Source organism: Acomys russatus, chromosome 2 (genome assembly GCF_903995435.1).
Source record: "Acomys russatus chromosome 2, mAcoRus1.1, whole genome shotgun sequence".
NCBI lineage: Eukaryota > Metazoa > Chordata > Mammalia > Rodentia > Muridae > Acomys > Acomys russatus.
In genome coordinates this window covers 23432996-23505084 of record NC_067138.1, presented here as the reverse complement: position 1 = coordinate 23505084, position 72089 = coordinate 23432996, and the positions used below count along the sequence as shown (strand labels likewise).

Genomic DNA, 72089 nt, shown 5'->3' with positions numbered 1-72089 from the left:
TGGTTAAGTATGTTCTAGATAGCCAGTGCTGTGTCTAAAAATTAGGTCAGCAGGTATAATTATGAAACTTGGATGGGGCAGGGAGACGGTTCAGTGGCCAAAGCACTTGACATGTGAGCATGAGAGCATGAGTTATCTTAACCCTTATCCTCCATCCCATCCTTAGCCCACCTGACCCTGGGCACTCAGAAGCCCTGGGACAGAGGTGGGGTGGGAGGAACTGAGTAAGACTTGAGATACATAAACCCCTGTTTCATTTGGTGATAAAAACCAGCTTTAAAGATGAAAAATGCGGGGCTTTCTCAACTTTTTAGGCTTCTTTTAAACATCTCTGTGCAAAGTACATGTGCAAAGCAGTGATGACAAAATCAGTGTGCCCCGAGTGAGGTGCCAGTCCACCTCACGTGGAGATGAGGCAATTAAGCAGGCTCAAGTGGGAAAATGGTTGAAGCCATCAAACCTGGGGCCTGTAGAGAGGAACTCTTCACCAAATGGGCTATGCCCCACCCCATATTCAATGTGTCTCGCAATGCGGACCAATTTCCAGGAGTAAATGCTTTTCACCGCAGTATCACTGACTCCTTCATTTTGCGTTCACTAGACACTACCAGAACTTCTGAATTACCCAAATCGACTCTCCTCGTAGCTCTGACTGCAAGCAACCTTTGTTGACTGTGGTGCTAAAGCTGTAAAGGCAGCTAAGTATCTTTGCCTTCTTTGTCACTAAGCCACCTTCTGGCCTGAGTTCATTTGCAGAAACCGACAGGGGGCATAACAAGTGATGAAGGTGGGCCTGGGGTCTCAGAAGGGGAGGGCCACAGCAGGGAGGCTGGCCTTCCTGGTAAAGCACTTTTTGATAACGACTTTTAAGAAAAGCATCTGATAATTTCTAGATCAATCCATTTGTCCACAAATTTTGGGAATTCCTTGTTTTTAACACCTGAGTAGTATTCCATAGTGTATATGTACCACAGTTTCTTTATCCACTCTTCTACTGAGGGACACTTAGGCTGTTTCCATGTTCTGGCTATTATGAATAAGGCTGCTATGAACATGGTTGAGCAAATTTTCTTGTTGTGTGCTGGAGCATCTTCTGTGTATATTCCAAGGAGTGGAATAGCTTGGTCCTGAGGAAGCCCTATTCCCAGTTTTCTGAGATAGCACCAGATAGATTTCCAAAGTGGCTGTACTAGTTTGCATTCCCACCAGCAATGAAGGAGTGTTCCTCTCTCCCTACATCCTCGCCAGCATGTGATGTTGCTTGAATTTTTGATCTTAGTCATTCTTATAGGCTTAAGATGGAATCTCAGAGTTGTTTTGATTTGCATTTCCCTGATTACTAAGGAGGTTGAGCATTTCTTTAAGTGTTTCTCAGCCATTAGATACTCTGGCACCAGCCAAGGACAAATAGTGCACTAAACTTTAAACCCCTACCCAGATCTAGCCAATGGACAGGACATTCTTCACAGCTGAGTGGAGAGTGGGGTCTGACTTTCACAGGAACTCTGGTGCCCCATATTTGACCACATCCTATGGATGGGGAGGCCTGGTGGCACTTAGAGGAAGGATAGCAGGCTACCAAGAAGAGACTTGATACCCTATGAGCATATACTGGGGGAGGAGGTCCCTCTCAGTCACAATCATAGGGGAGAGGAGTTAGGGGAAAATGGGAGGGAGGAAGGAATGGGAGGATATGAGGGAGGGGATAACTATTGAGATGTAATATGAATAAATTAATAAAATATATTAAAAATAAATATTTTTTTAAATTTTTAAAAATTATTACTAGTGGTACTCTCATGGACTCTTCCAAAAAGCTGTATTTCACATGAGAAACTGAGGGCTTAGAGAGACTCGGCCACTTGCTCAAGGTCACAGAGACACTAAGTGTGTTTACATCTGCTCTGGTCCAAGATGGCAGGTAACCTACAGCTACAGTGCCTCTGAAACACCAAACAAGCATGTGTGGAATCACCTGAGTCTAGATCTAATAGGAGAGAAAGCAAAACTTTCTGAAAACACTTTCACTGTTGGTGACAAGAGCGTGACTGGTAATAACCCCTCTTGAGGAAGGAAATAATTTGGCTACTTGTGGTTTAGAAATCCTACCCCACCCTCAGTGTCATGCCTACTGAGTCAGTGACCTCCTGACTTACTGTGCCCTCCACTTGAGTCACGTCAGTGTGGCGGGAACAGGAGAAAGGGGGATTCCATTGAGTCTAAAATTGTAGTTTAAGAATGGATGACTCAAGTGCCATTGGCAACCTGTCTCTCCAGCCTGCTGTCCCTGCTAAGAAGTCACACACATGCAGTCAGCACAGAACAGAAGGTCTTGGCCTCCATAACTTCAGCTTTTGACAGATGTCTCAATTATAGACCCACAGTAAATATGGTACTTGTTACACAGACAAACTGGAAAGTCTTTCCGTGACAAGTGTTAACTGAACCTAGACTCGCCTCCCTTCTTGTCTGTGAGGGATTATCCTAATTATATTAGCTGGTGTGAGAAGGCCTGGCTAGAGCACACAGGATTATTCCTTGGGCAGAGCATGCTGGACTGTTAAAAAAAAAAAAAAAATGGAGAAATGGAGATGAGCACCCACAAGCGTTACTGTTCTGTTTCCTGACTGTGGATGTAGTGTGACAGTTGCCTCAAGCATCTGCTCCTTTCACATTCCTACCATGATGGATAGTAATTTCGATGGACCTGACTGTGAGCTAGAATAGGCCATGTCTCCCTCGAGTTGCTTTTGTCAGGGTATTTTACCGCGGCAACAGGAAAGAAGCTGGAATAGAATAAATCATCGGAGAAAGTCATGCCGTTGGCAGTAATGGGTATTGAATTGGTCGGAATCCTTTCTGGGTTGTCAGAAGAAGATGGGGAACATTGTCATGAATTCAGTTCACATGTATCTCTGATGATGTCATTCTTTACGAGTTGAACACCACTGGGTGCTGAGGACACCAGGAAAAAGGGCAGGTGGGACAGAGATGAAGCCTCAGTGAAAGTGGGACACAGCAGGACCTGAGGTGACCCTCACTGCTCTACCTCCCTGCCTTGTGCCTATGCTTCCTTCTGCCCCTCTGCCTGTCCAGTTGGCCTGACACCTCCAGTCCAGCTTGTGCGATACTAAAGCTCATTTTAAATGTAGTCCTTAAAAAAATAAGTAAGCAGAAAGTGATCAAAACTAAATCACTCATACGGTAAGATTAGTCTAACCACCATATAATCTTTCACAATTAGTACTTCTTTCTTTCAAGTGCATCTTGTATTTCTAATTCTTGTATTGTTCCTCCCAAGAGGGATGCAGGTGTGTGATACACAAAGATGAAAAGGAGAGAGAAAATCGACCCTCACAAGGAAGCAGACCAGGCTGGCAACCTACCAACAGATTCAGTGCTAGAAAATGACTCCTGTGTGCTTTGAGGTGGTCAGGGGGTATGCGAGCTTAGATCTCTGTTTCACCTGTCTGGCAGCTGCCCTGGTACCCTGCCACACCAACACTGCTATACAGATTCATGTGCCAGCATCAGTGCACATGGCCACCACCAAGCAGTATCTAGACACCAGCTAAACCCACTGCCTGAGCCAATACCTAAAGATTGCCATCAAATGATAGAAAGCAAGGAATATCAAAAGGGAAATAACAAAGCAAAGAGGAAAGGTGTTCAGAGACCCGAGATGCAGGCTCAGGACATCCTGTCAGGCTTCGTGAAGGAGGCAGAAGTGGCTAAGCCTTGAACGGATTGTAAACATTGGAAGGGCCAGAGTCTAGAGCAAGGGGTTCTCAACTTTCCTGATGCTGTGACCTTTTAATACATTCCTTATGTTTTGGTGACCTCAATCATAAATTGTTCTCTTTGCTACTTCATAACTGCAATTTTGCTAGTGTTATGAATCATACTGTAAATAGCTTATATGTAGGATATCTGATATGTGACCCTTGTAGAAGAGGTCATGACCCAGAGGCTGAGAACCACTCACTGTCACTGGTCTGGGGCTTTATTTTCACTTTTAAGGTGTGTGTGTGTGTGTGTGTGTGTGTGTGTGTGTGTGTGTGTACATATAGCACACATGGAACTCAGAAGAGTATGTTGACTCCCCTAGAGATGCCTAATATGGGTGTTAGGAATTGAACTTGGATCCTCTGCATGAGCAGGAAGCATGTTTAACCTTCGAGCCATCTCCCTAGCCCCCAGAACATTCTGTATGGAACACAGTAGCAGAGCACTTTTCTAGCATGTGGGAAGCCCCGAGCTCCATGTACCACAAAAATTAATTAAAATTTAAAAGGCCATTTATACCAAAACATTGAGGATTTGGGAAGATGAATAATTTCTCTGAGGAGCTGAGGGAATCTGGTTGTGTATCTGGCAAGCTGGCTCATCAGGTAAGGTTCTTGCCAGACAGCCGTGAGGATCAGCGGTCCAGTATTTAGCAACCACACAAACGTCAGGTCGGCATAGAGGCCTACTTATAATCCCTGTCTGTGTTCAAGAGGCAGAGACGTGGAACCCATGGAGCAAGTGGCTAGACTAGCTGGTTGTCAAGCTCTGAGATCAACTGAAAGGCTTAATATACAAGGAGAGAGATTGGGAAAGATGTCTGTCACCAATCGCAGGCCTCCGCATACATGCACACAGAAGCACCCACACACTTATGAGCACACAATACAGACACAACATACACATGTAAAAAAAAAAAATAGGTCTAGTTGCTATGAAAGAACAGGCTGGATGGGAAGGCTTGGGGGTTTGCCATAGATAGCCCCGGATAATCAAATTGGGGCAGCAAAGATTCATCAGAGATTCTTGAGTAGGTGAGCGGCATGATTGGATGCTGACTGTGGGGTCTGGAACACCAGGTGTGCTTGGCAGTTGAGTGAGTGAGTGGAAAACAAAGATTAGGAGATTCTTCCTTTCAGTCCAAGCAGAAGGCATAATGATTATTATCTTCTTCTCTCACTATTTCCAATCTTCCGTCCCCCGACTCCCTGCCACCCACGCAGTCAATACCCAGCACACATGTTAGCAGGTATCGGCATGGCATCTAGCCCTCACAAATGTTTTTACTAAGGTTAAAAAGTGACCCCAGCTACTGACTTATCAAAGTTGGCTTTTCATGGATTGTCACTAGGGGTCCTAGTTACTTTCCTATTGTTGGAGTAAAACCTCATGACCAAGTCAACTTATAGACGGGTGGGTTTATTTGGGCTTACAGTTCCATATCAAAGAAGCACACCAGCAGACAGGCATGGTGGCATGAACAGATGAGAGCTCCCGCCCTGAACACCAAGCAGGAAATAGAAGGGGGCAAACTGGGAATGAGGCTTGGAAGCCTCAACGATATAGCCCCTCAGTGACATACTTCCTCCAGCAAGACCACACCTCCTAAGCCTTCCCAAACAGCATCACCAACCAAGGAGGGAAGTATTCAAATGCCAGAGCCTGCGGGGGACATTCTCCCATTCAAGCCATCGCCCTGGGCATGCTCATCAGATGAGGAAGCCTTTTGACAGTAGTCGCCCTGCTCCTGCAGGTGTTTCAGGGCATCGGTTGCTCCAAGAAATGCTCACTTCCTTTCTCTGCAAAGCTGGTTCCCTGATCTGCTGTCTCTTTCTTCTCCTGTCAATCACAGAACCTGGCATCTGCATAGGACTATACAATAATCCTTTCTGCTAGCTTGCTTAATATAGAACACAAATGACCTATGGATCGCAGTAGGCCAGGCTTAGGGTGTTATTGCCTTTGTGAAAATATATCAACTACGAAGCAGGAAGAGAATGTCTGACATCCTTCCACCCTTGAAAGTGGGGGTTCCTCTGTCACCCATACCTGTAAGGCCGTGGCCATTTCTAGAAGTGGCCAGCCCTGGCCTCATTATGGACTGCAGGCCAACTGGATATGGACTTTGGCGCTTCTGTCCACCTGCGATATAATCTGGGCATCACGATCCCTTCGTAATCCTCAGCCAGTGTTCAGAGTTGCCTATTTTTCACTCTTAGAAACAGAAGTGCAATGAAATCTTCAACTACCTTGAAGAGAGTTTTAAATCAAGAAAGTGCCATGTATTCCACTTGGCCTAGACCAAAGTACAAAGCGACTGGTGTGAAATCGCTTCCTGAATAGGAGCGAAGTGAGACATGTTCAGTTGCCTCCCAGTGGAGGTGAGGAGCTGTTCCTCGCATTTCACAATCCCTGTGAAGAATCGCTGTATGTGAGAGGTTAGTCCTTTCTGCTGAGGGATGTAGGTCTCACCTCTGATCAGAAAAAGGAAAAAGGAAATGCCCTGTAAGGCTTTAGCTTCCTTGTGCTTTGGTGTAAATTTGTAAAGGAGAAACAAGGTGCCAGTGAAGTAAGGAGATGCAGTGCATTCTTATTAGAAGTCACTGGCAGAGCCAGGCATGGTGGCATACAGTGCCATCCCAGTGCCCAGGGGACTGAGATGGGATGATGGAGAGCCTGAGGCCACCTCGGACTCTGCAGCAAGAGCCTAATTCAAAACGAGCCACACACATCAGATGCACCGTTTTATCCGGGCTTTCTCAAATACCCTGTGCTAAAACGATACGGCACAGAGCCAGGTCTTCCATTTCAGAACGGTTTTTGATTCACCTGAGATAAGAGCCTTTCTGTGCACCCACACACACACCGCAGAAGACACTGAAGAAAGAATGACTGGGCTTCTCAAGGGCAAGGCAAAGACAGATCAGAGCTTTTTGTCACTGTCTTCTCATCTACCACCCTACTCTGCCAGCCAGCTTTCTGAGGGGACATGAGTTCTGGACATTGAATGGGTAGTTGTTTTATTTATTTTTTAACTTTCATAATAGGATCCACTTTGTAATGCATTTCACATACATAAGCTTAATTTTTTAGAAGCCACATTTTTTAAAAAGAAGGAAATTTTGATTTAACTTAATGTATACAAAATATGGTCATTTCTGTATAATATATATGGAGTTTTTTTTCTTTTTACTAAATCTTGGAACTCTGGTATGGTACGTTTTCTGCACATAGAGAACATCCCAATTCTAACCAGTCTCAGTTTCAAGTGATGAAGGGCCAGTTGTGGTGAGTGGCTACCATTCTCTGAGTTAGAGAAGTAAACATGAGTGGAAAAGACAACCTAAGGCTATTCTGAGGAATTAAAAAAAAAAAAAAAAAGAGGATGCCTAGTTCAGGAGGGGAAGAGAGAGGAGAGCAGCTAATCCTCTGGGAAGAGGGCTCCATAAGTACTGAGAAGGCCAGGTCCCCGTGGTCATGGTCCTCTCTACTCAATGCTGCCATGAGTAGAGACTTTGTTCCATCTTTAGCCCGACCCTGAGAACTGGGTGTGCCTCCTTTCTGATTACCAATAAAGAAACAGAGTACCTCAAGTGCAGGGTGGGAACAAAAAGGCGGAGGGGAAGGAGGAGGAAGGACAGAGCACCAGCAGACCAAGGACTCACCCAAGGTGGGCTACAGTGTACGCAGAGGCCCGGGGGAGCCTGACACTCACAGCAATCCTCCTGCCTGAGCCTCCCACGTGCTGGAAGGCAGATTTGACCATTTTAGAAGCATGGTGCCACCAATCACACATACACACCTGAGCATGAGGTCTGAGAGAGTGGCTCAGAATGACAGGAAGGAAAGAAGGAAGGAAGGAAAGAAGGAAGGAAGGAAAGAGCCAAGCAAGCAGCTGTGGACAAACATGCCAGAAGCAGCTTTTCAGACCCCCTGATGGGCATTCTCTTAGCTAGCTTCATAGTAGGGACCCAGAGCTGGATGCTCAGCCCAGCTTCCTAGTCCTCCCTCTCAGCAGCTGCAGCTCTCTCCCGAGTCTCACGCACCAGGAGTGTCTGGGTGCTAAGCAACATCACCTGTGTCACCTGAACTGGCTGTTACTCTCCAATAACAATAAAAAATATCACCAGCATAGAGGAAGAGAAGGAGAGAGGGGCATGCTAGAGTGACTAGATCATCTCTGCATATATGATGGGCTGCAGTGACTGAGCCTGAGTCCTCTGCAAAGGCCTTCTAGAGGGAACACCCACCTGAAGAGGACAAGTCAGTAGGATGGAGTTCATTCCTGTCCCAGGGCAGGGATGCTCTACAGCTAACTGCTCCTGTCCGAATGCTACAGGCCCAGGGAAAGTCATTTTCACCAGAATCATAGTAGATGGACACAGGCAGAGCAGGGGTCTATACTGCCCCCTGCCCACCTCTCCTCCAAACTATAAGCTTGCCTTGGAGATGCCCATTTCCCCTTCCTGTCAAATCTTGTTTGGGCTGAAAACTCTGGTTAAGATGTACTTGGGGAAAACTTGCAGATCTCAATACCACGCCCTTCTCGCCATAGTACCGCCTGTCTGCACGTGCACACACTCTTGGAGCTCGTGGGGTCACCCTGGACACAGCATGAATCAAAACTCGTCATCCTTGGCACCCTTGCACTCAGAGTCCTCTTAACAATGACCTGTGGCACCAGCTGGTGCTCACTGGAGTGCAAACATCGCCCTGGTCTCTGCCCTCAAAGGCCAGATGGAAACTCCCCCGTGTTCATTGGCCCAGATCGCACAGGCAAAAAGGCTTTTATCTCAGAAGGAAAGAGGTTGGGTTCTGAGCCACAACTCCTCCCCCACAAGCACATGCAAAGTCAAAAAGACATTTGTTCAAAGTGCTTGTCACAGAGAAAATAGTTCTTTTACTTCTTTATTCATTTTTAATTTTCTTTTCCCGCCAAAAGGCCTTTAACAGCAGCACCGGGTCCGTGGGGACTCCTGCCATCTGACCCGCAGGTGCCATCACTAATTCCTCCCCATCTGGTGTCTAGCAAACACAAAGGCTTGCAGCAGCTGAGCCAGGCGAGCTGCGCATTTGTGCAACACGGGCCACAGCCGCCTAGCGCCAGGCCTACTGAACACCCTTCTGGCAGGAGAGCGTACTGGGAGCACTGGGCCAGATAGACAAAGGCACTGGGCCCCGCCCCGCTCCTTGGCCTCACTGAGGACAGCTGGCCAGCCTCAGGCCTGAGCAGGGGACTTAGTTTGTTTGACTGACCAGCAAGAGGGAGGCGATTTAGGTACCCTAGGACCCTAACTAGCATCCGCACTTGAAGTGTGTGCCTCTGACTCAGAGGTTCAGTCTAGGAATTTCCAGGTATAGAACACACATTGGTCCCAAGTGTACGCGGTACACTTTTTTCTGTATGTAATAGTAAAACTCTGGACACACAATGTAAACTAAAAATCTGTTACAATTTCATTAGCTACATATACCAAATAGCACTAAGAGGAGGAGGAGGAATATTGTGCTGCTGAGGATTTAAATAAGGACTTAAGCCCAGGTCCTTTTCTGTGTTAGGCAAGAGCTCAGGTACTGAGCTACTGAGCTAGCTCCTCAAACAATTATTTTAATAACTATTGAAATATAATTTACATTCCATAAAGCCTATTAAATTTAAGTGTTCAACAACTTTCAGTAAACTTACAGTTGTACCACAGCGCCACAGGGTTTGTATAATTATATTCATATGATTAAAGTTAGGCATGTCATTAAGGTTTTTTTTTTTTATGAAATGAATTGTTTAATACCTATAACTCCATCCCAAAGATGTACATCCTTTTTTCCTTTTCTCTCAACACCTTGTTGTTGAACAACTTATATCAGTTTCAGGAACAATTTCAACTCTTAGGAAAACAAATGGGAATTACATAGTAACCATGTTCTTGAGAGCCATGCCACTTTGGTAACTCCTTGGAGGGCACGCTCCACCTTATATTTTTATGAAAGAAGGGAAAACAATCATAACTGAGGAGATGGCTCTCTCCTTACACTGCAGGAGAAAGTCGATAGCTGACATCTGATGATTTAATTGGAGCCATGCTGCCCTCTCAGCCTAACACCAGCAATACACCATCCACTAGCCTTGCGGTTTTTACCAACATCCCGCCTTGTCATTTAGAGCCACTTTCTCTCAATTATAAAGAAGAAAATCTGTGCAGCTGCTGGAAATGCAATGTGCCCTGTTTTCCCTTGGCCTTCAGCACAGCTCTGTGTTCTCTGGAGAATCCCGGATCCTGAGACACCAACCTACTTCTCTTTTACCAATGACCTTAATGAAACACTACGCCGGCTGCAGTGCCTGGAATTTTCACTGAAACACAGCATCGCCATGCTTTTATATATTTAATGTTGTGAAATTGACTAGGATAGGAATCTGAGTGCAGCTTCTCATATCAATGTGCCAAGGACAGAATGGGAACCAGGCTACTCTCAGGAAATTTCATGACCATGCTGTCCAGGAGACATGTAAGGATACAAAGAAGTACTGAGAAAGAAACCAAAACCCTCTAGCAAAAAGCCATATGGATGAAGTTTCTAAGAAGCTCAAGAGTGGTACCCAGAACGTGGGGTCTCATTTTATGATTTCATAAGCAGATTGGGAAGATGGCTCTAAGAGTCAAAGCATTTGCTTGCCCAGGCATGAAAACCCAAGTTCAAACCCCAGAACTTACACAAAAGTCATCTATTGTTGGGCCTGGAGTCTGCCCTTAAGTGTGGCTTGTATACCCAGTGAAAAGTCTGTGCCAGCTAATTTTATGTCAACTTGACACAAGCTAGAGTCACTAGACAGGAGGGAGCCTCAATTGAGAAAATATTTCAATAAGATCAGGCTAGAGGCAAGCCTGTAGGGCATTTTCTTAATTAGTGATTGATGGGGGAAGGCCCAGCTTATTGTGGGTAGGATCACCCCATGGGCAGGTGGTCCTGGGTTCTACAAGAAAGCAGGCTGAACAAGCCATGGGGAGCAAGGCAGTAAACAGCACCCTTTCCATAGCCTCTGCATCAGCTCCTGGCAACTATGTGAAAGAAGGGCAGAAAGATTGTATGAGGCAATGGAGATGGAAAACATCAAGAAAACAAGGCATTCTAGACACAACAGAACTGACACACAAATGAACTCATGTAGACTTTGGCAGCATGCACAGAGCCATGAGGGGACGGATGTGATATGGAGATCCCAGTTAAGACTGAATGTTACATATTGTGCAGTTGTGGGTCTCTCTAATTGTTTCCACCTACTGTAGGAGGAAGCTCCTCTGATGATGGCCGGGCAAGAGACTGATCTCTAAGTATAGCAGTTGTTTTATTGCTGGGTTAGCAAAACAGTAGTGATTTCTTTTCCCTTAAATCCAGAGCCTATTTAGTCTCATGTTCTTGGTCACACAGAAAGTGTTGGGCAAGCGTTCCATCTCATTCTGTGTGCCTTAAATCCAACAAGAGAGTGCTTGGTTACTCTCACAACATTTGTGCTTCTGTTGTACTTATGGATCTTGTAGGTTGGACACCATTGTAGATCGCAGATTTTGTGGCTGGGTTGGTGTTTACTTTTCCCCTCTGGTAGCATGCAGGGCACCTTCCAGTACCATAGATGTTAGTCGGTGGGGGTAAAGGCTCTAGTTGGGCACCAGCTCCACTTCTCCATGTTCGATGAAATATGTAGATGTTGTCTTTGGCAATCAGGCCTTACCATTCCTTTGTAGAGACAATAGCTTTGGCAATAGCCTGGGTTGTTAGGGGGGTTCCATAGGGCCCCTTTGGCCAACAGCTTGATTGGATGTAACCCATTCCCAGCACTGGAAGTCTCACTTGATGACAAGAGATGTCTAGTTGGAACTTTAGCTTCCAGGTTGTTTGGTGGTTCTGTTTAGGTTTCTTTCGTTTGTGTATATATTTCAAGGAGCGTCCACTGTATTAGGGCTCCATACAACACCTGAACTGGCCCCAGTTTTAGCTCCTTCCCTTACCTCTCTTCCCTCCTGTGTGATCCTTCTCCATTATGCATAATCAATATATACTAATAAAAAAATTTTAAACTATAGCAGACATTGTGTCAAGAGATACAAGTTTTGAGCTATATTTTTAGACATGCCACTTTATATGCGTGTGATCTTGGGTATGACCTGAGCACTTGGATCATGAATTTTATTATCTTCATAATTAAAACAAAAGATATGTATCTATGTTTTCAAATTACACCCATCAACTTTGCTTGAATGAGATAATTTCCTCACCCAAGCCCCTTTTCCCTTTTCAAAAACTTAGTTCTTTTAGAATCTCATGCAAGGAGTGTGTGTGTGTGTGTGTGTGTGTGTGTGTGTGTGTGTGTGTGTGTGTGTGTGTTGTGTGTGTGTGTGTTTAAACACTATTCATCTCCTCCCCAACCCCGCTCATCCCCCTTTCCTAGCTGTCCAACATTTTTTTCCAGTCATCTCACCCAACCTCCTACAAACTCTGGCTGTCTCCCTTTGCCAAGGGTTTTTCAGTAAATGTTTATGTGCAGTGTCTGTCTTTCTAAAGAAGCTCTAAACACGGAATTCCAGCTTTCTCATTAGCTTCTGTGATGGCTCTCCAGGGTCTACGAGCTGGAGATCCTCAGTGACTCTTCATGCTTAATTGTCTGGAAAACGCCCTTCACTGATAGTTGCACTGCACTTGGAGCCAAGGGTCCTGAAGCATGCCGTTCCTCATGGCTTGTCTCCTGTGGCCAGGCCCAGCTTGCCAGCTTTTCAGTTGAAGAAGTCACACTCGTTGCATTGATACACCTAATAGTTCTTTAAAATGATTTGTGTGTGTGTGTGTGTGTGTGTGTGTGTGTGTGTGTGTGTGTGCTCTGTTGGACATGATAGAGGCTCCTGGGTGCTTTGAGGACGAAAAGATTTTAAAGGCCCTGAAGGACCTGGCTCCCATGGACATATTCACGTACAGCTTCTTCAAGGCCAAGGGGACTGACTGTCATTCTGAGCGTGCTCTTAATTTTCAGTTCTCTAGCTTTTGTCCATTCTTGTCCTCTCTGGCTAAAGTGCAATCCCATCATCCCTACTGATCAAAATTGCTCTGATGTCAGAAACCAGTATTGGAGTCAGTCGAGCCAGTCTTGGTAGATCTCGCATAAATCCATGTATACATTCTACAAATATCCACTGAACACCTGCTCCATGCAAGGTTTGGTATATGTACCTGAACAACCATTGTAAGCACAGCACGTGTTTTACTGCCCTCTTAGTCATCCTTGTAAGTGCTAATTAGGCAATCTGTACAAAGAATTGGAGTTGAATATCTATTTACAATAACTTGTTTTCTTAATGAGTTGATTCATTTGGCCAATAGGAATGCCTCACAATTCCATTGTTTGTAGGCTATCATTATTTCATTTCATCTTAACTCCAAGATTTTTTCTGTTTCCCTTTTATAAAAGGAGAACCTGGCATCACAGGATTTAAGTTGGACAACTTAAGCTAGTATCAGATCAAGGATGAGTTTCCTGGCTTTTTTTACTCCTCCTCCAATTTCACCATCTCTATCATATGCAAAGGAAGATCTTTATGAAAGAAGGATAAATGATAATAGCTCTAATCTCTAAAAGAAAAAAGTATAGATAGCTGTCAAAGACATTTTAAAAATAATTGAAACTTCTGGTATTTGAAAATAAAAGTCTATCTTATTTCTTTGACCAAAATAATATAAATCTAAAAGATATCAACATCTGAAGTTGACAAAGTTTATTGAAATTTGCTTTATGGTCGCCACAAGTCCCCACCCCCAAACCAGGTTAGTTGGCCCTGTCAGTCTTCTTGTGGAGCTCTGTCCCTGCTGAGTCCTTCTGTCCTTCCACAAGGCCTCTGGGCTCCACCCAATGTTTGGCCATGAGTCTCAGCATCTGTTTCAGTCCATTGCTTCTCAGTGGAACTTCTCAGAGGACAGCTATGCTAGGTTCTTCTGTGCAGGGGTTGGCTCTCTCCCATGACGTGGGTCTCAGATTGGGCATTCCCTCAATCTCTGCTCTATATCTCTGCGTATCTTGTAAGCAGGGTAAATTTTGGGTTGAGGTCTTCCTGGAGAGGTTGGTGTTCCCCTCCTTCCACGAGGAGTCCACTCTGCTTAGAGGGTGGCCTCTTCAGTCTCATGACACCCTACTGGGGTCTCAGCTAGAAGCACCCCGATATCCTCCCAGGAACCTACCCTGTTGTAAGTCTCCAGCTTGTCACAGAGATGCCCCCTCCCACAGTTTCTTTTCTCTCGGCAAGCCCTCTGTCATCCGCCTCCCCCCCCCCCATGTCATCCCTGCCCTCATTTCCCTCAGCACTCCCTCTCCTACCCTGTTCCCTCTCTTCAACCATTTCAGCTGTCTGTTCTATTTTCCTTCTCAGTGAGATTCAAGCGCCCTCTCTTTTGGACTGGACCTAGTCACCCCACACATATGTACCAAATGGATAGCTTGGTCTTCATGTGGGTCCCCTAGTAAGTAGAAAGGAGGCTGTTTCTGACGTGGACTCTGTTTCCTGTGTTTTGATCACTTCCCCCTAGTGGGGCTGCCTTAACAGGCCACAGGGGAAGAGGATGCACTCAGTCCTAACGCAACTTGATGTGCTGGGGCAGGTTGGGGGGATTCTCTGTCTCTGAGGAACAGGCAAGGAGGAGTAGGAGAAGAGGGAGGGAAGGTGGGACCAGGAGGAGAGGGGGAGAGGGCTATGGTTGGGATATAAAGTGAATAAATTATTAATTAATTAAAAAAAAAAACAAAGAAAGAAATTTGCTTTATAATCACTTAAAGCTTTAAAAAAATTAGCAGTGTAATTTCTTTTTTTTATTTTATTTATTTATTTGTTTGCAGTGTAATTTCTCATGATGGTAAAAGTTTTAGTGTGAGTAATTTGCATTTCCAACCTTGTCTAGACTGTTGAAGTAATTTAGCATATCTATAGAGAAAAGGCAGCAATTACTAACCCACAAATATTAACATACTTCTCTCAGCTTGGAAATGTTCCCTTTTTATCTCTGACTTGATCCAGAGTTTTGTGGGGTTTTGCTTGTAATCCCACACCCCACCTTCATACTTTCAACCCGATATCTTATTTTTTTTTCTTTTACAAAATCTGTAAAGCTAGGTTTCTGAATCAGAAGACCCAGATCCAAACCCATCTCTGTAGTTTACTACATAAGTGGGAAGGTTTTAGGGGACCCAACGCTATTACAGTTTGGGAGCTCTTTCAAAAATACAAAAGCAGCTAGGCAGGGTGTTGCACGCCTGTAATCCCAGTACTAGGGAGTCACAGGCAGCCAGATCTCTGTGAGTTCAAGGCCAGCCTGGTCTACAAATCTACTCCAGCACAGCCAGGGCTACACAGAGAAACCCTGTCTCAAAAAAATGAAACAAACAAACAAACAAACAAACAAAAAAACTAGAAGTAGGATTGATTATTGCTTTTCAGTGGCAAAGAAAATCAAGACGCATCTGAAGACACCAAGATTTCAATCTTTTCTGAGCTTTCTTTAGGCAATTTGCCAGAAATGCTTAGCTAGAAGAACCTCTAGGTGGCTGCAGTCGGTGCCCTGAGACTCTCGGCACTCACAGGGACCAGGGCACATGATGCCTTTGACATTTAAGCATCAGCTAATAAATTCACCTCTACCAGTACGGTCTTGAGCAGGTGGAATAAATCCCAGGCTTCAGTCTGCTCCTTCATCAGGAGGACTCAGGTTACAGTTAGGCACAGGGAAATCAGTAAGTTGTATTGGAAATCATGGAACTGCACTGAGGCCAGTTACCAGAGCCCAGGTGGTGAATACTGTCTAAGAAACACCCGGCAGTGTGTCCCGCTCCGGCGAGGCCAGTTTCTTTCCAAAATATTATTGTCACTTTTCAGCAAGCAATCTCGACCTTGCTTTATTACAGCACTTTTAATGGGTTTTGTTGTTGTTGTTGTTGTTTTAGAATAGCAGGCTTTGCACGTTTCTACCAATGCTTCACTAGCAATGAAGGCCAAAACGGGAATGCAGCAAAGCATCGCTTTATCTGGGTCTTCCCCTTAATTATCCCTCCCGAAGACAATGCCTAATAAGATCTGGTTCCCCCCTCCCTCTCCACCCCCGATCCCCAGAGCACTGAAGCCTCTAGAAAATGAGGGTAGAGGACTCCAGAGATTTCAACGGCTCTGGCCTGTGAGCAGACGGGCCATTCATAACTTTGTAGTCTCTGATTCAGAGCCATCTCCAGTGAGTTTGCTGCCCAAGCTGGTCTGCATCCTGAACAGAAGCCTGGAGACACTGTTTCACGCCTCGTTGGAGGTGCACACTGCCCAGGGCTGGCCTCTCTGCTGGCCTGAAGTCATTGCAGGGACTTGGGCTCTGTCAGCTCCTTTTACAGTCTCTGTGGAGGAAAATCCAGTTTGGGCTGCACAGACTTTACAGTTCTTCCTGCTGGGACATCGTCCTCGAGCTTAACTGTCCCCCACAAAGGCTTCTATAAGCTATTTCCTGTTACTGCTTTCTCGACAGGAACATACTTCCCTTTGTTGACTGAGCTAAAAAAAAAAAAAAAAGTTTGAAAAGGGCATGTTTGTTTGTTTGTGGTAAATAAAAGAAGAACAAAACCTTGGCAGTGGCCAATGGACGTTGTACCTCAGTCACTACTCCATAGCTCACTGAATGCCTCTGAAATTATTGTTGTTGGTTTTGGTTTTTTGAGACAGAGTTTCTCTGTGTAGCCTTGGCTGTCCTGGACTCTCTTTGAAGACCAGGCTGGCCTTGAACTCACAGTGATCCGCCTGCCTTGCCTGCCAGGGTTAAAGGCGTGCACCACCACGCCCAGCGCCTCTACAACTATAATTACCTCAGCCACAGCCCAGAGTTAGCTGTCTTTCTGTGATACTGACAGAAGGAATGGAAGGAGGAACTATCAGGTGAGTAGGAGACATTAAACCAAACAGAGCTGAGATGACAGAGAACAGGAAAACAGCCACACACAGCCTGGGATAACAGGAGAGTCAAGTCACAGAGTGGGAGGTGACTTTTGTTTAGTACCGCACCGACACCACCATGATGTGTCTGTGCTAATCTTTACTGTTCTCCTTCTCATATTAAAGAAAGCAAGGCTGGGTAGAGTACGCACGGAGCCCTGGATTTGATCCCCAACACGTCGTGAAACTGGCTTTGGTAGCACATGCCTATAATCTCAGTGCTTACAAAGTGGAGGGAGATGAATTAGGAGTTCAAGGTCAGCTCTGCCAGGTGGCGCACGCCTTTCATCCCAGCAGTCAGGAAGGCAGAGGTAGGCGGATTGCTGTGAGTTCGAGGCCAGCCTGGTCTACAAAGTGAGTCCAGGACAGCCAAGGCTACACAGAGAAACCCTGTCTCAAATAAAAAACAACAAACCAACCAAAGAAATTCAAGGTCATCCTCAGCTATATAGCAAGTTTGAGCTGAGGCTTCATGAGACCTTGCTGAAAAGGAAGGAAAGAAGGAAGGAAGGAAAAAAGGAAGAGGAGGAGGGGGTTGGGAAGATGTCTCAGCAGTTAAGAACACTTACTGGTCTTCCAGAGGACCCGGGTTCAGCTCCCAGCAGCTACATGAAAGCTCACAACTGTCTGTAACTCCAGTTCCAGGGGATCCAACTCTCACAAATGCAGGCAAAATACCAATGTATATTAAATAAAAAGTTATTTAAAAAGAAAGAAAGAAAGAAAGAAAGGGAGGGAGGGAGGTAAGTAATGTATATTTTAAGTTCTTGGAAATGAGATAGTTGAATACACTTAAATAAACAGATAATATTTATAGCAGTTATCCTGTAAGGCAGAAACCTTATCTTGAATGTTAAATTTAAGATGTGTGAATTTCAGTCATAGGGGAAAGGAATAAGGGGAAAATGGGAGGGAGGGAGGAATGGGAGGATTCAAGGGATGAGATAACAATTGAGATGTAATATGAATAAATTAATAAAATATATTTTTTAAAAGATGTATGAATTTTAAAGTTAAAGTTAATAGTTAAATTAAAATTAAATTAATTTTAAATGTTAAATTTGTGAAAGCAGAGGAAAAAAACCTGCTTGATTTATTACCTTTCGATATTACAGTAAACCTTAGATTTTACCTCTTGAGATACTTGACCCAAACTCACACACTAGATTCTATCAAATTAAAAAGTTTCTGAGGCCTGGTATGGTGGCACATGCCTTTAGTCCCAGCACCCAGGAAGGCAGAGGCAAGCTTAGCGCAGTGACTTCAAGGCCAGCCTGGTCTACAGATGGAGTTCCAGCACAGCCAGGACTACAAGAGAAACCCTGAATCAAATACTGTAACCAGCTTAACCTCTACAGCCCCTCTGTTGGGACCTACTTTAGTTCCCAGCATGACTGAGGCTCTTCTGTTAACACCAGTTCTTACCATCCAAGTCTCCATTTTGATTATAAGGTGAAATTAAGTTCAAGTTCTTAGACCCTACATGCCTGAAGCCAGGATAGTTCAATACTTGCTGCTTATACTAAAACAATAAATGATAAATGCATGTTCTACTTGGGTTAAAGATAAATAATGTTCTATTAGAGTTAAGGCCGCAACATCCTGCTATGCTCCTTACTCCCAGAGAGTTGGAAAGCCCCCAGGAGCTCTCCTACCCTAAATCCCAGCCAATCAGCTTTAAACGCTCTGTCTAGCTACTTGGTTACATTGTGCTCAGAACGAAATCCATTCTTCCTGTGTTTAAAATGATGTAATGCTGCCCTCCCCCTTGCTTCCCACGTGGTTACCTGGTTGTTACCTGGTTATGGTTTTTCTTATAAAAAGCCTGCCTTAGAAGCAGACCAATGTCACATTCTGCTTCCTAAATTCCAACTCTGGCCCTGAGTGGTCAGTTCTTGTTAACAATGTCACAGTCTGAATTTACAGGCTGTGGCCCTGACCAGTCAGTTCTTGTTCAGCATTCAAATAAACTTCCATCAATCTGAATCTGGTGTTTAAGTGGTCAGTATGCAGCTATTCCTGAACCCTAACAGAAAAGCGAAAATAAATTAATAAATTTTAAAAAATAAAAGGTTTCTGAAGTGTATAGTCAGTGTGAGGGAACTTTCTTTACATCCATAGAACCTGGGTTCAATCTACATGAAGGCACATACATACATACATACACACATACATACATACATACATACATCACACATATTTACTTCTGTTCAGCAAAGGTAATAATTACCTGAGCGGAGAGATAGCCTACAAAATTCTGACCAGCTACTCTTCCAATAAAGGATTAATATTCAGATTATATTAAAAATCCTAAAAATTTTAACACCCAAAGGAATAATAATTCAACAAACAGATGAGCAAATAGACTAATCAGACACTTCTCAAAAAAAAGAAAAAGAAAAAAAGAAAAAGAAGTGGATAATGTATGGGAAAATGTTGAACATCTTTAGTCATCAAGGAAATGCAATTTCAAATTATGTTACAATTTCATCATATCCCCATTAGAATGGTCATCATCAAGAAAATGAAAATATTGTATTATAAACTCTGAGAGAAATGTTAGGAGGAAAGAAGGAATATTTACACATTGTTGAAGTGGGTACAAATTAGTGTAACCACTACAGAAACCAGAAAAATGGTTTAAAAAAAAAAACTAAAAATTGAGCTATCTTACTACACCCAAAGGAATCAGATGCGATACAGTAGACTTTGAAAGTCATGCCCAGGTATGCATCTGCCTGCTGCAGCTGTAGCCTCTGGCTCACATTCTCCCAGCAGGAGTCCTAGAAGGCAAGCATATGCATGCGTACACACACACACACACACACACACACACACACACACACAGAGAGAGAGAGCTTTCACACACATGTACACATATGTGCATGCACACACAATGGAAGCAATGACAGCACAAATAGGTGAGTGGCTAATGTGTGGCAAGAATTCGGAAAAGGCAGAGTGCCTTACAATGGAGAACTATCCTGCCTCATCCATGAACCATGCCTCTCAGTAATACTCCACACCTTTGGCTTCTCCATTCTTTGTACTGTCCTTTTAGCAAATGGGCATCTGTCTGCTTCCTCTGATGCTACTCCTGGTCATCCTTGCCCTGTGTGGGAAGATACCGAGAGCAGAAGAGGCATGGTCACTGTGCATTCAGGCTGGGTTTCTTCTGCCTGTGGTTGTACCAAAGGGGAAAGAACTATATTAGCCCAAGGCCGTCGCCAGGGACCTAGCAGAGGGCCTTGACTCATGCACTCTAACCTTATTCCCTTCCCCTCCCATCAAGCCCCTTCTTCCCAAGTCTTCCTTCATTTTGTCCTTTCTTTTCTTTGATATGTGGCCCACTGCATTTAACTGGGGTTGTTTCCAAGAGCATGGGTAGGGTAAATTTATTTAAGCAAGGGCACCTTACCAGTTCCTATGCTATTGAGGAATATGACTACCCCTCCCCAGCAGCCACGGTCCACCACTCTAGAAGGGTGGGAGTCCCAAGACCCATCCCCATCTATGACAGAGGATTGATGAGCTTTTATACATGTGTTCACAGCTGCTTGTGAGTTCATACATGTAATAGTCATGTCACATCCAAAAGACAGTGTTTCCTAGCACTTTTTTCTATCCTCTAGCTCTTACATTCACCCCTCTTCTGTACTGTTCCCTGCACCTTTAAATGAACACTTTAAGGAATCACATCTTCTGATATGTGTCCTTGCCCAAGAGCAAATCTCATTTCTAGGCAGCTAATGTGCAATGAAGACCTGGTCTTCTCACCTCGACTTGAATAGCTGGAAGAGCTACTGAGTTTCAGAGATGACCATGGAGTATCAGAGGCCTTCACAGAGACCAACAGCCTAGCTTTTTCCTGGCAATTCTATTTTTGCTAGGTGGCCTAAGCACTCCTTATGCATTGCCTGCCTGCTAATTTTGACAGTCTGTCTCCCATAGAATGCATGGCCTACCAGGGTAGGTTTACTTCAGGAACCTCTTCTGTACTGTCCCCTCTTCTGTCAATACCTCCAGGCACACTCCTAGCCTTGAGTCTTTGGTTTGAGACAGTGTTTCTCTGTGTAGTCCTGGCTGCCCTCCCAAGTGCTGGCATTAAAGGCATGCACTACAACAACACCTGGCTTGCCTATTGTTTTGGTTTTTTTGAGACAGTGTTTCTCTGTGTAGCCCTGGCTGTCCTAGACTCACTTTGTAGACCAGGCTGGCCTCAAACTCAAGAGATATGACTGCCTCTGCCTCCCAGGGTGCTGGGATTACAGGCATGCACCACTGCATCCAGTGCCTTACTGTCTTTAAACATGGAACTGTTGATGGCCAAACTCTGCCCAGACAGAATAAGCAAATCCTCAATAGTTCCTGCCTCACAAATATGTCTCTCAGAAATATTGGGCCAGAAGACTGAAGATGATGCTCCAATGTTATAAAGAATTTTGGGTGACTATTCAGGTAGCAAACTGTCTGTCATCTTCTCATTTGGGAAGCTGCTAACCTGCACTCCCTGTATACTCATGTAATTAGGTAATTAATAATTTTATTCCTTCTCAAGTCTCTGATGGTGTTGAAGACCAGATAGTTTAGTTTTACAATTAAGCTTAGTTGTTTAGGGGTTAAGATGTTTTTATGTCTAGATAGATGTTTTAAGTTGATAATGACGAGATATGATAGATACTGATTTACATTCAGAATTTTAGATACACCAAGATAGGAAAGATGTTTTCTTTAAGGCTGTCAAATACAAATAGCCAAAACACTATGAATGTAACACACACACACACGTATATATACATATATGTAATACATACATATATATTATGTATATATAATTCCTGATTGTTTCATGGTTCTTCTTGCTGTAAGTAGTTTATTGTATATATGTGTAATAATATAAATGTATATGTAAAAATTTTTAATAAAAAATTGTAAAAAAAAAATGGAACTGATTCTTTTTTCCCCCAAGTCTTTGCCTAGTCTTCCCCAATCTGTTTGCTTGTTTTCCTCAGGCTAATCAGTCTAAGATTCATCAGTTCAGACATAATTTTCTCCCAAGGAAAACAAATGCTTTTTCTTTATCACAACCTCATATGAAACACCAATTATTTCCCACATAGCAGTTAGGATTCCGTCCGTCTGCTCTTCCAGCAGTGCTGTTCAGATCTGCTCACCACTGCAATCTTTTTTTTAATGTATTATACTTTATTGATATTACATTCTGAATGTTATCCCCTCATTTGTATCTTCCCATTCCCACCCTTCCTCCCTCTCCCACCCTATTCCCCTCCCCTAGACCTCTGACAGAAGAGGACCTCCTTGCCCCTCCCCCCACTAGCCCTGATGAACAAGACAAACTGCTTGCTTCAGGGAGCTTACTATCCACTGAGAGAAGAAGGGGGTTGAAAATGCAGTATTTCTCTATTTTCCTAACGGAAAAGCCTAAGCCAATAATTTGCACAAGATCATAAACAAAAAAGAGAATTCAGATTAAACTCAAGATTGAGTCAGGAAATAGGGAGAAGCCACCGACTGTAACTTACTGAGTTATCTGTTGTGACCTGAAGTAGGCAATATTTTTTCTGAATTGCAGTAACCTCTTCTGTGAATGCCTAGTAATCCAGAATTGACTAGAGCTGTGAATGCATCAATTAGTATACAAAGAGTCTCTCACCACATGTTTTTAAGTCTATGATATGTGGCTGGTCTGAATTTCTTATGTGTAAAATGGACATTTTTTTTCTAATTTTATAAACTTCATTATAAAAAGAAACTTGCAAATAAGAACATCACACACTAAAAGTAACCAGAGCCAAAGTCCATACAACTCATGAATTTCTGTACAAAGAATAGGCATTAGGAACAGAAAGTGTGCTACAGATTGAATTTCACTTTCAGTATTTTATGTATTCATCCACAACCCAAAACAAAAACAAAATTCACAATAGAACTAGTAAAACTTAACTTTATATCATCTGCTATAACTCATATCCACTAACCTGCATTGTGTCCTTCCTTGTCAACCTGTATTTAGCCTTTCTTTTTTTTCTTCCTGTTATACTGTACCCACATGTACATTTGTTTACACACAGTTAGATTCTGCACATCAAAGAACATGTATGGTTGTTTTCTTTCTTGAAATTGTATGCCCTCACTTAATATTATGCATTCTAAGTTCATCCATTTTCCTACAAATTTTTTTCCAGTTAGGGCTGAGTAGTATTGCAATTTTTATATATACCAATTTTTCATTGTCTATTCGCCTTTTGATAGACAGCTAGCTTCATTCCACTTCTTTGGTATTGTAAATAAAGCAGCAACAAACACAAATATCTCTATCATAGGCTATGGAGTTCTATAGTAGGCTATGGAGTTCTCTGGGTATATGCCCAAGAGTGAAATAGCAGTCACATGGTAGTGGTATTTTAATTTTTTGATAAGTCTCCAAACTGATTTCCACAATGGCTGTATCAATTTGTGCTGCCATGGACAGTGAGTAGGTCTGTCCACCACATTCTGTCCGGTTGTTGTCACACTTGTTCTCGGGAGCCATCTGGCTGGTGTGTGCTGTTATCTCAAAGTAGTTTTAACTTCCATTTCTCTAATGGATAGGATATTGAACACTTTTTAAAATAATTATTAGGCTGAGTGTGGTGGCGCATGCCTGTAATCCCAGCACTCGGGAGGCAGAGGCTGGCGGATCACTGTGAGTTCAAGGCCAGCCTGGTCTACAAAGTGAGTGTAGGAGACCCAAGGCTACACAGAGAAACCCTGTCTAAAATAAAATAATTATAGGCCATTTGTGTTTCTTTCTTTTAGACCGTCTACTCAGTTCATTTGCCCATTTGTTGACTGACTGTTTTAGTTTCTTGGTATTAATTTCTGCAATTCATTGTAAACCCTGGATATCGGCCCTTTGTCTGAAGTGTAGCAAACATTGTGTTTCAAAGACTTAGAAAGAAAAAAAGAAAAGTACTCAATTTATAATTTTGTAAAGTAGTCCCATGTTAAATTTATACTTTTTGAATATACTGATTTTAACAAAATAGATCACTAAACTGTAAAAATTAGATATCTTCTCTCTTATCAGAGCTTAGGTAAGAGCAAAAGTCAGCAATCAGGTGAAAGGCCCACTGTCTGCTCAGTCCTGAGAGAACAGAGACCTCAGGAACAAAGACATTCCCATGAGTGAATTAGGTGATATTGACAGAGAAAGTCAATTCCAAATAAACAAGATATTAACACATGGTGTTATAAAGAAATGCAGCTGCCGAAGTATAAAGAATAGGTGGCATATAGTATCACATGTTAGGTAGGTGACTATTTGGTGACCAGAGAATATGCACACTTCTGTGGGGGTAGAAAGGAAAGCATAAACTTCAAGCTGAGGAGAAGGGCTGCTAAAAGGTTAATAGGTGGGCAACTGCAGAGAATTTAGAAGGAATTGTCTATCAAAGGTTCATGTAGTAAAACAGAATAAGCTCTTACTCATAAAAATATGATACATAATTACCCAGGAAGACGCCGTTTGCTGTGCTGTGCTGAAGCTTAAGGTAAGTTAGTTTAGCAGGAGAAAAGATCTTGGCATATGCTGGGGAGTAATGGCATTAAGTTCTGAGGGCTGGCTTTGTTACACGTAGGTAGAGTAGTGCCAGGAATAGTTCATCACATTTAGCTCTGGCTGAGCATTTTTATTTTCTTGTTATTCAACTTAGGCTTGATTTTTACAACTTACTGAAACAGAGAGAGAGAGAGCAGCTCTCCTGTTGTTAATGTGGCAGCTTGTATTTTTACAAGCTGTGAGCACATGCATAAAATCAGCATCTACAGCAAGAAAGAGCATTGCAGCACCCTACATACCCACTCATGCAGAGTGACCACCATCCCAACTTCTTACAGCATTTATTAGCTTTGCCTGGCCTTACACTTTTATGTAAATTGAATCATGTATGATGTAATCTTTTGCACCCTATGCTTAATCTTAATCTCAACCTTAATGATTAATTTTAATCAGTCTGTATCATGGACAACTGAAGTCCAGCTTCAGCATCATGTTTGGACAACTATCTTAACATAAGCCTACTTCATATCCACAGAACAGAATTACAAGAATTTTTATTCAAAGGAGTGCTGTAACATTAAAACAAAAATGTATACATAAGGACTTAGCATAATACCTGGCATCTGGCTGCAGCTGCTATACTGGACTCAACATCTTAGTCTGTGCAAGCCTCCATGGAACCATATAATGCTAGTTCTGTTTGGTGGGCAGGGGCAGGGGGGTGTTCACTCTCTCGGCTGAGTCCAAACATTCTACTCACGTGTAATAACAAACTTGGCTTCTGGCTCTAGTTCCCTTTTTTAGCCAAAGGAAAAGTATTTCTGTTACACATACATCCTTCATCTAGAAAATCAGCTTCTCTGTTACTGATGACCTTAATGAAATACCATGCTCTCTCAGAATATCCCCAGAATCTAGCACAGGGGCATGAGAAGTACTCAATAAGTAAGTGCTAACTGTTTTAGGACTTAAGAAATTGTCAGAATATACTTTAAACCTTTGAGCTATGATTGGCAAAGTCATAGTAGTTAAAACTGAACAGAGCTGAGAAGATGGCTCAGTAGGTAAAAGGTGCTTGCCTGGATTTCATCCACAGAACCCATGTGGTTTAAGCACATTCTATACTTGACACTTGAATAAGCATAGCAGTCCTAAGAACTTCAAGAAAAAAGGCAGTATATACTCTATGAAATTCACTGTGCTTCAAATCCAATAGCTTTAAATGTATTCATACCAAAATACTAAGTTTTCAAAGTTTCTACCACATTGGTCACAAAATTTCTCTTCCAAGTGTACTTTATCTGGTCTATGTCACATATTCTTGTTGAACATATCTGTACTCATTTTTAAAAAACTGTGAAAAGTTAATAACCCAAAGTATCTCTCTTGATTCAATTTACCCTCCACTACATAATACATTTTCAGTTCTCAAAGAATATCTCTTCAAATATTATTGTCTGTTTTACAATAGAAATTAAAGATCTGATTACCTGGCAGGCTTATCACTCCATAACTGATAAATAAAACAGCAAATTACATGGTTATAGAAAATGAACTAAAAGATCTTCAGAAAGTTTCTTGACTGTAAGGCAAAACTTGTTTTATTTCAAAAACTAGGAAATCAAAGCTATTTATAAATTTGTTGTGTAAATATAGGTAGTATTCCATGGTAATATTAAAACTCAACATTTTCTAAGCCCCAAGATTTTCTAAGCCCCACTGATAGAAATGAAATCATCATAGAAGCATGAAGGACAGTAAGAACATTTGTGAAGCACTCAGTAAATACTTCACAAGGCCTGTGCCATATGGCTGACGCTTTAACATTCTAAAGAGACAGTAGATAAAAGGGTAACACTGCAAACATAGGCATGAAAAAAGTATCATATATACATGTTCCTGGGAGAGCCAAGTCACCAGTAGGATTGAAAATGAAGTGTGGAAACCAGCCCCAGGTAGACAATAAATAAGAATCATTATTATTAGGCAGCCCTAGAGATTTGATCCATCTACAGTTCTATTTATAACTGAGGTAAGAATGTATATAGTCCTCTGCAGTGTTATTTTACATACAAATGAAAAGAATTCTGGTTTCATATATAGTGTTTCAAAATCCTGTAAGCCTTCTACTGAGAGGTAAACTCCTTCTCAGTGAGTTAATTTCAACAGACTGCTAAGCCTAAAAAAACTGAATAATGGTGATGAACTGACTAAAATAATGCAATATTGCCAAAACCTGACTGGTGGGCACTTGGCCTTCCCAGATGAGACTCTTAACATCAGGGCAGTTTTTTGCTATTTCTATAAAATGAAGCCCAAAGCAATGTGCAATAATTCAAATAAAGAAATAAGCATGGCCATATACACAGTCTTTTTTTTTTTTTTTTTTTTTTTTTTTTTTGGTTTTTCAAGACAGGGTTTCTCCGTGTAGCCTTGGCTGTCCTGGACTCACTTTCTAGACCAGGCTGGCCTTGAACTTACAGTGATCTGCCTGACTCTGCCTCCCGAATGCTGAGATTAAAGGCATGCACCACCATGCCCGGCTGCACAGAGTCTTTATGACATATTTCAATGTGGGGGTTGAAAGAAGCTAAGAGATTATTCAGTGGATGAACAAAGGAAAAGCAATTCCATTTTGAAACACAACAAAGGAAGGGCAGATCCAGGTTGGCAAAAAGAAATCTGCTTTGAACATTTTATTTTCAATGTCAACAAAAGTCACATGGAAGTATTTAAAAGAAGTTGAAAATGTTTCTGAATGAAGCTTGGAGAGGACACGTTTGTTAACAGATGAAATCACCTGCAAAGGGAGTTCTAAGAACTCAGTGTCCGACTCAGGTCCTGAGGGTTCAATCATCCACGATACAGAGCCGAAGTGAAATGAGCAACACCAAGCCAACTTGTACACAGATGCTTTATTTGGATGTTAGTAGATTTCAACATTGTCTGCAAGATTCTCTTACAATGCAAAGTTTTCTCATATATTAAAAAACTCAATTTAGTCAATGTAATTGCTGTATTAATGTGAAAACCTTACAACAAAACACAGTATTGGAATGTGTGTAGTCAGTTTCCATGCATGTGTGGCTGCTACCTGTATGTCTGGCATCTTCAGAAAAAAATTGAAGAATTCAAATGAACAGTAAAAAAGATGACTTAAGATGCCTGACATGTTTCTGATTACAAATCTTGCAAAAAGCAACAAAGCAGTTAACTGGAGGATTCAACCAACACTAACCCAAATATATACTATGTCCCATAAGCCCAGGCTTATATACAATATATTAACATTTGTGTTAACTTAATGCTCAAGGAAAATTATGTTTTAAAATATGTAGCGTGTCTGAGACATTTTACTTTGGCAATTGAAGACTACTGTAACCAATGCAGCTAAAGGCCACATTTTTACAAAATGAATTATGTGCTATTATTACCCCAAAGTAGCTGAAATGATATAGTATGATTTTCTTCCACAATCATTGGTTTTACAAAGCAAAATTTCTGTGAGAAGTTCATTAATTAGAAAAAAATCAACATATTTAACATGCTAAGAAGATTCAAATTGTTTTACCTATTTGCTATCAGGAAGGCATAATCTTAGAACCACCATACATATTCTTTACTTCTCACTAACATATAGTTTGCAAAAACTAGCAATTGGATTTAAAGCTTAAAACCCCTTTAGGTCTACTGCTGAAGAACTAGGCATTAAAATATTCAGTAGTTCCATCTCTATTAACAGATAAATATATATATATATATTTTTGTTTTAATCTTAAGCTGTTTGGTTTGGTTTGCTTTTGAGGCATAGTGGTGTTTTGGTCTTTGTAAGAACCTGCTTGGGAATAGTTGAATCCATCAGTTAACTTGACAACTTGCCATCATTTGCTATCTTTCACACAGTGCAAGTGGTAGAGCTCTTTCCATCTCTCATAGCAGCAAGCCGGTTCTGCTACTCTGTATAGCAGCATACTTCAGGAGTGGAGAGGGAGAGAGTGTGTCAATTATAAATAATCAAACTACAGTGTACAATTCTATTTGCCTGTCAGTGTTTAGGTTGACAGCACACCATTATATGTCTCAAAAAATTACATAAAATCTCTACCACAGAAGCAAAGACATTCTTTCAAAAAGAAATAAAATAAGTGCAAACACCTAAACAGGCAACTGAAGCAACTGCTGAAACCTGGAAACACAAAACATTTATAAAAGGACAAAATATTTGTATAAATAAAGATAATATTTTCTACTTCTGAAACATTGAGTAAATACAATAAACTCCTAAGTGCAGACTGTTTTAGGGAGCAAGGTACCATATTGTTTTTTAAACAAAATGAAAATTTCAAACACATATACAAATCACCAGATTAATTTATATGACTCTCCAATATAATTTAAAAGAAAATATTAAATTATTATTTAGTACATTTTAGAACTACTTTATAACCAACATGATTTAAAGGATATAGTGCAATATTTAGGTAGATGTGACATACAGTATAGATATTGTATTCTTTGCAGCTATAAATTAACTATCTCATACTTGAAAGTCAAAGTTATTCTTTACTGTGTTAGCTGTAATGACAAGAAACAACACTGGATCTAGACACCCTGTATATATATATATATATATATAAATATCTACATTTAAGCTTTAAAAATGAAAATAAATTATAAAAACAGACATCTTTCCAATTTACACAGTTTCCCTGCTCCTACATATTGTACAATACATTCAACAAACTCTCAGCTCCTCTGAGACTTTAAAGAAATACTGACTCCACCAGTAAGGAAAAGCTCATTTCAATGCTTTTTTAGTACTATGCACAAATAAATATGCTTAACACTGTAGTTAATTTCATTGTTTTTGAAAAATACCAAAATTAGTAGTGCAACTTTCTAGCTTCCTTGAGACTCCTTCCCACTGTATTTCCTTATAAATGGTGTCTACATAAGTCAGCACACATGCAGAAGTACTTCAAAAGGCCCCATGCCACCTAAACACAGACTGTCATAGAGGTCACACATACTTGTTTATATCAGACTACAGCCTTGAGAAAGTAGCGATGTATATTATGTAATGAAATTAAGGATAATTTACTTTGGAATTACACATGAACATCCTTATATTCCCTTTTTGTTATTTAAAAACAAAATTTAAAACTCTCATTTCTTAAAAATATAAATAATGAATCTGCCTACCCCTTACTTTACGTGGCTTTTTTGTTTTTTGTCTGTCCAATATAGAAAAAAAGTACAAACCATTTTAGGGATGTATTGAAACCTTTAAAAGAATTGAGATAAATTTCATTGTGACCTAATCTAGCATAAGATACAGTAAGGGGTCAAGACATCTTATCAGCTTTACTAACAGTTAGAGTATTAGAGCTCTTGACGTGCTGCTGGCAGCTGTGTAAGTGCTCAGATATCTTCTTGCTTGTTCAGTCATGATAAGTTGGTCTTCTGTCTTCCCATACACCACTGTTTCCCATTCACAATTTGACTGTGAAGGAAATATCAATGTGAAAATTAGTAAAATTAACTACCCAAACCACTTCATAATTAGAGTGTGTATGTGCTGTGTATGTACACGTGTACATGCATGCACATGTGTGTGTGACTTCTACACAAATATGTGGAAGTCAAAGGACAGCTTTCAGGAGCCAGTTCTCTCATTCTACCATGTGGGCTGCGGAACTCAGGTCATCAGGATTGGCAGCATGCACCTTTATCTAGTAAGCCATATTGCCGGTCCATATAACTAGACTTAAAAATCAATTATTTTGACTAGGAATTTTATAAGTAATTGTTGTAAAGTATTTTGATAATAATATTGTCTTTTTTTCAGGACAGAGTTTCTCTGTGTAGCCTTGGCTACCCTGGACTCACTTTGTAAACAGGCTGGCCTCGAACTCGTAGCAATCTGCCTGCCTCTACCTCCTGAGGGCTGGGATTAAAGGCATGAACCACCACAACTGGCAACATTGGCACTTTTAAAAGGAGGTATATTTTTAAACACATACTAAAATATTTATGATCAATTTTTGTGTAATTATTTTATATATATATATATATATATATATATATATATATATATATATATATATATATATATATATATATTTCACTAGCCTGTGGTGGCAGTATAATAGTTTTGTTCCCAATAATTCTCCACAAATCAAATGAATCATAACAGGAAAAGAAATCAAACTGGTTATCTCTTTTTGCCCCCTAATTTTGCAGAAGTTTTAAAGAGAAGAGCTATAAGTATAGTTCAGTGGTAGAGTAGAGTCTAGCATGTGGGAGGCTCAGGAGGGGTCCCCAGTACCAAGAAAGAAAAAAAAGGACTTAAAGGGAAGATGTCAAAAAATGAAACAGAAGTGTACCCTCTTTGTTTTATCTTTATCAAAGGATAAAGGTTTCTACATGACATGTCAGAGCCACTACATAATGAACTGTCCTAAGAAGCACTAAGTCTTAGATCCTGTCTCAAAACAACAACAAAAACAAACAAAAAACAAAAACACTCTAAAAATCTCGGGCTAACAAGTCCAATCGTACAGATGTTATGTGCACTGAGGAATGAGTCTCTCTCAAACCAAGGCCTGCTTCCAGTGACAAAATAATTTTTATTGTACTTTTCAATTTAAACTTTAAAAGAAAAAGTATAGCTTGTAATCGATAAGTTCAAAGTGATCATTGACTAAACAACAACAAAAATCACTAAAGAAACTATAAATCCGTACCTGAAGACTCTTTTCCAATTTGACAGCTTTACAAGTGTTAGGGTTTGGTTTCTTTTTAGTAAGTGTATATGTTTTGTTGGCTGAATTTATATCTTGTTTTTCAGGAGTCAAGTTGCACCTATTGTCATGTATTTCCAATAATGGTATCATTAATAAAGATGTTGTAAGTATATTTTCTGACTAAGAGAAAAAAGAAAGAGGAAAATAACTAATTCAAAAATAGAGACAAGAGACTACTGAGTAGGTGGTAATGGAAGCCCTGTTCGTTTTCCTCCTAGGAAGCATTTGGCGCTGATGAAATTTCTAATGCTATATCTTGGTAATTATTTAAAATAATTTCTAGTGCTATAGTAATATTTTGGTAATTCCATAAGATACTAAAATTTAAAGCTTTGTGAACCACCATTTTTTGACATCATACAAAAGGCTAACTTCTCTCAAAATAAAATTAGTTTAAATAATAATATATTCTTCATAGATAATACATTCTCTCTGAATTAGGCAATATAATCCTAAATTTTCTGTGACTCTCTTTTAAATGATCTGGCTAAGCAATACATATGAAATGAGAACCACCATGACACAATACAGCCATTTAAAAGCATGTATGACTATTCCATTTCTTTTCTGAGTTATGGAAGAGGGTGTGGGGAGGGGAGCAAGGGTGGGGATCAGGTGTGGAAAGAGCAGAAGTGGGAAGACTAGGAGAGAGAAGGATGGGAAGCCGAGGTGGGAGGGCATCTCTGAGACAATCTGGAGACTCGTGACAGGGTAGGCTCTTGAGAGAATATGGGGGTGACTCTAGCTGAGACGCCTAGCTGTGGAGGACATTAAGACAGAAGTGTCCACCTCCTAGCTAGGCAGGACTTTCAATGGAGGGAGGGGGACACCAACCTACCCACAAAAAACTTCAACTCAAAATTTACCCTGCCTACAAGAAGCGCAGGGATAAAGATGGGACTAGCCAACCAACAACTGGCCGAATGTGAGACTCACCCCACACACTATTAATGATGCTCTGCTGTGCCCAGACAGGAGCCTAACATAGTTGTCCTCTGAGAGGCTCCACCCAGCTGCAGATCGAAACAGATGCTAAGACCCACAGCCAAACATTAGGTGGAGCTCAGGGAGGATAGAAAAACCCAGAAAGGACAAGAACTCCTCAAGAAGACCAAGGGAGTCAACTAACTTAGGCCCATAGGGCCTTACAGAGACTGAAGCACCAACCAAAGAGCATGCGTGGACTGGACCTAGGCCATGATATGTATGTAGCGGCTGGGCAGCTTGGTTTTTCTTGTGGGTCCCCTAACAAGAAGAGCAGGGACTCTCTCTGACATGGACTCTGTTGCCTGCTTTTGGATCACTCTCCCTACCCTAGCTGGACTGCTTTGTCTGGCCTCAGTGTAAGAGGATGCAACTTGATGGGCTGGGGTGGGTTTGTACTGGGGGGAGTGGCTCCCCTTTTCTGAGGAGTAAGGGGAGGAGGAAAGGGAGAAGGGGGTGTGACAGGGAGGCAAGGAGGGAAGAGGCTACGATCGGGATGCAAAATGAATAAATTTAATATAAATAAATACATATTAAAACACGTATGAATTATTTACAAACCTGCATGTCTGAAATGTCTTCAGTTAGTAGCTGAGTGCCTTGTTCTTCTTTGTCCCAACTCTCTAAGGCTAGTGATTTTCTGACTTTCTTCACAGATGCAGAATGCTAAGAAAAATAATTTACAATGTAACATAGCCAAGTCTCTTGGACATGAGAAACATTCATTAGCAGTAATACTGGAAGAGCTGACATGAAAAAAGCACACCTGCAATCACAGCTCTCAGAAAGTGGAGGCAGGAGGCTTGCAAGTCTGAGGGCAGCCAAAGGCATAGGAAGACCCACCTCTAACTCTGGAAACAATGCATACACAATGCCCAGGGTTACCTCTTGTTTGCAGCTTCTGTACGCAGATTCATCTTCCTCTTTGAGGAATATGTCTGTTCCAGTTTCTTCTTTTAAAACTTCTCGAATGTCTTCTTCCAAGAAGGCAAGTGGCTGCGACTAAATTATTTTTTAAAAGGTTTTAAAAAGCAATTTCCAGAAATTCCTTTTTTATTTCTGTCTGTGTATAAAAACTAGTCTTTTGGCCTGACAAAACCACAAGCCTGACAACCCAAGTTCCATCCCTAGAGTCCATGGTGAAAGGAAAGAATTAATTCCCCAGAGCTGTCTCTAACTTCTTCAGGAGCACCCTGGCATGTACACACCCACAATTACAATAATAGTTTGGGTTTGTAGACCAGGCAGGCCTCAAACTCACAGAGATCTGCCTGCCTCTGCCTCCCATAAACTACCTTTTACACTTTTCCAATATTAACAAAATTATCTCCTACTTAATACAGATATTTAAATTATTAATCAGTTTATAGCAAAAAAATAATTACTTAAAAATATTAATGAATCCACCATTAAAATTACTAAAATTAGAACAAAATTTAAATCACCACTGAAGAAACAAAACTTAAGTATTTTTTATTTCTAATAAACATATAAAAATATGTAGTCTAGAATATTCTGGGCTTTTCTGAGGTTATTTTAAAGGTATCAGTGTTTATGAGAACACAAATAACTAAAACATTTCACATATATATTACTTTATGAACTATTGCTACCACAGCTACAAGAATAATAGTAGTGCCAACTAAGCACTCGCTAGAGTGAGACTAGAGACAAGCCCCTTTATTTTATTGTCTCTTTTAGCGTTACAAAAAAAACCAAACAAACAAACCTGGGAATACTTAATAATGTGTATAAAGAAAACTGAACTTCAAGAAGGATCCCTGACCTATTAGTATTTAAGTGATTATCTATATAAATATTAATTCCACTACAGTAAAACTACTAAACTACTAAATAAATATTTTAACATTAAGCATACCACAGACAACTGTTTTCTTTTAGTTAACATGAGAACATACAAATTTAAAATAAGGCAAGCAAAGCATTCTTTAAAGGTCAAGAAAGATTAACACAGACTCATATTCATAAATTATGAAATAAAATTTTGTTTCAGTTTCAATTAACACTTTTTTAATACTAAAAAAATCAAAATGGTAAAAACCAATTTGCTTGCTTGTTTGTTTAAAACAAGGAAAGTGCTTGAGAATAAAGAGTATACATACCACCATTTTAAGAGGTCCATATTTCTTTTCCTGGGCAGCAAGTGCATTCTTAAAAGGAGTAGGAGTCCTTGGTGTGGTACCCAGGATAGATCTTCTAATAGTAGGAGTTCTAAACCTAGTCAATCATCCAGATATTCATGTTACTGTCACAACATGAGCTCATATGTTAGCAAAGGCAAAACCATGTAAAAGCATAAAGTACATTTTGAATATACACATATACTTTTAAGGTATCATATAGCTATTTGAAATATGGTTGTCTAAAGTAGTTTATACTCTAGTTAATAATTTAAAAAAGAAATGACTCAGAAAAAAAGTACTAAGTAATAAAAATTTGTGCTACATTTGACCAGTTTTCAGTATTATACAGGAACAAAACAAAAGGTTGTGACTTTAAAAACAATAACAACTTGCTGAGTGTGGTGGTGCACGCCTTTAATCCCAGCACTTGAGAGGCAGAGGTAGGCGGATTACTGTGAGTTCAAGGCCAACATGGTCTACAGAGTGATTCTGGGATAGCCAAGGCTACACCGAGAAACCCTGTCTCCACCCCCAAAACAACAACAATAACAAACAATAACAACAAACTTCTAAGTCCTATAGACATAAAGATTATGTGACATGCCATTCACTGAATAAAATGCTAACACATCCTTGGCATTATGCTTCCTATTTTCCATAACATAATTATTAGTACAGACTTACCCTACATTTTCTTTTTGATCTTTGGGAGTTGCTTCTTTTTGAAGAGGAGTTGTGATGAGAACTTTTTGCCCACAAATTGGGGTTGATGTAAACGAAGGGTTTTCTATATTAAGTTGTTCATTTCCAGGACATGTGTTAAAAAACTAAAAGGGGAAGAAAATTCAGACAATTTTTAGAACATCAAAATTCCGATACAAATATCAAACTGATAAGACTTCTCTATTATTTTAGAAAAATATTTTAAATAATATTACATTTATATTCTACTTCATGAAAATTAAGCTCCATAAAAGCAAGAAATTTCTGTTGTGTTCATTGCTGCCTTCCAGCATTTGAACAGTTTGGCATATGATAAACATTTAAGAAACAGCTGTCTTACAAACAGTCATGTTTTATAATAGCACAAAGAACTTAAAACAGTATTCCATCTAATATAGATCTACAGACGCCCATACATAGGTATTACAACAACTCTTCTAGTTTTGTACAAGAGTATAACTGAAAAAGTTAACTGTGAGCTGTTATTCACAAATTATATTAAGTGTATTTTTCTCTGAGAGTATCTAGAACTCAGAAAAGAATAATAGCCTGGGCATGGTGTGTGCACCTGTAGTCTCAACTATTCAGGAAGCACAAGTTTTAGGATGAGACATTGTTTTGTTTATTGAAAGTTAACTGTCTGGCAGAGCTGTCTGTCTAGAAGACAGCACACATACTTACACAGACAAAATGAGAGTCCACTTTCTAAATTATACAATGTGCTAACTAAGTCTTAACTTATATACTGTTATGAAATTGTGATTTACTTTTGTTGCTAGCAGATTATAAGCAGTAATATAAGGAAGTGGAAACTGTTCCAACAGTGCCAGTATAACTGCAATCTACTCTAACTCTGTCACTCCTGCCTCCTAATATTTGAACCACCTCACCTCAGATTAGCAATCAAACCCTTTCTCAGGATAAAATTTAAATACCTACTTGCTTTCTAGCCTAGAATTTACTTCAGTAAAAATTACTAATGTATACGCTCTGGAAATGGAAAAAGCTCATCTTCCCAGGATAATTTTCAACTGTGAGAGGCAGAGGGAGAATAAATATACGATTCCTGTTATAGCCCACGTATTTTTGTTACCTCAAACATTTTCAGATCAAGGTAGCTGCATACTACCATATCATTCTTATCCTCCCAACCTAATAGCATAGCTCCATAATATTCTAGCATTCCCCATATGTATTTGACCGTTAAGCTCCCTAGTTTTTTCATAAAATGCTTCATTTTTGTTTGTTTGTTTGTTTGTTTGTTTGCTTTTCGAAACAGGGTTTCTCTGTAGCCTTGGCTGTTCTAGACTCGCTTTGTATACCAGGCTGGCCTTGAACTCACAGCGATCCACCTGCCTCTGCCTCCCAAGTTCTGGGATTAAAAGAATGTGCCACCACACCCAGCTTCATAAAACGCTTTAAATTTGTGTGATCATTACTACTGTCAACTTGACAAAATCTAGAATCATCTGGGAAGGGGGTCTCTGCATGCTTGTGAGGTTAGGTAGGAAAACCAAGACTAAAAGTGGAGGGGCTACTCCCCAAGTAACACATTCTACATGCTCTCAGAAATGGAGCTGTGCAGAAGCAGAAGCAACACGCATTCACGACTCTCTTCTGGATGTGATACTGATGTGACCAGCTCTCTCAAGTTCCTACCACTGTGACTTCCACTATACTGTCACCTGGGGGCTAAAATAAAATCTACCTTTCCTTCCTTAAGTTGCTTTCAATACTTTCAGCAAACAACAGTTGCTGCACTTTAAAACCTTATTACCTTTCGCTTCCAATGTCTTTTGAAAGAAGATTAAGAGAGATACTGTGACAAATAGCCGGGAATATAGTAAGATCTCAATAAAAATATTCCTAATATATATTTGCTGTTAGAAACATTACTAAAAAGCTAAGCAAGTAGTTTTGGACATCCACACATGGAATTCTTAGAGTAAGTAAACTGTTGTCTAGATTTCTTCCAAAGAATGTCAAAAAGGGAAATTTAACAGGTAAAAGAAAATCTAAGTTGCTGTATGCAGATAAGGTCTCTTTAGACCACATCAGATATATATGTTGAACAATCAAGGATCGAAGAGTCATGCTGGATCTTAGTATCAGCTTTGCATTAAATACTTTTGGACAAAATCATTTTACTTTTAGGGGCCAGTTTCCTGAAGAAATGGGACTATACGACATAGAAAAATTCCTTTTAGCTCTTGAAATTCTAGGGTACTATAATGCAAATATGACCCTTTATGAGTTTATTATTCTCATGGATACATTTAAACATATCTACTTTTGTGTTAACAAAAAAACCCAATGCTTTAAAGATACTAAGATCTAATTTAATTTAGCTTGTCGAGATTTGCAAACATAAATGAAAGCATGAGTACCTGTGAAGGAGAAAATGGTAGTGTTTTCACTGGTGTGTGCTTTAGTGCTGTATTACTGCCGTCACTGAACGAGCCGTCACCAAGCTCACTGCCTAGAGACTGACCCACTCGTACTCTTTTCTTCTTTCTGAGGATGGTTGGTGGAGTGCTAAATTTGACCACACTGGGGGATGTTAAAGGAATAGCTTCACTGTCCCCACCATTACAACTGTTCTTTTTCCCTTCAAGTACAAGACTGACATTAAATTGACATTCCATGGCTCCTTCATTATGTTGAATTCGCATTAGTTTAACTGGAGTAGACTTGACAGGAGAGGCAGCAGCATCAGAAAGATCAAAACTGGTAACATCACTCCATGCTACAGGATCCTAGGGAAAAAAATTGAATTCTTAACTAAAGTTAAGCTGTAACCTAGTTAAGTATGATCTGAATACAGGATGATAGTTTCTAACAAGCTATTTACTCATTTTTACCAGTAAAAACAAGCTTTGTCGCCGGGCATGGTGGCGCACGTCTTTAATCCCAGCACTCAGAAGGCAGAGGCAGGTGGATCACTGTGAGTTCCAGGCTAGCCTCATCTACAAAGCCAGTCCAGGACAGCCAAGGCTACACAGAGAAACCCTGTCTCAAAAAACAAAACAACAAAAAAAACCAAACCAAAATGAACATACAAAAAAAATATTTTCAAGATGCAGGCATAGTGGTATACACCTTTAATCCCAGCACTCAGGAAGCAGAGACAGGCAGATTTCTGTCCGGCCTGGACTAATAGTGAGTTCCAGGCCAACCAAGGATATACAGTGAAACCTTGTTCAAAAATTATATGTATGCTGAGACTCATGATATAAGTAGAAGATAAAAAATATATGTGTGCATTTTTATATACATCAAATTATCAAGTATAAATATACAGGAGATTTTACTTTTCCTTTTTATAGTTTATCTAGCTGCCAACATTCTAATATACTTGTGTAATTCATCTAATAAAGAATGATTTGGTAATCGCAGCACTCAGGGAGGCAGAGGCAGAAGGATCTCTTTGAGTTCGAGGCTAGTCTGGTCTATAAAGTGAGTCCAGGACAACCAAGGTTCACAGAGAAACCCGGTCTCAAAAAACAAAACAAAAACAAAAAAGAATTAAGTATTTAATTCTAAAAACATCTTTTTAAGACACATACTTGAGAACTTAGACCTTTAATTTTTTGTTAGAAACATCTACAAAAGAGAACAAACTTAGGCAATGCTTAACATGTAAGTTGGTAAACGTCTCTTAAATATTAAACTGCCGGCCAGTGGTGGCACACGCCTTTAATCTCAGCACTTGGGAGGCAGAAGCAGGTGGATCTCTGTGAGTTCAAGGCCAGCCTGGTCTACAAAGCAAGTCCAGGACAGCCAAGGCTACACAGAGAAACCCTGTCTCGAAAAATAATAATAATAATAATAATAATAATAATAATAATAATAATAATAATAATAATAATAATAATAATAATAATAATAAAACAACTAAGCATCTAAACATAAGATTATGTAATTAATTTCATAATTGCAAACTTACAGATTCTATAAGTTCTAGAGTTTCTGCAAATTCTGGGATGGTCTGTAGAGAAGACAATACAGCATTTGCTTCTACAGCTAGAAACTTCGTGGGTGAATTCTGCTGAGCAGACACAGTCTGATTTTCATCCATGCTATAAAACTCATTAGTGTGTTCCTCAAGATTATTCAGTGTGTTAGACATGCTTTCATCCATGAGGAAACTACCAGACCAGCTAGAAAAGCTTCCAGGTTGCTAAAAGTACAAAAGAAATTTCAGTATTATTTGCCATTCTCAATGTAGGCATGAATTAGATTTTAAATGAAAAATTTCAATAACATGCTTCATATTATTTTAGCTAAAAAAATAAATAGTACTATATACAACCTTTCTTCAGTAGTAGTATACAATCTGTTTCCACTAAATCTCATTCCTTGACTAGATTTCCTTTTCCTAAATAATTTTAACTATAATGTCACTGTCAATAAAATTAGCCCTTACATTATAACAAGATCTAAAACCTGGCCTCATTTCTTTACAAACTCGTGGCCCTCCTTCAAGGAGAATACCAAGCTATAGTATTTTTAACTCCCTGATGAATGATGTTTTTTTAACTCTGAAGAATCTCTTTACATATTGTTATTCTCTTTATCTAGAACATTCTCTAACCAACTGTCCACACAAGGTGCTAGTCTTGATTTAAGAGCAGTTTAAATACTAAGAAGTGTGCTGTGTGACTGATTATATACTTTCATCTGTTCTAACTCATCTATCTTGCTAATATATAATCATCCTGAGTGTCAAGGTTGAACTTAAGTAGGACTTCCTTTAAGAACATATCCCGTTATGACTTTCTCACATACTCTGGTGCCTCACATTTGACCATGTCCCCTGGAGGGGGAGACCTGGTAGCACTCAGAGGGAGGACAGCAGGTTGCCAAGAAGAGACTTGATACCCTATGAGCATATACAGGGGGAGGAAATCCCCCTCAGTCACAGTCATAGGGGAGGGGAATAAGGGGAAAAGGGGAGGGAGGGAAGAATGGGAGGACACAAGGGATGGGATAACCATTGAGATGTAACAAGAATAAATTAATTTTAAAAATTTTTTAAAAAAAAGAACATATCCCGAGTGTGAGTCTTAAGTACATCTTTCTCCTGAGTTATTATAAAACCAAATGATTTATTTCATCTTATTATATTCTATGCTTAATCTCTGCTCTCATTGCAGATTAAAACTCTAATATCAGGTTTTCTTTCTCTCTTTAGAAACGTAACTGAGGCAATTTACTTATCTTGTAAACCTAGTTTCCTGCTGTTATAATAATAAAAGAAAGAAATTGAAGAGTCATAAAGATAACTTGTAATGAGTATAGCACTATTCAATAGAACTTTCTGAAATATGAAAATGTTCTATATCTTCAGCAAATCAGTATGGGAGCCAGCAGTCAAATGTACAAAATGTGGTTGTTGCACATGAGGAATTTTTAATTTTATTTAAAATTAAGTATAGCAAGAAGTGACCACATTCTCAAGAACATACTGCCTATTTTACAGGAATCACTTAATAAATGGTTTCTACTACTAAAAAACCAGGGCTGGAGAGATAGCTCAGTGGGTAAGAGTACTTGCTGCTTTTCCAGAGGTCTCAAGTTTCAGTTCACAGCACCCACATGTGAACTCAAAACCATCTGTAATTCCAGTCCCAAAGGATCCTTACACCCTCTTCTGACCTCCATGAGCACTGCATGTAAATGGTACATACATGCAGGCAAACACCCATACATATTAAATAAATAATTTTTAAAATCATAATTTCTAAAAGGTACTGAAGATGAATACTAATAAAATGTTAAGTTTTATGTTAAAGTAAAAAACATCTGTAAAACAAGCTCTACCCATAAAGTTTCCTAAAAATAAAATAAATTAAAACAATTTCATTAACATAGATGCCATTTAATTAAGTCACATTTAAGAAATTATTACTGGCTGGTTGATGATGGCACATGCCATTAATCCCAGCACTCAGAAAGCAGACGCAGGTGGATCTCTGAGTTCGAGGCCAGCCTGGTCTACAGAGTGAGCTCCAGAACAGCCAAGGCTACACAGAGAAACCCAGACTTGAAAAACAAAAAACCACAAAAACAAAAACAAAAACAAAAAAAGAAAAGAAATAGCTACTGAATCATATAGCCCCATCACCGAAAAATAGAAAAAACGAAAACAAAACAAAAAACAAAAAGGGAAGCCACTGGCCCCAAGAGAAAAACCATAGCATAGCAAATATACATCTCTAATCTTAATCTCCAATGCAGTCCCCCTATTTTAGCTAATTAATTAATAGAGAATTACCAAAAACATACATGAAACAGCTTAGTACAGCATAATGGAATTCAGTAAAACAGTAGTCATTATTATCACACAGCTGTTTACAAAAATAAATAAATTTATATGAAGTCAAAGTTGCCAAATACAAATAGACAAAACACTATGAATGTAACATTTGTATAACTCCTGATTGTTTCATGGTTTTTCTTGATGTAGGTAGTTTATTGTATATATGTGTAATAATATAAATGTATATGTAAGAAAAGAAAAATAATAAAAAGGAAAAAATACTAGTAATGTTTTCTCACCTATTACCTATGATCTTCTGTTTTATCTGAGTTTTTGTGCATCTGATGATCATATGGTTTTTGTCTCTCATTTTGTCTATATAGTGGATTACATTTATTGATTTGCATATGTTGAACAATCTCTAAACCTCTAAGATGAAATCTAATTCATCATGATGGATGTTCTTTTTGTGTGTGTTTGGATTCAGTTTACAAATATTATAGAGAATTTTTATACCTGTTAATAAGAGAAATTGGTCTATAATTCCCTTTCTTTGCTGTGTCTTTATAGGGCTTGATTATCACAGTAACTGTGTCCTTGTAAAAGAAACTTGACAATGTTCTTTCTGTTTCTATTTTGTGAAGTAATTTGAGGATTATTGTCATTAACTCTTCTTTGGAAGTCTGGTGGAATTCTGTGTTAATACCCTCTAGCAATGTGATTTGTTTGTTTTGTTTTGGAGACTTTTAGTGTCTGCTTCAATTTCTCTAGGTCTATTTAAATAGCCTATTTGATGATGGTTTAATTTTGTAATTGGTATGTATCAATAAAATTGTCCATTTCTTTTAGATTTTTGAAAAAATAAAATTGGAAAAATTGTACGAAGTCTTCCCTCAAGGATTTAAAATAACCTATTCAGTCACATCTTTAACAGCAAGTTTTAAAAAGTCAGCAATTTTCTCCCTTTTAATATAAAATGTGAATTACTTGAGCTAGTATATTTTCCTTATTAAATGAGACAGATATGCTGCATCCTGAGTTAAGGTACTGTTACTAGTTTTAAAAATATTTATTCTTCAATAACTTCATATATGTATATAACATATCTTGATCATTTCCACCTGCCATTCCCCTCTTTATCCCCAACACCTTCCCAACATGTCCTCAGCACTGTTTCGTTTTGTTTTGTTTTTGAAAATCAAAACTGAACTGGAAAGATGGCTCAGCAGTTAAGAGAAGTGACAGCTCTTCTAAAGGGCCTGGGTTTGGTTCCTAGGAACTACGTGGCAGTTTCAGGGGATCTGACAGCTTCTTCCGGCTTCCTCTGGAACTTCATATATGTGGCACACAGATATACAAGTAGACAAAACACTCATACACATAAAATAAAATGGAAAAATGTTTTAAATTTAAAAGCACTTGAATTTTTTTAAGTTGCTTTGTTTTTATTTGAAGTACTGGGGGCAGAGCCCAAGGCCTCAAACATAGGAAAGGCTCCTAGCGCTGAGCTACATCCCAATCCAAAAATTTCCAAAATGGCTTAAGCATGACATAATCATCTACAAATTAGGACTCTGTGGATACAACTATTTGTCACTTCTTTAACAAAACTAAAATTAACATTGAACCATGCACACTTCTAGTCTTATTTCCTGATAGTTTATAGTTTCAAAACAAAACCTACCTTTCCTATAATAAATAACTCACCTATAATAATTAGCATTTCATTTTAATACCCTCTTAACTCTAATTAGACATGTCAGTTATTCTGTCAGAGTGATGCTACCTGAGTTCCCAGTAACTCTCAAAATTTCTGCTCTCTTGTTAAATCTGAAAGCAAGGAGGAAAAAAAGCAACTTTTTTCAGTGCTGAGACTGAACAAGACAAATGCTCTACAACTGAACTGTAGGCCCAATCTAAAAAAAAAAAAAGCTATCTCTAAACATAAAAAGACTTCATATATCATTTTAAACTTCTAATATAAATGTACATCTTTTTTCTCTAATCCATGTAGCATGGCCTGTTTAATTCTACTAGAATTTATATCATTTTTCTAATTTTAATATTTAGTTATTCTGACTAACCAAATTGAAGACATCCATATCAACCTACTTCTTTTGAAAGAGTTCTTTAGTGATTAGAAAATCTAAATGTTCTTTCTGCTGTTTTTATTAATGTTCCCAATTTACTGAATTTATATCCTAAATAGAGTAAAAGGAAATAAAGGTAATTTTGGAGCTTATCTCTCTATACCTATTGCATTTCTAATTTTATAAGCTTTTTTCAATTCAATGCATCATTACATGGAATGTCAAGTTTTTAAAAACCTAATATAACATAAACAGAATTTCCACAAAAATACAAACTAAGGTTTTACTCTAAGTCATTTATGATTTAAGATTCATTCTTTTTGTAAAAAATATCATAATACAGAACACTTTAAAGCATCTTGGAAGAGATATAAATCATAATCAATCAACCTCAAACTGCAAATTAATTGGGGAAAAGAGTTTCTATTAAAATGTGGTGTCACATTGAAAACACTACAGATAATGAAAATATAAAAGCATTCATATAAAAGACTCTAATAATCAAATACAAACATATAAGCTCATTCCTTACAGACGGAAGTCTCTTTCTTCTAACTTCATTCTCAGCTGACATAAGAAGCAACTCAAGTTCCTTTATTTTTTTTTCCTTATCAGGATCTTCATCAACAAACGGTTGCTAAAATAAATTTAAGAAAAGAAAAACAAGCACCATCACAACTGCTTTAAAATAGTGTTTTCATTTTTATGTTCTTCCATGAAACCTATAAAAAAGCTTAGTGTTATGAAATCCAAATGCTACTAACCTCTTAATGCTATTGAATCAATGTATCATCATTCAGTTGGAATCTAAGATATTTCAATCTTATGTTTAAAAATGGAAAAACTTAAATGTAAAAAAAAAGGGGAAAAACATTTTTTCAGGCATGGTAGTACATACCTGCGATTCCCCCACTCTGGAAACAGAAAGAAAGATATGTTTCCAGTTTAAAGCCATCCAGGGCCACATGGCAACATCCTATCTCAACAAGCAAAAAGAAAAAGACAAAACACAGAGATACTAATATAGTTCAGTTAGTCGTTTGCCTAGTATGCAAGAAGCCCTGGGCTAGTCTCCAGCACCATCTAAGATCATGTATTGCAGCATACACTTAAAATCCCAACACTAGGTGAATGCAGACAGGAGGACTAAAAGTCCAAGGATATGCTTGGATACAAATCAAGTTCAAGGCTAGCCTGAGCTACATGACACTGATACAAAAACAAATGAGCAACAGCAAAAAAGAAAACCAAACCAAAATCCCTAAAAAAAAAACATATTGCATTAATTGTGTACCAAAGCCGGGCGTGGTGGCGCACGCCTTTAATCCCAGCACTCATGAGGTAGAGGTAGGTGGATCGCTATGAGTTCAAGGCCAGCCTGGTCTACAAAGCGGGTCCAGGACAGCCAAGGCTAACACAGGGTGACCTTGTCTCAAAAAAAAAATTGTGTGCCAAAAATGTACATCTGGAATATTTTAGATAATTGCATTGTAATATGTTTTATACAATTCAGCAACTATTTGAATGATTTAAGTTACAAAAGTAAACAAATTGCCACACTGGTGCTGCTAATCACCTCCTATTTTTATATTTTATATTTTTTAAATCATTTATATATTTCCTTTAGTTTTATACTACTCAAAGTAAAACAAACAAAAACTCAGGTTTGTTCTTTATCCTTGTTTAATAGGTAAGGAAATGAGAACTTTATATTCAACTTCTAAAAATATGTCCAAAGCTTTTATTTTTTTTTTTCTTTCTTAGTGGAGGGTGGGCACAGCATTGTCCTACCTCTAACTTTCCAAGTGCTGGAACCATTGGTCGGTACAGATCATCAGGATTCCTCTGCTTTTTGTTTTCATTTGTTTCATTTTTGTCGTTTTTGCTTTTTCAAGTATGTTTCATTCTGTATCCCTGACTGACCTGATATTTGCTGTGTACGTAGCTCTGCTTGTCTTGAACTGTGGCAATCCTCCTGCCTCAGCTTAAAAACTGGGATTATAAGTAAACAGCACATGATGACTACCTTCCTTTGTGATTGTTAGAAATTAAACTTACCTGAATAAAGGCAGATGTCTGAACATGTTCAACACAATTGCCATCTGGTGACACATACTGATAACCAGGGATCTAAAACATAAGTAAAGCGTTAGTATTATAGATTATACACTTATTCAAAATCTGATGCCAAGAAATCTTATGATAAAATGTCAACATTAAAGAGTGGAACACTAGGAAAGGTGGCACATGCCTTTAATGCCAGCACTCAGGAGGCTGTAAAATCTCAGGGTTAAATGGTGAGATCCCCTTTCAAAAACAGAAACAAAAACAAAGCACCTGGAGATTGAACCTTAGCTAATAACTTTGAAAATTTGTAACTACAATACTTTTTATTTAATAATTATATCACCTGTCCCTAGAACTAAGGATAAAACCGTATGTGTAAGAAATAACCTACATTTTAGATTTGCATTTTTGTCTTTTGGTTTTGAGACAGGGTTTTGATATGCAGCCCTAACCGCCTGGGGCTAACTATGTAGCTGAGGCTGGTCTCAAACATCTGCTCCTCCAGCCTCAGCCTCCCCAGTGCTGAAATTACAGGTGTATCTCACCACACCTGGCTCCAAGCCTTGTTGTATCAGCCAATGTACCTACCAATACTATCTACGATATATTTTTACAAGTCAGCTGTTGGGGGTTACCCTATTGCCTACAGAAGATAACGGATTGTGTTCCTACTTCTATCACCACCTAATGCCAATATCTAGGTATAAAGAAGAGGATTTTTTTCTGTTACTCATGTCTTAACAGACACTCTGACAATATACTAAATATCATCTGCTGCATTTCTAAAACATTTATAGTAAAAATTGTGAAGTATATTTTAATTTATTGGGCACTATTCAAATACATGAGATGTTTGTAAGAAATCTTCCAATCAAATACAAATAATTATAATCTGCCCTCTTTCTATACGGCCTACCTGAATCATCATCTAATGCCAAGTCATCACACCTGAGCTTCACCCTAGAGCTCAGCTTTGACAATACTCTATTAGGATCACATTCAACTTGCTACTCCAATAAATTAGAAACTTATTTTTCCTCAAGCTTTTCAATGAAAATCTGCCACAGTACTTCAAATAAACATTTTTTCTTCATATCACTTCATAAAAAAAAATAAGAATTATCTCCTTGATGGCTTAAATTTTAAATATATAAAACTTTCTAAGTTATTAAATGGAAAACAATTCTTAAAATATTAAAAAATATCCTTATCATTCCAACATGTTTTCATTGAGATTGTCACACATCATTGGCAGTGAGTAATTTTTGAAATTATCTTTCTACAAGTAAAAAAAATTTTAGGTGGTAATTTTTATAAGAAGAAACACCTTGCAGTTTATGCTACTGAAATCTAAGACTCTGAAGAAAATGTTTTTTAAAAAAATTAAAATTCTTAAAATCAAGTGTCAGCAGATAACAACACTATGATTCCGTGTCTTCCTATTTATAAATTAAGATGTCACTACTTCAAGTGGCTTTTTTAAAAGCATGTCAAAAATTAGAATTGTTCATAAAAAGTAAAATGAAATCAAACCTCAGGCTCAGGAAGCAGACTTAACACTGTGCCCAATTTATCTTTTGTTATACTACTTGGTCTTAACAGTCTTTACAATTATGTGAAAAGAACTAAGGATTATCTATTATAAATACAAAGAGACAGTCAGACAGGAAAGGGGAAAACAAGGTTTCTCTATGTAGCCTTGGTTGTCCTGGACTTGCTTTGTAGACCAGGCTAACCTCGAACTCACAGAGATCTGCCTGCCTCCGCCTCACTGAGTGCTGAGATTACAGGTGTGCGCCATTGTGCCCAGCAATACTGCATTTCTTAATGTGAAAAATCACATATAAAAAGAAACTTTTAAATGAAATTTGCACTAAAATATGTAAAAAAATTATGGCTTACTTTTTCAGTTTGGAAATTTAAATGTCTATCTTTGTCACTACCCAATTCAAATTTTGTCCTTAAAAAAAAAAAGACCCTTTCCCATAGCAACTACAGAGATTGTTTTTAAATAATAAAGGTATTAAAAATATGTGCCTGAACAGGTATGTAAAACTGATTCTGGGTTTGCAAATGGTCCATAGTCGCACAAGGTTTGTGTTGAAGTTTTGATGAAGATCGTTCTGATTTTATTCCATCTTGTAAGTAGCCCTCCTGCTCCACTTTTCTTCGCATCGTAGAATTCCAATGATTTTTGATAGAATTATCAGTCCTAAGAAATCAAAGCATACAATTTTAAAAGGAAAAGAGATTCCACAAATTTCAGCACTAACTTGCACAAACTATATAAAACATATTTTTATAACTGGTGAAATTAAGTATTTGGAAGGTCCTTGGTGTCATGAAGCTTACATTCTCACTGAAAGCATGGCAACAGGGAGGAAAGACCATAAATCAAGAAATAAATAAGAAAACTATCATAGCAGTGTGACTAACTAAAATAGGATGGGAATTGAGTAAGTGGGATAATTTTGGTTAGGTGGACCAGGAAGACCTTTGGTAAAATGAAAGTAAAGCCAAGATCTGAAAGATGAGAATGAACTGGCAGTACAAGAACAGGAACAAAGCCAGGTACAGGGCGTCAGCCTCAAGTCCCGGCACCTGGAGCTAAGGTAGCAGGATGGGTGGATTCAAGGTTAGCCTGGACAACATAGTAAGAACCTGTCTCAAAATCTAAACAGAAGAAAGACCCTTCTGTATGAAAGTTAGACCAGTACAAAGGCCTCACACTCACACTGGGAAAATGAAAAGAGAAAAACAAAGAACTAAAAAAAAAAAAAAAATGCAGAGCTGGAGATATAGCTGAGAGGTAAATTGTCTGTCTAGTGGTCTATCATGAGTGAGAGCCTGGGTTCAATCTTCAATTCCATTAGGGGGGGAGAAGGAGGGAGGGAGAAAGAGAAAGTAATAATTACAGATTCCAAGTATTCTTTACCATTTCTTAGACTATTATATTTATAGAAAATGAGTTCATCAGCTCCCTTTTTACCCAAGGTTGTTTTATAGTATAAATTCCATTCTGCATAAAATATACACTTACTAGACACTGTTCTGTTAAAGCACTAAGCTAGGTTCTACACAAAGTAAAAAGGTACATAAATACAGAAGTTCACAGCTCACTGTTTGTAACTTGGATGAAAAAAATATATATTGTGCCTTACTTTCCGATGAAACAGAGACATTAATGTCCAGTGTATACCAAGATTAAGAAGGAATGCATATAAAAGCATTATTAGTTACTATGAAGACTACATAGAGATTACAGCTATTCAGCACAGGGACGTATAGTCTGAGTAAGATGTAAAGTTCCCTCAGCTAAGATCTGCAGTGCTAGTGACTGTCAGGAAGTACATAGCACATCACTGCCTCTGAGGAAAATACTACTTCAGTTACATGGACAATATATACTACTTTCACAGTTTAAAGTATACCATAATTAAGAACTGAATTTCCTAACATACTTTCAAAATAATTTACTTCAATCAGTGTATTTCAATTCCCTAGCCTTGTGCACAGTATCTGATGTGAAAGTGATCTCTAATTTAGATTTCATTTCACCAGCTTGTACAAGGCTCTGCCTGACTGGCAATGATACATAAACATGACTTGTGGAGTAAATAAAATGTTTATATAACTTAAAGGTCTTATTTTATTGTACAATTCCTTACCACAGAAATTATTATAAATGAACTCAAATGGTTGCTCGCATTATGCAGTCTAAATGTGAATTACAAATAAAATAAGGGGGTACTTGCAAATATGTTCAATACAAAGGTAGTAAAGATCATGCTAAAGTGCAGACACTTATTTCAGCACCTTCCAGGAAGTAATTTAGCAATCTCTGCCCAACGGTTTCCCAGCCGCTTGTGTGCTTCATATATGATCCTGTCTTCTTCTTCTGTCCAAGAAGATTTCTTTACTTCGGGGTTCAGGTGATTGTGCCATCTTTCTCTGCACTGCTTGCCTATTCTTCCTTTTAAATGTTTTGCAATTAAAGACCACCTTTTTGGTCCATATTTCTGAACTAATTCAATAACCTAAAAAGCAAAAACAAAAGTTGAAAACAAACATTACCACAAGAGAATTTTAAGATGTAACTGAAGCATGCCAAGGCTGGGGTGGTCACAGACATTGGCTGAGTCTATACAGGCCCTGGGCTTGAGCTGAATGACCTCAGCAACACCAGCAACAAAAAGGGAGAGAACTCTGAATTAAGAATTCCACTTAGCGGGGACTGACTCTGACACGAAGTCTGGTGCTCCATATTTGACCACTTCCCCTTGGAGGGGAGGCCTGGTGGCACTCAGAGGAAAGATAAGCAGGCTACCAAGATGAGACTTGATAGGCTGTGACCATATGGTGGCGGAGGAGGTCCCCTTCTATCACAGACCTAGGGGAGGGGACTAGGGTCAAAGAGGAAAGGGGGGAAGAATGGGAGGACACAAGTGAGGGGATAACAATGGAGATATAATCTGAATAAATTAATTAAATTTTTTAAAAAAGAATTCCACAAGGCTTTAATTCCAGCACTCATGAGGCAGAGACAAGCGGATCACTGTGAGTTCAAGGCCAGCCTGGTCTACAAAGTGAGTCCAGGACAGCCAAGGCTACACAGAGAAACGCTATCGCAAAAAAAAAAAAAAACCAAGAATTCCACTTAAAATAAATATATTAAATTACAGCTATAACTGTAATAGGAAAAGGTAATTTTACTATTAGCTAATCTTTCAGCATCCAGCAAATTCAAAATCAATTCCCAATGAATCAAAAAATTCAAGGAGCTAATTAAAGTAACTCATAAATTAAACAATTTTCATACAAAATTAATTTGAAATAACTATAAAATGTTTAGATTTGTCTTTTCTACTCTTACATCTTTAAAAAAAAGCAAGGGAAAATAAGCTTTAGCAAAAGGCCAACTAAGTTCTTTAGGATGGACTATAATAGAAAATATTATAGGAAAGACCTATCTATAATCATATAAATTATTAAAAGCTATCATTACTTTTTCATTTCCTCCTTTATCAAGCTGAAAAACAGCTTGCCCATTTTTCCTACATCTTGTTTTTAGTTTAATTAAAATTAGAAGAACAGTTCATTTCTATTTTACTTCACTGTTCCTTTGATCCACTGTCAAATCTCACATCTTAATAATTCTATATTGGTGGATTGATTAAATTTAATATATATCAGGCCGACAGAGGCAGGTGGATTGCTGTGAGTTGAGGCCAACCTGGTCTACAAAGTGAGACCAGGACAGTTATGGCTACACAGAGAAACCCTGTCTCAAAAAAAAAAAAAAAAAAAACCAAAAAGCAAACAAACAAACAAAATTTAACATATATCATTATTTTTATGATATGTATCTACTTGTCATATTTTTTAAAATAAAATTTAAAGGCTAAATGTTAAGGTTTGGTTATTGATTTTTGTTTTTTCTTTCTTTCCCTAGTACCAGGCATGTTTAACAGGTGCTCTACCACTGAACTACACTCCCAGCCCTCTTCTGACTTTCTATTCTGAGTCAGGGGCTCACTAAGTTACCCAGGCAGGCCTTTAACTTGCAATGCCCTTGTAGACCTACTGAATAGCTAGAATTATAGCCAATGTACCAGGACCAGCTATTAAATATCATTTTAAAAGATCCCACATTGTGAGAATGGAGAAATAGAAGGATCCAGAGGATCCTAGAAACCTACAAGAAGAACACTATGACGGGTGGATCTGGGCCCAGGGGTCCTGCTCAAACTATGGTACCAGCCAAGGACAATACGTGCAGTAAACTTCGAACCCTTACCCAGAGCTAGTCAATGGACAGGACATTCTCCACAGTTGAGTGGAGAGTGGGGACTGACTTTCACACGAACTCTGGTGCCCCATATTTGACCACGTCCCCTGGATGGGAAGGCCTGGGGGCACTGAGAGGAAGGATAGCAGGCTACCAAGAAGACACTTGATACCCTATGAGCATATACAGGGGGAGGAAGTCCCCCTCAGTCACAGTCATAGGGGAGGGGAGTAGGGGGAAAGCGGGAGGGAGGGAGGAATGGGAGGATACAAGGGATGGGATAACAACTGAGATGTAATATGAATACATTAATAAAATATTTTTAAAGGCATAGGCCGCCACCAAAAACAAAATATCCCACATTGTATTTTATTTACTCATTTTTTATCTATTATTATTTGCATGTTTATGATGTGTAAGTATGAGTGTAGGCATTTACAAACCATGGTGACTGTGTACAAGTCAAAGGACAAACTTCATGAGGCAGTTCTCTCCTTCCACTGTGGATCCAGGGATTGAACTGAGGTTGTTGGGCTTGCACGGCAAACCTCAAGAGCTTTTACCAGTGGAGCCATCTCATCTGGCCCAGATCATACCTTTCAAAGCTTATCACTGGCCATTAAGAAAAGTCACATCAGTCCTGAGCCTTGTGAAGTAACTTTTGTTTGCTCTTATGGGTATAGGGATGCTTCATTTCTCCAAGTACATTAACAACAGGCAAGCTAAGGGCATGAATTAAAGAGTAGTTCCTAGCAGAGGGCAGATGCTTCTATTCTTCAACAACTTTTATTGCACAAATAATTGGTGTCTTATTATAAACCCTCTGGAAACATGATGTCCTGACATTTATCTAATCATGGGGTTCATTTAAGGTCAAGAGAAAAAAATTACAACGATTTCTTACATATCAAGTTATTAAGTGTGAAAATAAAATTAAAATCCATTTTTAATGTTAATTAAATTTGACAGAAAACTATGCCTTAAATATTGTTAAAGTAAGCTTTAAATAAAGCATTCTTCCTTTTGTAAATGCATCTTTCAAAAAGGATTGTATTCATTATAGGCAGTTTCACTCATGATTGCCCAGAGGATCGAGGGTTGGGAATCTAAATTTCAAGATATTCAATATTCAATTCTTATGTACACAGGCAAAAAAAAAAAGCAATACCAAGTAACTAAAAAAAAAAAAAAGCGTGAGCTAGGAAGGTGATTAAGTTATTAAAGTGCTTGCTTCCCTTGCAAACACAAAGACCTGAGTTCCATCTCTAGAAAGTACATTTAAAGAGCTGGGCACAGTGGCATGCACTTGCAGTGCAGAAGGGCAGATCCATGATGCTCACTGGCCCACCAACCTACCCCTATTTGGCAAGTTTAAAGCCAATGAGAGACCCTATTACATAAAAAATGGTGGATGACGCTGTTTTGAGGAACAACACCACCTAATACAAACCTCAGCTGCCTCATATATGTACACAACACATGTATGCCACCCCAATACATACACTAACTACACACACACACACACACACACACAGTCACCGCATTTTATGTTTACAACATGTTAAAATAAATCTAATCTATCTACACAGTGACCATAAGGAATATGAACATGGATGAGAAAGGCAGTAAACCTGATGATCTGAGAACCAAATGATTGGTGGAGAGAGCCAGCTCCCACAAACTATCCCATAACCTCCACATGTGAGCTGTGGCATGAGCATCCATGCATGCAAACATGTGCCCAAACACATACATGCAAACAAATAATACTTAAAATTTTTCAAAAGAACATGAGCATGTTACCCTCTGATCTTCTTCCTTAGTCCAAGGACCCTTTATCAATTCTGGATTTAAAACCTTCTGCCATCGGTGTTGGCACTGAAAATCAGAACGATTCTGAAAGAATTTTGACAATTTTATTGTTGAATAAATGCCTCCCAGGAAGCAAATTAACCCAAATTTAAGTATACCCACATGATGAAAATATGAAGTAATAATATGCTCAGTATCAAATGTTTACATGTAATGTTTATTTTACAGGCCTAAAATCCCAATTCTGTTCTTTTAATTGATCACAAATAAAATGATATATTTAAAATTAAAGTATGTACCTCTATACTATCCTTTATAACACAGCAAATAGCAAGACATGTTCCATAAAAAATTGATCCAGAGCTGGGCGTGGTGGTGCACGCCTTTAATCCCAGCACTTGGGAGGGAGAGGCAGGTAGATCTCTGTGAGTTCAAGGCCAGCCTGGTCTACAAAGTGAGGCCAGGACAGGCAGGGCTGTTACACAGAGCAACACTGTTTTGAAAAACAAAAACAAAAACAAACAAACAAAAAAATTGATCCAGAATTGAGGAATAAATGACAGTAGGCAGAAAACTATATAGAGTGGATATAAACATTTAAACATACAGCAGGTAAAATTCATACAGCACAAGTTAAAAAAAAAAAAAACCAAAGGCCTCAGTAGACTCTTTGTGGTATTAAAAGTACATTTATAAATGATGCCCTTCAAATTATCAATAAAACATGAAACAAGGATTTACATTATACTTCAAATAAGTAGGTTAAAAGTTGACACTTTAAAAATGAGCAGGGGATACAGCTCTGGGGTAGTGTGCTCAACTAATATGTATAAGGCCCCAGGTACAATCCCAGTACGCGTGCCCCCCACAAACACACATGCGAAAAATGAAAGAGCTTAAACTCTAAAAGTAATAAATATATGAAGCTTTATTTTAATCTGTTCATGACCAAGTATCTACAAAGTATTGCTAAGATAATAATAGTCATAATACCTACTATTTTGTTACCAATTTTCAACTTATAAAACTATCTGTTCATATACCAGGCTATAGATGATAGATAGATAGATAGATAATCATTTGACAGTCATTGGGCAAAATATCTTCATTTTTACCACAGACAGAATTCAGCCTAAAAAAGGGCAAGCTTGGATGCAGGCAGAGTCAACAGCCAAACTCTGCCAAGACAGGATAAGCAAGTCCTCAATAACTCCTGCCTCAAAAATACATTGTCAGACATATTGGGCCAGAAGGCTGAAGATGATACTCCAATGTTATAAAGAGTTTTGGGTGACCAGGCAGCCATCTGTCTCTGTCATTTTCTCACTTTGGAAGCTGCTAACCTAAACTTCCTGTCTCTCAGGTAATTAATTTAATTCCTTCTCAAGTCTCTGATGGAGTTGAAGACCAGATAGCTTAGTTTTACAATTAAGCTTAGTTGTTTAGGGTTAAGATGTTTTTAGGTCTAGATAGATGTTTTAAGTTGATAAATATGAGATATGATAGATAATGATTTACATTCAGAATATTAGATGCACCAAGGTAGGAAAGATGTTTTCTTCAAGGCTGCCAAATACAAATAGCCAAAACACTATGAATGTAAGATTTATATAATTCCTGATTGTTTCATGGTGATTTTTGCTGTAGGTAGTTTATTGTATATATGTGTCATAATATAAATATATATGTAAAAAATAAAAATTTAAAAATAAAAAATAAGTTATACTTATGAAATATTTTGAAAGTTATTGATATATTCACAAAGTTGAGAATGGTAGTACTGTTCAGGATATTTGTTTTCCAACTAGTCTGGTAAAATCTTATCCTGTATTATTCCATGTTTTCCTCAAAATGATCCTGTGTCCCTAAGCAGTGATAATGATGATTATTATTTTTTGAGTATGACAGAGAATGGGCTGTGAAAAAGTTAAGCCAGTGATGGAATGAATGACTTCAGAAAGGCTCTCTGAAGAATCTAAAACTTTTCTTCTAAAAATTTATGAAATAATATCTTTTCCATTTTTCTGATATTCAGAAATAAATTTTGACATTTCATCACAAAAAAAAAAGTTGTGAATTTTGAAGCACTTCAGATTTTGGATTTAAGGTACTCAACCTGTACTTGAAAATTGCTTTCTAAATCATTAGCAAACAGTTACAAGCATACCAGAAAGAAATGTAACCAGATATTTTAAGGAATGAAACCTAAACTACATAGAGACATTTCTGAAAAACAGAATGTTAACCCAATGCCTTAAATAAGACATGCTATTACAGAGATGCAACTTCACACCTCACTTACTTGAAGATGACTAGCAATTAGAGTCCAATCATCAGTTCCATGTTGCTCAACCAACTTCTTTAACTTGTCATCCTATAACAGAGGAGCAAACATTAGAACTCTTCCCCCACCCCTGGTATGTAGAAGGCAGTCGCGCCCTCTCAAGGCATATTTGGTATTCATTTTGAGAAAAACTGAAGTCACAAATTCCTCCACCTACTACACTGTTTCAGTCAATCCCAAAATCAACCAGTTGTTCATGTTATTGATTTTTTTAAAGAATGCAGAAGTAAGTCAATAGATAATTTTTCCTCACATTGTTTTATAATTCATTTCATAATTATAATAGTACTAATTGAAAAACATGAGATTAGTAACTCTTGCCAGGTGACTACCTCATCTCTGGTCCATTTTACTCTGTTCCAGAGTTTTTTCAGTCCTTTTTGTTGAGGTACTTCATAATCATGATCAGCATATTGAAGGTCATCATCCTCGTCCTCACTACAAAACATAATATGAAAGCTCAAGAATTTTATTTAAATTATTTAATTCAAACACTGAGTCTGTATGTGCAGGCTTGACTAAAGAAGCTACTCAGAATAAACAATGCAGTTGAATATTAATCAAAGTAAAAAAACTAAGTCCTAAAGGGGAAGATGGGAACATATGTGGTACTGGATTATATGTGACATGAAAGAAAAAGGAACTATTTCGGAAAAGGAAGAGGACCTGTGAGAAAAGATGAGTAAAGGCAATTGGGGGAAGGCAAATCAACAAGCTCCAGGCTCAATGAGAGATACAGCCTTCAAAAATTAGTTGGAGTTTATTGAGAAAAACACTCAAGATTGTCTTCTGGCCTTCACAAGCATACACCACACACACACACACACACACACACACACACACACACACACACACACACGAGGGGGAAGAATATAAAATTAAAAAATAATAGTTGAGGCCATGAGATATCTAAGAAATTGATGTAGTGAGGGCAATCAAAATCAGGGCCTGAGTTCTATAGGGTGAAAAAAAAGGTGGGCGGGGGGGGGGGGATTGCAAAGAATGAAGCCCTGCCAAAGAGGCAAGCCTCCATGATAATCTGAAATAGATGATGCTTTAATGAGCATCTAAAACAACACTCTCTAAATTTTATTTAAAACCTTTTAAGTACCAATGATTGTGACAGTCTATGAAATTTCCCTCCTAAAACTTCACAACAGGAGCTGGAGAGATCTTTTAGGGGTTAAGCACCGTGCAGATCTTAGAGAGGGCCTGAGTTCAGTTCCCAACTCCCATTCACTGCCACTTATTCCAGGGGACCTGACACCCTTTTCTGGCCTCCTCAGGCACCAGACACATAAATGGCATAGATATATACAAGCAAGAAAACACTCATACACACAAAAAAATTTTTTTTAAGAAATCTTGCTAGGCATAATGGCACAGGTCTTTAATCCTAGCACTCAGGAGGCAGAAGCAAGTGGATCTCTGAGGCCAGCCTGATCTAAAAAGGGAGTTCTAGACTAGCTGTAGTTACATAGTGAGACCCTATCTAAAAAATTTTAAATAAGTCACTAAAAGAAAATAAACTCCACAACTACGTGAGAGAAGTTATTACCACATTGTTATTTCCCAGAGTTAAAAAACTTGGACCTAGAAAAGTAACTTCTTCCCAAAGTCAGATCAAATATGGCATGGATGACTTCGAAAGTTCACTGTTCAACCATTTGAGTATGTAGAACACATTGGGAAAATGAGGAAAACATAATAAGAAACTGAAAGCAAACAAACACATTCTGAAATAACAACATGGTTCAAGTTGTACCTTTATCTAAACATACTAACCTCTTGGGTCTGTAAGATGAGTATATTATCTGCCTTTAAGAAAAGGTGATTCAGCATTATGTAAATATACTGTCTAACAGTAATCAAAGTTATTTCTGCCTTACTAAATTTAACTCATAAAAATTCATTCTGATTCCAAACATCAAGGCTGAAGATTTTACTATACTTAGTGCAATATATGAATGACTTTTAATATTTAAATGTAGTTTACAAATTCAATCTTATAAAAATTAAAAATCAAGCTCTAGATTTTATACACACACACACACATACACACACACACACACACACACACACACACACACACACACTTTGTAGGAACTGCTAACTTCCTCTGACTTCATTTGACTAAAATTCTTCATATTTGAGCAAACAAAATAGCAAAGTTCTCTAGTCCCTTTGCTATAATGCCTATATTGCAACAATAATCTGCTAGCCCTTAATATTGTTGTTAAACTATGCCTCAAACCAACGTACAGATTTAATTAAAGAAAATGCCTATTACTAGCAGCCAACATCAACTATCAAAAATATGGGATTTAAAAAAGAATACTCAATAGCTTAAAGCTTTAGTGATTTCAAATTTCTAAGTAAGCTACTTAACTGGATAAAGCTCCATACTGTAGCTTACAGCGTATCTGTTCTTTCTTATCTTAATGCTCATATTTGCCAATCTTCCCAACCAAAGAGTAAGAGCAACAGTGTAAAGCCCACAGTTAGCATGTTCACCTCCCAAAACAAAGTACAGCATCTGTTATTCAAATACTTATAAGATCAATGAAGGGTTTTCCTTATTCTTTCTCCTCCTCTACCTGCTCTATACGCCAAAATTTGTGGTATTCCATTTTAGCCCATTCAAAGTATCTGCCCTCCTCAATACCAGTGTGATCTCAGAGTAGATACAAGAAGGAACAAAACAAAACAAACAAAAACTCTAGAGCAGTGGTTCTCAACCTGTGGGTGGCATATCAGATACTTACATTGTAATTCATTACAGTAGCAAAACTACAGTTATAAAGTAGCAGTGAAATACTTTTATGATGGGGGGTCATCACAACATAAGGAATTATATTAAAGGGTTACTGCAATAGGAAGATTGAGAACCACTGCTATCAAGAGATGGGAAAGATTCTCATTTGTTAAAATCCAAATGTACCTCCAAGTGATAGAATTTTAAGAAGCAGAATCTACTAAAACAAATTCTTAAAGGTAATTCCGCACACAGGGGGTTAAATGAATGTTTCTACAATCTGGCCTAGCCTTTCCTAGAAATACCCCAAAAATATTACCACTTCCTCACACCAAAAGAAAAAAAAAAGAAAAGGAAAGAAAAGAAAAGAAAAATCAAACCTGTCAGGCACGCTTCTCACAAGTTCTCTTTGTCCTCATTCCCCCCTGGTCCCAAGAGCTTCTCTCACAGCATATTCAAACTATTCTTAACTAGGTTAGCTCTACGCAAAAACAAATTTTAATTTAGGCACGTACCTACATAGATCTTTAATAAATCATAAAAATACCTACATCATATCCTGTCTGTACAAAAGCCACCTTAAACTTCTTAAAAGATATGTGTTACAAAAGTGTTACTTTGATCAAAAAATAGTAGTCCCCAGGGAGTAGGTTTTGTTTTTGGTTTTGTTTGTTTTTCGAGACAGAGTTTCACTGTGTAGCCTTGGCTGTCCTGAACTCACTTGGAGAACAGGCTGGCCTTGAACTCACAGTGATCCATATGCCTTTGCCTCCTGAAAGGTGGGATTAACCAAGGAGTAAATGTTCTAAACCCTGTTCACTTTAAAACTCTGTTCTTTAGCCAGGCATGGTGGTGCATGCTTTTAATCCCAGCACTCAGCAGCAGAGGCAGGTGGGTTCAAGGCCAGCCTGGTCTACAAAGTGAGTCCAGGACAGCCAACGCTACACAGAGAAACCCTGTCTTAAACGGAACAAAACAAAACACAACCCAAAAAACAAAACTCTGTTCTTTATCACTGACAGCATACTCTATCCTTTGACTGCATACTTCATGAGAAATTTCTATTTCTACATGAGGTCATATTCTGTTTTGCACTTAATGTGGTCATCAGTTTCAGATTGTGAGCTATTTAGTCCACTCAGCATTCAGAAAGCTGGGCTGAGTAAGTGAGGGTAAGGACAAGGGAACATTAAAGTACAATTCTTAGAATCATCTCTACCACTGGGACTTTCCTAGTATTTAACTAATCTACCTTTTAATTTTAGTTTAAACTTTTTGTGCATGGGTCTCTTTTGTGTTGATTGTTGTGTTCAGAGATGAGTGCCTTCATCTATGCTAGACAAGCATCAAATTAACATGGAGCTACATCTCTAGCCCCAAGTTATTTCTATATACATTTGATTGTTGAAAACATGGTACACCTAGACATGTATCAATTTCACTAACTACAACAAGAAGATGCCTGAGGGTGCTTATAATTTACAAAGAAGAAAGGGGAAAGGAGTGGGCCAGCAAGATGAATCACAGCTAAATAAAATATTACTCTAATTACAAACCTAAGATTTGGTTTCCACAATCACTGTTACTGTCCTTATTTAGATCAAAAAGGGAAAAAATTGTTTTAAGTTGGTGTTCCTGGCTTAGTTGTTGTTTTCTTTTTGTTTCATTTTTGAAACAACATTTATTTCAAGAGAGCCTTGAATTCATTATGTAACCTAGGCTGGCCTTGAACTAATGACCCCCCTTCCTGTCTTCTTAGAGCTAGTATTAAAGATATGTACCACCACACCTGACCATTAAATGTTAATCCTATAAACTCTTAATACATAAACAAATTATATTCAATGAAAATGTTTTATGGATAAATAAAGTAATAAAAATGATTATGAAACAGCAAAAAAGAAGCATAAAGGTATTTGTAACATGTTGGGGTATAAGCTAATAGGATATGATAGTTATGATTTTACTTGTGAATCAATACACAAAATTACACTTGGTTTTTAAGATAAAGCATTTGGGAGAGGTACCGAATAACAGACAACCCAATAAAGATGAGTTACACTTGGTTTTTAAGATAAAGGATTTGGTAAAGTACAGAATAACAGACAATTTAATAAAGATGAGTTAATCCAAAGAAAAATATAATTTACTTTTACTGAAAAAGTAACCTCTAATTTGAAATTAGAGAAATTAAAGAATCTGTCCTAGTTTCAACTTAATCACATTGTTAACCCAAATTTCTTCAGGTCTCAAATATTTATCATAATTTAAAAATACACAGCTGGTCACAGTGGCTCAGATCTGTTATTCCAACACTCAGGAGGCTGAATATGGAGGATTTTCAGGAATTCAAGTCCAATCCTGGCTCATTATGAGATGGTGATTTTGACACTATCCAGTACTACAGAGTTATACCTTATCTCAAAAAAAAAAACACTTAATTATACTTCTTGAGGTCAGGGAAACTGTATATTTATTTTCAGTTCCACTGCACTCAAATTATGAGTATTAACCAAGTTGAATTAACAAAGTGAAATCAGGCCACCCAGTGGTTAATATGCTGTACTGCATGCATGAATACTGGCTTCCACTGCCAGACTAAACTAACATTATCAGAGTAAGACAAAGTTTGACTTCAGATAATCTGAACCATAAATATTACAAACACTTAAATAAATACTGAAAAGAGTTCTATATAGTTATCCATAAACAAAAACAAGAGACAATATTTCTAATTCTTTTAGAGAATGTATATTTAAACAAAAGGTATGGACACAAAAGTCCTCCAAATAGCATACACATTAAAACTATAGGCTACCTCACAGGCCATAAAGTCCAAACCCCTTATATTAATAAATAAAAAACAAGTAGATTTTATCAGCTATCCTAAAATGAGACTGCTAGTTAAAGACAAAGCTGGCTAAATAATCCTTTCTCCTCTATTCCACTCATATTTCTGGAAACAAAAAGTGAAGTCGCTATACACAGAGAAAGGGGGGGGGGAAGGGAGGGAGGGAGGGGAGGGAGGGAGGGAGAATATGAACACAAATGAAAACATCACTAAGGAAAAAACTTCCTATGTAGAATCTAGCTTTCATCTTAGCATTTTAATTTAATCACTGGTCGTCTTAAGTATAAATATTCAAACCTGTACCTTGTAAGTAGGCTCTGTGGCATCAGAATTATTGTGAATTTATTTTTAAGCATTTAAGTGGCTTTTAAAAACTAAACTGGGGCACAAAAGATGACTCAGCAGGTGTTTGTTGCCAAGCCTGTCAACCTGACTTTGATCTTTAGGACAACCATGGCAGCAGGAGTGAACAAATTCCAGACAACGGTCCTTTCACCTTGCATTCCTTGGCCCAAGTGCATGCATACACACATATATGAGCACACACATATACACACACCCAAAAAGGATAAAAAAAATTTAAGTACTAAAATAAAAATACACCTACTTTTACATAAATGCTTAAAAATTAAATGCATACTGTTAATAGATGTCCTAATATAAGAATTAGCTGTAGATTGTGTAATTAAAACCCCTGTTAGGTTCTAAAACTATTTTAAGTCACAAAACTACATAATTTTTTTCCATATGTAAATCTCAGCGACAAATTCTGCAGCTACTAAGAAACTAAAAAGAACCAACACCTTTTGGCTATTTCATATTTAGGGTAAACATTTTCTTCTCTTAGCTGTTTTGTTTTTTCAGATCACATAGAAAAAGTCTATATTTATGCCCATATCCTTTTGCAAAACTTTCCATTCACATTAACAAATGTTTGTATGCTGGAGATCTTTGATTCTTTATTATAAATTGAACTCATATTTACTAAGACTCTATTATAATATACATGAGTCATATTCAAATATACAAGAACTTTAACAGCACATGGAACTCACTGAATAAGACCCAAAGAAGCAAACCAGAGATGGTGATTTCTCACCACATCCTCTATCTATATACTCCCAGAGAAGTGTAGTTTCACTGCAGCACTTACTCCAGACTTAGAACTCTACACCATTCTATATTGTCTAAATTAACTTACACATCTGGCAAGAAATAAAAGTCAACAAAACAATTAATGTTTAGAGGTCAAACGCACAGTATTGTTAATAAAATAATTTATAATAAGTAATTGCTAAGTCATTTCTCCTTAGTCTACTAGTAGGAAACAAGATCAACTGTGACAAGAAAAGGCAAAAAATTGAGAGAAGAATCAGACAGTCATATATCAGTACCTAGCAGCAACTTTTAATTACATGATGGTGACAGAATTAGCCAAGATGCTGTTTCAAGTAAGATTAACAATAATTCTAAACCGGGCTGTAGTGGCACACACCTTTAATCCCAGCACTTGGGAGGCAGAGACAGGTAGATCTCTGTGAGTCCAAGGCCAGCCTGGACTACAGAGCAAATTCCAAGACCTCCAGAGTTGTTATACAGAGAAACCCTGTCTCAGAAAAACCAAAAACAAACAAAACAATAATTCTAAGTAGGTAATGACACATTCACCTATCACTTTGCATCTTTTAAAAAATATTGTTACTTCAAAACTCAAAAAGCCTAAAGCAGTACCCCAGCAATCTTAATTATTTTTAAATCTGCATGTTTTCTGAAGATGGGACTGTTATGCCCTTGAAACTGCAGATCAGCCGTTCTTACCTGCATGCTCCTTGTTTCCATCCACCAAAAGATAAGTGGCATCATCTGTATACATTTTTGGTTGTCCCTACTGTGGGAAAAAGGTCTACTGTCTTCTACTGAGTAGAAGTAAAGATCTGCTAAAAATCCTACAACTATCTATTCCAAAATGGTAACAGTGCCAGGGTAGTGTGCCTGCGAGTGTATGCACATTTGTTCCACTTCAGTGTTCAACCTGTTCAGTAGGTGCTACACATAAAGTAATTAGTCATAATTAAACTTGTGTTGTTATCTGCAGAACCATATTACATACAGCTGATGCTTAATAAATGACTAAAGCAAAGTATTTTATGTGTAGTTATTTTAAAGCCAGATCTGCAATGAATGGCTCTCAGTACTAAATTTCAACTCAGGAAAGACACCTCTAAGATTTTGAAGCTGAGGATCTAGATAAATGAAAGTATTCGGAAATGCTGCCAAATATGTTTCAGGTTTCCTTAATAACTGAAAATCAAGACACTAGATTTTTTTTGTCATCTGATTATTCCACACAATTTAGGAGTAGCTATTACAATGGCATAAAATAAAAGTTAAGTGCATAAAGACATTCTAGCAAATGTTTCAACACTAAAGTTGCGTCCTACTTGTCACAACACAGCTAACAGTCAGAATCAAACACAAACGCTTAGAACACAAAGTAACTAAAACACATTTAGTTTAGGATCAAGTTTACCAGACGGTAACAACATAACAGTCTTCTCAGAAGATACTCAGAGGAGGGAAAAAATCTCAGAACAGCAGTATAGGGATGACAGAAGAGATTTGGCAGGTCCCCTTCTCAAGAGGATTTCCCAGAACGGTGCCCGCCCAGGTTTGTCACGGTGATCCTGTTCTGATTTGGCACGGTAAGTCAGAGGAGAGAACCCCCCGTTTCAAGTCATCCAGGCAAACACAACCACTTCCCCTGTCGTGGAGTATCCCACCCTGAGAGTGCACAAACTTACCTGGCCAGAAACCTCCCTGTCCGTGGCTGTGAGAGGTTAGAAGTCTGGGCATTTACTGGGGGAGGGAGAATCCATTCAAAGGAGCAATCTGAGCATTTGTCAGTGCCCTCCACACTGCGACCAGGACTCTACTCTCCTGATGGATGCGCTCCGGCCAGCGCGGCCGAAGAGGGTGTGGGGCAGCGCGAAGAAAACCTATGCCCAGGCCAGAGAGGGCCTCAGTGGGGACCAGCGGGAAAGGACAGATAGCTGAAGCCGAGACACGTCCGGTAGGCCTGGGCAAGGGGATGCCACCCACCTGCGCGACCTCTTTGCCATCCTTCAAGTACCGCATAGGCGCGGGCTGGGCGGGGACGCGGGTCAGCCTCCTCCAGCCCGGGGCGAATGCTCCCTCTCGGCGACCCTCCCGCCTCTTCCCCGGCTCCTTCCCTCAGGTGGCCGAGAGCGGAACGCAGGCCCGGTCAGGTCGAGGGCCGGGCGGGACTGGGGGGGACACAGGGGGCGGACCGAGACCCGCAGCTCCTAGCGGCAACCGGGCCGGGCCAGGGATGCCCTCAACATGTCAAGAGGCGTGCTCCTGCCCTCCGCCCGCCCCTCCCGCCGCCTCCGCCTCCGCCTCCGCCTCGGAGCTGCCGACCCTGCGCCGCTCCGTCACGGGCGCCGACCCCCCGCCCTCTCCCCCGCAGCGAGCGGCTCTGCAGCACTCGCAGCCTCCTGCAGGGTTTTGTCCGCACCGCCGAATCTCGCGCCCAGCCTCCCTCAAGAGCCGCCGTTTGAATCTGCGCACGCGGCCCCGAACCTCATTGGTTGGGGCGGCTGCGCGAGGGGGGGGGCGGGGCGGGGCGCGCGCTCATGGCCGAGGGCGGGGCCGGCGGGGCTAGGAGCCGGGACTGGAACTCGCGGGAGTCCGGGGAGCGTCGCGCCGCGGAGCCCGAGGGAGGCGCGAGGCCCGGTTCGCGCGGGCCGTGGTGACAAGGACCCGGAACGCGGGCCGGGCCACACGGCGGTGGGGGCGCGCGCGGAGGTTGCTGGGAAGGCGAGTTTCTGCACTCCCGGGTGTGGTCCGGAAGAGGCACCGGGACCGACCCCGCCACCGCCGCCTCCGGAGGGGTGCGGAGCGTGCCCCCGGGGCGGGGACGATCGGGGTACTGGGCGGGGGGTGGGGTGCACCTCGCGGGCCGTGGTTCGCGCGCCGAGAGCCTCGCCACTTAGCGGCGCGGTCTTCCACTTAGCCTTCTAGCCAGAAAATTTGCTCGGCCGTTATTTTTTAAGCGTGTGTGAGCTCGTTGTACCCAGAAATGACAAATTGGCCAAGACCCAGTGGTACCATCATCACTTACTTTTGCCAAATAGGAATAAAAGTATGACAAGAAGCGTTATTATCTGGAAACTTGCGTAGAATGGGAAAGGGTCGGTTAGCGCTCAAGAAGCTTAACCACATACTCCTTCCACAAAGGGGGCGGGATGCTCTGCGCGGTGGAGGAGCCTAGAGTCAGGGAACTGCGTCTGAAAACTGGAGTAACAGGAGAATTTGCATAGGGAAAGGAGCTTCTTCTTTTTGCAACTTTTCGAACTATTATGAATTAAACAGTTAAAAAAGCATACAAGGAGATTAACTACAGTAGCGATTAGACACGGTGAAGAGCCCAAATTTGCAAGGCACTATGCTCTACTGCATAGAGTGCTGAACCACGGATTAATATTGTAACAAACTGGCGTTTTTGCTATTTTAAAACTGTACGCATCGTGTTTTGCAAAGCAGAAATACAGGTGCAAATACAAATCAAGATGAGTTTGCACTATGATACAATCAAATACATACACTCGCTTTTTTATTTTTTAAAAACCCTTTTTCTCAATGTAGATTGTGGGAAAGAAGAGCACTTTTAAATACTTATTTTCCGGGTTACTTAGTAACTTCTAAAGAGAGAGGATAATTTAGAAATAACATTTTTTGAGGCAAAGTGTTGTTATGTACCCTAGGCTGACCTTGAACTCACTACAAAGCCCAGGCTGGTTTCACGAACACCTCAGCTTCGCCAGGGTTAGATTATGAAGTGCAATGGCAAGCTCCTCCTCTTAAGTCTTCAAATGTCATTTGGAATCAGTGCTTTTTTATTTACTCTTGGATATACATTATTCCATTTCTATTCTAACAGGAAGCAAAAGTACTATGTTTAGGTTGTACTTTATAAAAACAGACTACCTTTTTAGAACTTGAAGGCAAGTGTTTGAGATGTCTAAGTAAAATGTATTCCCATAGTTTTATATACTGAAAAGTTCTCCAAAAGAAACTGTTATTACCTTTATATGCTACTGTTAAAAAAAAAAATTGGGCTGGGTGGGGGGGGTGTTTGGAGATAGGGTTTCTCTGTGTAGCCTGGGCTATCCTGGAACTCACTCTATAGACCAGGCTGGGCTCAGAACTCCTAGAGATCCACCTCCCTCTGCCTCCTGAGTGCTGGAATTAAAGGTGTGTACCACCACCACCAGGCTGTAAAATTTATTTTTAAAAAACCTAAAAAGTACAAAAGTATTTAGATCTTATAAAACTAGATGAAATATGAAATTAAAATAGTTTACAGCCATTTGTGTACACTATCTCAAATGTATCAAACAGGTGTGTGTGTGGGTTTTTCAGACAGGGTCTCTCTAAGTAGGCTTGGCTGTCCTGGATTTGCTTTGTAGACCAGGTTAGTCTCAAACTCACAGGGATCCACCTGCCTCTGCCTCCCGAGTGCTGGGATTAAAGGCATGCACCACCAAGGCCAGCCTTGTATCAAACAGATTTGAGGGTTTTCTTTAAAAGTACAACATTGGGGCTGGGGAAATGGCTCAATGAGGAAAAGCACCTGCCATGCAAACGTGAGGACTTGAGTTCAGATTTCCAGAACCTGTGTAATTCAGGAGCAAGGAGCATGTCTCTTTTGCTTTAAAAACAAACAAACAAACAAACAAAACACTCATTTTGGAGCTGGAAAGATGGCTCAGACTATCTGCTCTTCCAGAGGTCCTGAGTTCAATTCCCAGCAACCACATGGTGGCTCACAGCCATGTGATCTAATGCCCTCTTCTGGCCTGCAGGCCTAATGCAGGCAGAGCATTATATAATAAATAAATAAATAAATAAATCTATAAAACAAAAAAACACTTTTTCTCAAGGTAGATTCTGGGATGGAAAATCACTTTTAAATCATTATTTTCTGGGTTACTTAGTAGCTGCTAAAGAAAGAGACTAATTTAGATATTAGTATTTTTTGAGTTGAGGTGTTATTGTGTACCCCAGGCTGACCAGAGCTCCAGATCTCCAATAGCAAGACGAAAGTAGATAAAGGAGAAAACTTGATAGTTTTCTAGCCAGCTAGACTGTCTTATGTAGTGGGGAACAAGACTCTTGTCACAAATAAAGTGGAAGAAAGGATCAGTACCCAATATTGTTATCCTCTGACCTCAACATTCACAGTGTGTCACATGCACATGCTTACATGCACTCACATACAAATAAACACTGTTAAAGAACTCTCAAGGCTCAATGAAAGGAATAAAGGCATTTAAAATCAACAAAAGATGACTAGACTATTTTACCAAAAATGACATAAAAATGAGCTGAGTGTGGTGCTTCGCACTTGTAATCCAGCTGTTGGAAAGAAGAGGCAGGGTGGCCTTTGGGAGTTCAAGCCCAGCCTAGCCTGAGCTAAAAGAAACCCTGTCTCAAAAAGAAAGAAGGAAAAAAAGAAAAATAACAAGCACAGGTGACAGTGTTTCGCTTCATTAAATCATTAGAAAAATGCAAATTTCAGCCACCAAAAAGCCAGAAATGTAACCCCCAAACTAAAAAGGCCAAGACAAAAGGGTTATGCGTTCTAAGCTAGCCTGAGTTACACAGTGAGATCTTATCTACCAATATATAATAAAAATACAACCACAGTAAGATACTACTATCCTTTTTTTTTTTTTTTTTTTTTAAGTGCTGAAGATGAAAATGCTTGTAGGAATGCAGGGGGTTCAAGCATTTTGGAAAGCATTTAAAATTGCTTCATTTATAATTTTTACAAACTGCCTGGAGAGATGGCTCAGTGGTTAAGGGCACTCAGTGGTTAAGAATGGTTAATGTTCTGAAGTAGCTGGTTTCAATTCCCAGCCCACATAAGCAGCTCACAACTGTTTGTAACTCCACTTTTAGAGCATCTGATGCCCTCTTCTGGCTTCCACTGACACTGCACCACAGGCAACGTGTGTGTGTGTGTGTGTGTGTGTGTGTGTGTGTGTGTGTGTGTGAGAAAAACTGAAAATAAGCCATGCAAGATGGCACATGCTTCTGATCCCAGCTGAGTCAAGACACTGCTGTGAGTTCAAGGCCAGCATTACATAATGAGTTCCAAACCAGTTCCAAACCAGCCTGAGCTATAGTGTAAGACTGCCTTTAAAAAAAAAAAAAAAAACTGAATAAATAAACAAACACAAGAAGGGAAAACTCCTTTAAGATCCCTTTAAGCTGTCTTTATATTCATATTCCCTGATAAATTCTTGAAATCATATTTCTCCCCAGGGAGATGCACCAGTGCCTTAGATGTACTTTCTCCCCATCCTCTATGATGAAAGACCAGCTTCATTCAAACTTTGCTAATTGAAAAGCATTGGTTCCAGTAGCACCTATGAGACTATTTTAATACAAGTGAGGACCCAGCCATTTTCATGAGATGTTTTTGGCTGTTTATTTATTGTTATCTTTCCAGTCTTTAAATCAGTGAGGATACCCAGCTATCAATAAATTATATCTCTGTAGAATCAATGAGGACAAATAAGTGATAGCCAAGCATTTGACTATGTTTGCACACAAAGAATGTGATAAAAGAAAAATATATAAATTAAAGTATATTTGAAATGTCATGTTACAGCCACTGCAGAAATTTCTGGGAAGAGCATTTAAGCAATTCCCTGATACTGGTATTGAAAACTGATGTAATTCTTTTAAAATGTAATAATGAGCAAAATCCATAAATACATACACACACTATAATTTAAGGGCATAATTCAGAAGAGAAAATATTAAAACTGTATCTGGATATTTATAGTAGTATATGTCATTATAACCCCAGATGAGGAACATTTACACCTACAGACTGGCTCAAATGGTTCTTCAGTCAATAGAAATCTATACAGTTGAGATCCCACTAAATGGCTCATTCCTGTCTAAGGCCTTTCCCGTGCTTCACATGCACTTGTCTTGGATAATATTCACAATTTCTTTAATCATAACACAACCCTAAGAAGTGTGGGTATTATTACTTTCATCTACTTTATAAACCAGACATCCAAAGGTTAATTTGTCCAAGGCGTACACAGACAGACTAGAATGAGAGCCAAGCTGCCTCTCTTAATACTTTAGCATCTATGGGTGCTCAGCTCTTAACTATAGTGCACATGAGGTATAGAGATAGTAAGGCGCAGTGCAGAGATAGAATGGCTTGTTACAGTGAGTAAGATATCATTTATGTTAATAAGCACTCATGACGCAGTGGGCACATGTCTATCATGGTAGAAAATAGTCTGTGCACTACATAAACTGTTAACAGTATTTAACTATGGAGGGAAAGTCAGATGAAGCATGAGGCTTTCAAATTTTTACCTTTTTTTGTAATATTTGACTCTTAAAACATTAATTCATACATTAGGTTTTTTGTTTGTTTGTTTTAGTATTTTTGAGACAAGGTTTCTCTGTGTAGCCTTGGCTGTCCTAGACTCGCTTTGTATACCAGGCCGGCCTTGAACTCACAAGAGATCGACCTGCCTCTGCCTCCCAAGTGCTGGGATTAAAGGTGTGCGCCACCACACCCAGCCACGTTTTTATTTTGTAAGATGATATTAAATGCTAAAAATAACTGAAAACCCTAGAAAGAAGTTGTACAGGTGTGATACATGCTCTATGGATCTTAAATGTCCCCAAGGGCCCATGTGTGAAAAGTTTGGTACTAAGAGCAACACGGTTGGCAGGTGGTAGAATCACTGAGAGCGGTTATTGGGAGTGGATCCCTAAGGAGACTGTAGGATTCTGGCCCCTTCTTTTCCTCCCCTTTTGTCCTAGCTCCTGATTTAACCAATTTCTCTACCATGCTCTCCTGCCATACCCCAAAAGGAGGCCAACCCATGGACTGGAACCTCCAAACTGTTAAGTCTTCTTGAGTATTTCATTACTGTAGCAAGAAGCTAATAAAATAGCTAAGCCTGCTCCTGCATGGATGGTGCTTTTAAAAAAATGTTCTCTGGCAGAAATGATGATACTACATATTATATATTTCATTTGAAAGCAAACTCCAGCTGAGAATCAGGGGGTTTTGTTTGTTTGTTGGATTTTTGTTTTGTTTTGTTTTGTTTTGTTGAGAATCAGCTCTTGAATACAGAAATGTTTGCTCCAATCTGACTCTCCTGCTGCCAATATTTTTGCTAATCTCTACATTTAGAGTGCTATTTTAAATTTGATGGAGATAATTAATAGAAGTCACACTAACATAAGCAGCTACAGAATTTTTAGTTCAGCTTTTAAGTTTAAAAATAAAAGCCGTTGAACTGCAAGAAAAAGTTGCAAAAAAGAAATGTTTTAAGTATCCCTGTTTTGACCCATGTCTCCTCACTATATTTTTGGGGTAGATACAATTCCCCAAAACTATTCATGTCCTTATCTTTCAAACTGTGAATATATTACATTACATGTTGAAAAGATTTTGCAGAAACAATTCCATTGACTAGCTTGCTGTGGAGATTGTTAGTTTGTGTTAGCCCTGCAGCACTAGTACTTAAAGAATAAAAGAGGGAAGGAAGCAGAAGAGAGGGCTCTGAAGATGTTACATCACAGACTATAGAAGTAGAAATGGTCCAAGGGTCATGGAGCAAGGAATTCAGGCAACTTCCAGGGGCCAGAGAAAGCAAGAAAACAAATTCTCTCCCAGAACTTAAAAAAAGGAATATGCTCCCTACTATCATCACCTTGCTTTTAGCTCAGTGGGCCTTTGTGTGTATGTGTGTGTGTGTGTGTGTGTGTGTGTGTGTGTGTCTGTGTGTGTCTGTGTCTGTGGTTTTTTGAGACATAATTTCTCTGTGTAGCCTTGGCTGTCCTGGACTCGCTTTGTAGACGAGGTTGGCCTCGAACTCACAGAGATCCGCCTGCCTCTGCCTCCCCAAGTTCTGGGATTAAAGGGGTGCACCACCACGCCCACCTTAGTGGGACTCTTTTCTCACTTCTGGCCTTCAGAGGCTTAGGATAAGAAGTTTACTCTGAATGTTGTCACCTTCTACTTTATCAGAGGCAATGGGAGTTCTTATTGTTTTTCAGCCTTGTTGTCTCTATAGATGGCATGGCGAGGTGTTTCCACAGAGAACAGTGAATTTTAGACGTTTTAGGGGAAATGGTGGCTAATGAAGGTATTTACTGGCATTTAGTTGTATTGGGAGCAGGAATATATGACTCTTGTAAAGTGTGAGGCAATACTACATAAAGATGTATTCTGTTGTTAATGGTCTCTCATTGATTCAGTGTCTGGGCAATCGGGCTTAAGCCAAATCCTCAAAAGGAAAGAAGCCCTGGCCTCAGTCTTGAATTCGGTACTGTAAACAGTTTTCTTAGGCCAGTGCAGAGGGTAACTGGTTTCTGAATGATCACTTTTCAATGGATAAGCAAGAGACACCATGATAACTTTTGTCTCTGAAGCTATCAATCCTCCTCAGTCACAGGAAACTTAGCAAGAGTCTGAAAGTATGTGTTCCAAACGTGCTAAAGAACTCTAAAGACCTAGAAGAATGCAAAGCCTCCAATATCGCCTCTCAATATAGTCATTAATGGGATATTGAAGAGTACAATTTTTAGTAAAAAGCAGTGTGTACATGTTATGGAGTGTGTGTGCATGGGTGCCTGGATGTGGACTTTCATTTTTCTAACTTTAGAATTTCTTTGTAAAATGTCTTGAGATCAAAGACTCATTTTATATTATTGCAAACACCCAAATATCACACAATTTTACAAGTTTAGTGAGAAATCCCCAGTATATTTGTTGGACATTTAGAGAACAGAGTATAAGTTATAGCTTAGAAAAAGATGAATTCAATATTGTCTATTATATGCCCTCTAAGGGACTGCTAATCTCTCAAAATTGTTCATTTTATTTGACATGTCGTATAGAAGGCTTTCCTCAATATTGGGTTGTTGTTGTTGTTGTTGTTGTTGTTGTTGTTGTTGTTGTTTGTTTCTTATGGGGCAAAATAAAAAGGAATGTAGATCATATTAATAAAATAGCAGAGAAATATTTTTAAAAAGAACCAGTAA

General features: G+C 39.0%; 1 protein-coding gene across 4 annotated transcripts; it reads right to left on the bottom strand.

Annotated features, from left to right (window-relative positions):
* Positions 1-29657: 29657 nt before the first annotated feature.
* Positions 29658-64343, bottom strand: Mybl1 (MYB proto-oncogene like 1). Of its 4 annotated transcripts, XM_051159319.1 has the most exons (16): positions 64071-64343; positions 55698-55803; positions 55324-55395; positions 53013-53105; positions 49238-49458; positions 47459-47633; positions 45413-45484; positions 43887-43991; positions 38949-39182; positions 37390-37758; positions 34964-35106; positions 34259-34373; positions 33021-33137; positions 32697-32801; positions 31092-31271; positions 29658-29848 (listed from the first exon to the last, which is right to left on the bottom strand). In XM_051159319.1, exons 1-16 carry the CDS (start codon positions 64088-64090, stop codon positions 29720-29722), a joined length of 2256 nt encoding a protein of 751 aa, XP_051015276.1. In that variant the 5' UTR covers positions 64091-64343; the 3' UTR covers positions 29658-29719. The 4 variants fall into 4 exon arrangements, with proteins under 4 accessions (XP_051015276.1, XP_051015278.1, XP_051015277.1 ...); XM_051159321.1 differs by lacking the exon at positions 31092-31271; XM_051159320.1 differs by lacking the exon at positions 33021-33137.
* Between the last annotated feature and the right edge of the window lie 7746 nt (positions 64344-72089).

Bases quoted from the DNA above. Each gene is read 5' to 3' on its own strand.
- Mybl1 (XM_051159319.1), bottom strand. From the start codon at position 64,090: ATGGCAAAGAGGTCGCGCAG. The intron at 33,138-34,258 runs GTATGTATACTC...AAAATAATTTAG, and splicing joins ATGGACCTCTTAAAATGGTG to TCGCAGCCACTTGCCTTCTT. The intron at 32,802-33,020 runs GTAACCCTGGGC...TATTTTTCTTAG, and splicing joins ACAGAAGCTGCAAACAAGAG to CATTCTGCATCTGTGAAGAA.